The sequence below is a fragment of the Glycine max genome, chromosome 1 (assembly GCF_000004515.6).
Source record: "Glycine max cultivar Williams 82 chromosome 1, Glycine_max_v4.0, whole genome shotgun sequence".
Lineage (NCBI taxonomy): Eukaryota > Viridiplantae > Streptophyta > Magnoliopsida > Fabales > Fabaceae > Glycine > Glycine max.
The window spans coordinates 11,525,393-11,597,481 of record NC_016088.4 but is presented as its reverse complement, the minus strand read 5'-3'; the positions used below and the strand labels follow the sequence as shown (position 1 = coordinate 11,597,481).

The 72,089-nt window shown below is 34.4% G+C and overlaps 2 protein-coding genes and 3 non-coding genes across 5 annotated transcripts; 1 reads left to right on the top strand and 4 right to left on the bottom strand.

Annotated features, from left to right (window-relative positions):
* The first annotated feature begins 2,042 nt into the window (after positions 1 to 2,042).
* Positions 2,043 to 10,819, top strand: LOC121174586 (secreted RxLR effector protein 161-like). Its single transcript, XM_041013980.1, has 2 exons — positions 2,043 to 2,164; positions 10,363 to 10,819. The coding sequence occupies exons 1-2, from the start codon at positions 2,043 to 2,045 to the stop codon at positions 10,817 to 10,819; spliced, it is 579 nt and encodes a 192-aa protein (XP_040869914.1).
* Positions 10,820 to 21,160: 10,341 nt separating this feature from the next.
* LOC121172803 (uncharacterized) lies at positions 21,161 to 21,821 on the bottom strand. Its single transcript, XM_041005287.1, has one exon. The coding sequence runs from the start codon at positions 21,738 to 21,740 to the stop codon at positions 21,390 to 21,392; it is 351 nt and encodes a 116-aa protein (XP_040861221.1). The 5' UTR covers positions 21,741 to 21,821; the 3' UTR covers positions 21,161 to 21,389.
* A 24,834-nt stretch (positions 21,822 to 46,655) lies between these two features.
* On the bottom strand, positions 46,656 to 46,750 carry LOC112997907 (small nucleolar RNA snoR69Y). The gene has a single exon (XR_003262961.1). It is a non-coding gene; the product is annotated as a small nucleolar RNA snoR69Y (small nucleolar RNA).
* A 906-nt stretch (positions 46,751 to 47,656) lies between these two features.
* Positions 47,657 to 47,735, bottom strand: LOC112997898 (small nucleolar RNA R160). Its single transcript, XR_003262955.1, has one exon. It is a non-coding gene; the product is annotated as a small nucleolar RNA R160 (small nucleolar RNA).
* A 269-nt stretch (positions 47,736 to 48,004) lies between these two features.
* Positions 48,005 to 48,087, bottom strand: LOC112997900 (small nucleolar RNA R160). The gene has a single exon (XR_003262957.1). It is a non-coding gene; the product is annotated as a small nucleolar RNA R160 (small nucleolar RNA).
* Between the last annotated feature and the right edge of the window lie 24,002 nt (positions 48,088 to 72,089).

Sequence of the window (72,089 nt, the reverse complement as noted above, 5' to 3'; positions counted from 1 at the left end):
ATCGAATAATCAGTCTAATCGGATACTCGTGCTATATCAAACATATAATGTTATTTAAATTGAATTTCTCAATATATTTGTACTATTTATTCTTAAAATAATTTAAAAATATAAGTTTAATTTATTAAAATAATTCTAAATTAAGCTGGACAATGTTAATTAATTTTAAATATTTTTAATAAGTTATTTATAAAAAAAAATAAATAAGTTTATAAATTAAATTAAATTGATATACTTTTTCACCAATTAACATATATATTTTTTTAATGTTTGTTGATAATATAATATAATTTTATATTGTTATTCAATCATAATTCATAATATATAATAATTTTATTAATTTTTAGTATTTTTAATTGATTTATAGTTTAAAATTTTTTACATTGTCAACACATAGTTATTAATTCTATTTCTTTCTCAAAAAAGAGAAAAAATGATATATTAACAAACTCCTATTTAAATATTTATAGCTTAGAACATCTACAATGCATGTTGTTCAAATGAGTTACTTATCTTAAGTTTATGAGTCTTATACAAAATCATATATATTAAAGAACTTTGCACAAAAATTCATTTTAATATTAAATTTACTAAAATGAGTATTTAACTTATTTCTGTGAGTCTTGCTTAAAATATATATTTTCTATTATTGAATAAATTTGGTTAAGCAACATTACTTATATAAATAATGAACTTTTCATGTGCTTCAATAGAAAAAAAGTTATGCGAATTTAGCAACTCATATTTGTGCTCAGAATGCATATGCTTCAAGCGGGCTTTTTTTTTATACATCTGAAATTAAAAGACAGAAACAGAAACCAAATAAAGAGCAAAAGATCAGGAGCTAAGTCTTGAAGTGAACCACTCCTATCCTATCAGCTAAAACAAGGGTGTCAAGCTGAGGAGAACAAGCGTGCCAAATGGTGAGATTGTCTTCATGGGTAGCTCCATGTTTTGCTAACCAGTCCGCGCATGCATTTCCCTCTCTCAAAGTGTGCATGAAAGTCACATTCCAAGGTTGGTTAATGCAGTTGCGGATGAGAGATATCAGAGCATTGTATGGATGCGAAGCATTGCCATTATGAAGAATCAAATTTAAAGCTAATTGGGAATCCGATTCACATTGAACAAATCTGAACCCATCGTTCCAAGCTTTCCTAAGACCGTGGAGAATAACAAACAGCTCCGCCTTTAGGCTGGTGGTGACTCAAGATCCTGAGAAAGCATAAATCCATTGACCTTCGTGGTCCCTGAGAATGCCTCCAAATTCTGATGCACCTGGGTTGCCAAGACTTGAACCATCTACGTTCAACTTCACAAATGGGGAAGGTGACATGTGACTTGTCTAACAGAAGCCAATTTAGATGACTGATGAAACGTGTTGCAGATGTCCGAGCAAAGAATCTGCGCCTTGTTGATGGTGCTCCATAATGTCCATTGAGTGTTCTGAAAAATGAGGGAGTTCCTGCTCTTCTAGAGAATCCAATATGTGGCAACAAACATAGTACCTCTGGAGGAGTTGATGTTGGTCACGAACCAATCAACACAGTTGACAAGGTAGAAGTCTGGTTAGGAATCCAATTGAAGAGCTTTCCACGCTATCCTTGAATGGTGGCAGTTGCGAAGAAGATGAAGAATTGTCTCCTGCTGCGAACACTTGTCACACAATGAAACAAACGATATGTGTCTAAAGACACGAAAGTGGTAATTGGGAGGCCACCATGGAAGGTGAGCCAACAAAAGTATTTGATATTTTTTGGTAATTTTAATTTTCAGATTTTATGTGAACAAAATTGTGTATGTGTGCGGGTACAATTTTTCAATCAAATGAATAACCTCTATTAATATGTTAAGCCCCGTTGGGGTACGTGTAAAATCAATTTTAGTTTTCAATTTTGAGTTTTGATTTATTTTTTTATTTAATTTTTAAAAAGATGTTACAAATTGAAGATAAATAAAATAAGTCAATCATTTTATCTTATTTCGTTCTACTATGAAATAATGGTGGTGGCAAATGTAACATGTTGAGAGTGACCACAATGATGGTGGTGGCAATAGTGGTGGAGCCCGTGGCGGTGACGATGGTGATATGGGGGTGGAATAGTGGCAGCGAAGATGGTAGTGGAATGGTAATGGTGATAGTGATGGTAGTAGCAATGGAATGGTGATGTATAGGTGTTTTAAAATCCGAATTAACCTGGCTGATCGAATCGATTCAAGCCCAACCCGAAGGTCTGACTGGGTCAAGTTGCCTATCAGATCGACCATGCATTGAACCTGGTGTAACCTAGTACGGTGAGACCAGGTTTGTAGTTAAACCAATGACCCATTGACCGAACTGGATCTCGTCCAAGGAAGGAAACACGTTGGATCATGCGGGTCAATTAAGGTTGGATATAAAGTTTTAATTTTATATAATAAAGACTAGGTCATGTGAGTTAATTAGTGTCCAACTGGTTTGACCATTGACCTAGTGCCTTGACAAAGTCAATCATCAGTTCAATTTTAAAAATTATTGATGGTGGTGGAAAGAAATATCGACAACAATGATGACAATGACAATAGAATAGTGACAACGATGATGGTGGTGAAATGGTAATGGTGATGGTAGTAGTAATGGAATGGTGATGGTAGTAACAATGAAATAGTGATGTATAGGTGTTTTAAAATCCGAATCGACCCGACTGATTAAATCGATTCAAGCCCAACATGGAGGGTTGACGAGGTCAAGTTGCCTATCAGATCAACAACCATCCATTGAACCTGGTGCAACCTAGTAGGCAGGATCGGGTTTGCAATTAAACTGATGACCCATTGATCAGACTGGGTCATGCCCACGGGAGGAAACACGTTGGGTCATGCGCATCAATTAAGGTTGGACATAAAATTTTAATTTTATATAATAAAGATAAGGTCATGCAAGTCAATTAGTATCTCACTGGTTCAACCATTGATCCAATGCCTTGACCGGGACAATCAGCGGTTCAATTTTTAAAATTATTGATAGTAATGGGATGAAATAATGACAATGACGACGACAATAACAATGAAGGCGAAAGAATGATGGTGACGACGACGACAACATTGGTGGGGTGGAATAGTGATAGTAACAGCAACAACGATGATATAAACTACGAAATAGTGATAGTGACAGTGGTGGTGATAATGGTGACGGTGGCAACAACGGGATGTGGTAATGGTGGAATAGGGGTAGTGATTGTGGTGGAATAGTGGCGGTGGAGACGGCAATAGCGGTGTGATGGTGACAGCGGGAATAATGACAAGAATAGGGCGAGAAACTTATATTTAAAAACTGAAAACTACAAACTTGCCATTATCCCGAACAAGGCCTTAGATAGCATGATTACAGGTTAAGCTTCTATCAATGTCAGTAATAAACTAATACGTAATATCTGTAGATTATTGCCATTAGCTTAATTTGTTTATTCCTCTAAAAAAAAGCTTAATTTCTTAGTTACATATATTGTTTAGTTACTATATGTTTATCAAAACATTTACCCCTGTTTTTTCTTACTCTTTTTGAAATGTTCGTGCCCTCTCCATAGAATTAAGTATCATTTGCAATAAGTTAAAATTAAGTTCTCATGCAAGTAGTTCTACGGCATATTGTGCATGTGAATATTATTTTGTTATTTATATAAAAGCAGAATAATAAGTTACTGTAAAAAAAAAAACAGAATATCAAATTATTGTAATAATTTAATTGTTATTATTATATTAGTAAGTTAAGTAGGTGATGAAAAATATATTCATTCGAACTAATTTTTGTCAAGTAAAAAAATGGTATTTATCCGTACGTACACGTATGTCTACTTCAATAATGAATTTAATATGATTGATGAAGAGTGACACATGACTTATACATAATAAACAACTTTTGTGATTAACGTGAATATTTATTTATGTAATCACTGGATTTTCTTATGATAATTGAGAATTTGCAATTTTTCATGAAATGGTAAATTTTAGGGTTATATATATATATATATATATATATATATATATATATATATATATATATATATATATATATATATATATATATGCTTTTAATTATTGTATAATAAGTAAATGTTAAATTAGATCTTTTTATTTTTATTTTTCTAAAATATGATATAATTGTTCTAGACTTTATAAAGTGACAAAATATGGATTTTGATTCATGTAAAAAATTATCTCTTTCCAAAATCTGAAATTACTACTTTTTAATAATGTTAATTTTAAGGTAGTCTAGAAGGAAGAAAAAAAAACATGTCACAGGCTATCATATTATAATAGCAACTCGAGTCTAGAGGGCATTTATTTCACATCATGTCGAATTCTCTTTTATATTTGGAAATATGGTGGGAAAAGGATATCCTTAGGAAAATGTAGGTATTTATTTTCTATCACATTTGTAACTGTTATTTTTACTTATTTTTATTTAAACTGTTTTCAATTTTAGAAAATATTAAAATGTAATGAACCACTAAAATATACTTACAAATAGCATTCTTAGTTATAATATTCCAAGAAATGTAACATGATACGGGAAACAAATGCCCCTTGACAGGTGTTGTCTAAGATACTCAATTTCTATTAAATATATAAACAGTTAAGAGCGTTAGATGACAATACAAACTAAAACAATGATTTTCATATGTTTTTAGGGATGAAGATGAAAGGATTTTTTTTACAAGGACTATAATCGAAATTTGCTCATTTTACTTAGACTAAAAATATATTTAATCCTAAAGAACGTTTGTTTCATAAAATCTTGTTAGCTTCTCAGAAATGTTATTTTGAGGAATATTAGATGAGAATTACATTCTTAGATATTTCAAGAAAAATGTATTTGTTGAGAATCATTTTTATAATTCACTGAATATTTAAAATATATGTTTGGTTCACATGAATTTTTCCTAGAAATATGTTATATTACTAAAATATCCTTTTAGAATTAAGAAAATTATTATATTTTATATCAACAACCAAGCAGCATGATTGATCCTACATGAGGCCAACGTCATGCATATCATTCAAACATACGTATGTGAAATTAAATTCAAACTTTAAACACAATTGAAGATGCTTTAATTTTCACCTAAAGGATAGGAAACAAATGGAGAAGAATCATAGAGAAAGATGTATTTACACAATGAAAATATGTCGGGAATGATAGGAAAGTAGAGAAATAGTGGATAATGCATATTAGCAGCAAGGATATAATAGTATTTTGTACACAATAAATCATATTTCCACCACACAAGAATTCACATTCTCATCCTCTTTCATTGAAATTAAATCAATATAACATAAAATGAGCATGAGAATCTCATTTTCCTGTAAATAAAACATGCTTGAGAAAAAAAAATTATTACCTTCTAACAAACATGAAAAATATATTTCTGAAAATCCAATAAGATTATTTGAAATAAATGTTACCTAAATTTTATTTATAATTAAAACACATTATTGTAACAAAAGAGGTGGCATACGAAAGTTTTAAAATGCAAGATAATAACATACAATATTAGAAAATAAGATCCTAATAAAAATGCTAACTTAAATCTTCAAGACCAGAGGAATTGAGTTGAATGGACGAGAATTTAGATTCAATACTCATTACCATCATTATAAAATAAATAAATAAACTAAATTTAAAAAATTAATTGTAATATGTTTTTGTCGCTGTGATATTGGTACAGAATATTATTAGTTTTATTGATATTTTTTATTTATAATTCTCAAATTCAAAATCTTATTTAAAAAAATCAAATTAAAATCAACTAATGTCTCATAGTTAACTAAATGTAAAATTTGACATCGTAACAGTAAAATCGAAGTATCAAATTTAACATATAATATTTTTAGGGTATATAATTCGATAAATGTGAATAATTTTCTTTTGATTATTTGGTAAAGGTGATCACACGCATGAATTGACTCTTAACACCACCAATTGTAATATGTTAAAACGAAAATTTAAATATATTTTTTAAAACAAACAATGAAAGAGTGAATAAACAAATTAGTTAAAAGAAAATTCCTCAGGCCACTTGTCACAATCCCATACCATTTCACTGAAATTTCCATCATACATACATATTTGAAGGTCTTCTTTTAGCTTTACATACACATCAATCATGACCTAATAGGCCTATATTTATTTGGTACCATAACCTGTACAATATGTTAGTTGTCTCCACTTTATCCCCCACTATAGCAACCCATCTTTTTCTCCTTTTTTAATTTTTCTCTTTTCAAATTCTTGGCTGAGGTCATCGAAATTTGTTGTGATTGGATCGATTAGGATAAGCTCCATCTCCACATGACTCAGTCATCATCATTTTCTTCCCCTGTAATACTAATTTTCTTGAACACCTAAGAGTCCGACCCAGGTTTCATAAGAAACCCATTTGTTTATTTAATTGGGTTTTAATATTTAATAATCTCCAAATCTTCTTACGTTCCTTGTCAAATGCATAGTGCTGTTTGTTTGTTCTTTTATAAGTCTATATGCTGCCTTGTCTTTACAATTGTAGAAAAATTAACACTTCAACAAATAAAATTATTCACACTAAAAAATAATCGTGATAATACAATAAATATTACACCATAAAAAAATAATAACAAACATAAAAATTTAACATGATTTGATACCTCTTATCTATGTTCATGGGTCATCTTAAAAAATATTTCATCATCACAAAAATAATTATAAAATTGTAATTCATCCCAAATAATAGAATGATACACTATTAACTCATAATTATTTCATTTCGTTTATTTTTATTTTTTTCTCTTTTCCAGTTTACCTTTTGGAAACCGAAAAAAAACAAGAAAGAATCTCATCGTTGAGGTGCTATTCATCTCGAGTTCTTATTTAGCACAGATAATAAATAATATACTCTATTTGAAAATAATATTGAAAAAGATCGTTCAATGTACGTACATATAAATAATAAAAGAATAAAATTTGTAAGTGATGTGTAAATTTCATAAAAATAAAATTAGTGTATTTTTCTATGCTTTAGAAATAGAACAACACGAAAAGACTAGTTATGGCATCCGAATCCGAAATCAGTACACGCCTTATAACAGGAAGGCAATGATCCCAAATAATAAAGGAAAAACTATTTTGTGAACCACTTTGGCCAACGCGTCAACACTATCAGGTGACAAATCAGGTGTATATTAATGTCAAAAGGTCACTGACCAATAATAATGTTATGTAAGAAAAATGAGATGGAATAAATGTGGATATATATAAAATTAAAATAGATATACTGTGGTTAGTTATAGTTCTATTGCACAAGTCTTATATTGACTAATATTTTTGTTATTTTACCAAATACTGCACCATTCTACTGTAGAGGATTTGCTCTCCCGAATTAATTAACTTATGCATTCTCATTTCTCAATAAGCAAAATCATCATGGGCATGGATCATTGGCGACGGATCCCAAGGGGATTACTAGACTAAACTAAACACAAATGAACGATTTCACGTACGCATATTATATATATGGGATTTGCTTTAGCGTAAACAATAAAAAATAAAGAATAAGAATTAAAGATTAAATATTAAATTCTGTGGTATCAGAACAGATTTTCATTATTTGATTATTAGATTCACATTTTTCTTAATTATTTGATATCTGGATATAATTTTTGTTTTCTTGAATTAATCCCGCGCTAGTATACGGTTTTGTTCTCGAAAGTTTTTCACAGTTGGATACAGAGTTATAAGGGACTAATATTGGCCCAGGAGTTTACGAATGAGAAAAGTTTCTATGAAATCTATATATTGATGATTGGTGAATGTCTGATGGTTTATAGCCATTTGAAATTGATATGGATAATATCACATTGCTTTTGGATTCTTTCCATAAAGACTTTGGATTTTAGATATCATGATATATTCAGTTCGACATATATTTTAAATATTGCATTCAATAAGGTGGGTTGATTATATATAATTGATATGTGGTTTTATTATGACAATTTGGAATTAACGAATTATGATTATATATAAACTCGTGTAAAATTGAAAATTGAATTAACTAAGGCATGCTGAACGGTTACGTGGTTGTTAAGGAATGATGTAGACATAAAGTTTTTTGGGTTTGTATTAATGTGTGAAATTTGTAAAAATTTAATATCTTCCATCTTAATTAATGTTTGGTATTTTTTGTTGAATTAGTTGAAACATGTTGATAAAGTAATTTCTACTGTACGTGTTAATTTGATTGAAATTATATAAATGGTTGTAAAATTATTCATGTGAATTGTATTCGATCCAAAAGAAAATATAATTTGGACTAATAATTACATGTTTGTGATGATAGATGTGTAGTGATTATAATGATTGAATTTTTCATGTGAATAATATAGTATCCAAAGATAATAATTATTTGACAAGAGTTATCATTAGATTAATTTTTCATATGAACAATGGAATACCCAAAGACAACTATTGTTTGATAGAACTTATCACTAATGTTTGATCATTGCATTGAGAGTATCACTTGCATTTTAGTCTTTTCAATCCAAAGATTGAGGATTAATGATACCCTAGGTATTATGTTTGGGTCTTTAATTTTACCATAAAGATTAATTGTTATTGTTCTCTCATTAGTAGTTGTTGCTATCACTCTTATTTTTATTACTATTTTTTTGGAATCCTAAACCTACTTTTTTTTAAGGAGTCAATTGAGTTTTGTTTTTCAATTACATGGAATTGGACGAATTGGTATTTTTTAAACTACGAATAAATGTAATAGGACATAAAATCATGATGCTAGATCAAATTAGGTTGTTCTTTATCATGATCTTGGATCAAACCAAGTCATTCTTAGAATATGAAAAGGAAGAGAGTTGAGGATATATATTGCATAAACTTGTTCTCAATTAGGAAAGAAACAAAAGAATAAGATTAGGATTTTACCTAATACTTTTGTAAGAAGGTGGAACATATGAAGTAAAATTGTCCCAAGTACAATATTTGGTGTGCGAAGAAGGGTAAACTTTTTATTTTGTGTTTTTTTTAAAGTTAATTTAGTTTTCATATCTAAATATAAGATGATGGGTAGATTTTGGTGCTATTATTCATATAAGTATGATTTTGCAAGGTTGCTTGTGGAGTTATTTGCAAAGTACTATTAGTGGGTATTTCATTGGATAAGCTGAAAGGTCTAAAGGTTATAGGTTTTATTGTCCATATCATATTACTAGGATTGTGGAATCAATAAATGTCAAGTTTCTTGAAAATGACTTGATCAATGAGAGTGATTAATTGGGAGACTTAGATTCTGAAATTGATCATATAAAGTCTCAATCTTCCACATCAAGTGAAAGATTGGTTGTAATTCATACCCCTCTAGTTCAAAGGGATGATGAACAACAAATGACTAGCATTCCACAACCTATTGTTGATAATCTAGTAGATCAAGTTGATCATCAAATTCCTGAAAATGATGAACAACCAGTTGAACAACATGATTCACAAGAATATATTGATGCAACATTAAGGAGGTCTACTAAAGTAAGAAAATCAGTTATTCTTGGTGATTATATTGTATATTTGCAAGAATCTAACTATAATATTGGAGCTGAAAATGATCTTGAAACTTTTGATCAAGCCATGAGTTGTAAAAATTCAAATTTATGGTATGATGCCATGAAGGATGAAATGAACTCCATGCAGAGTAACAGAGTTTGGAACCTTGTAGAGTTGCCTAATGGGGCAAAGGCCATTGGTTGTAAATAGGTCTTTAAGACCAAAAGGGATTCATTAGGCAACATTGATAGATACAAGACAAGACTTGTTGCTAAGAGATTTACTCAAAAAGAAGGAATAGATTACACAAAGACTTTTTCTCCTGTATCTAAGAAATATTCTCTTCGTATTATCTTGACATTAGTTGCTCATTTTGACCTTGAGTTGCAAAAAATTGATGTGAAAACAACCTTTCTTAATGGTGATTTAGAGGAGGAGGTTTATATGAAACAACCTGAAGGTTTTTCATGGGATAATTTCTTCATTTGGTTTTGATGAAAACCCCATGGTTCAATGCATGCAAGTGGGAGTATAATATGTTTTCTTGTTTTATATGTAGTTGATATTTTACATGCAGTCAATGATCAAGGTTTGCTACATGAAGTGAAACAATTTCTCTCTAAGAATTTTGACATGAAGGATATGGGTGATGCATCTTATGTCATTGGCATTAAGATTCATATAGATAGACCTCGAGGTATTTTAGGTCTATCACAAGAAACCTATATTAACAAAATTTTAAAGAGATTTTGGATGAAAGATTGTTCACCAAGTGTCTCTCCTATTGTGAATGGTGATAGGTTTAATTTGAACCAATGCCCAAAGAATGACTTTGAGAGGGAGCAGATAAAAAACATTATGTATGCTTCATTTGTTGGAAGCCTCGTCTATGCTCAAGTATGCACAAGGCCTAACATTGCTTTTGTAGTTGGAATGCTAGGAAGATATCAGAGTAATCCAAGTATTGACCACTGGAGAGCTGCAAAGAAAGTGATGAGGTACCTTCAAGGGACCAAAGATTACATACTTATGACAGACAATCTAGATGTGATTGGTTATTCATACTCAAACTTTGGTGGTTGTGTTGATTCTCGAAAATCAACATCTGGGTACATTTTCATGATGGCTAGTAGAGCTATTTCGTGGAGGAGTGTTAAGCAGGCTTTGACTACTACTTCTACCATGGAAGTTGAGTTTATCTCTTGCTTTAAGGTACATCACATGGTGTATGGCTTAAGAGATTCATTTTTGGGCTAAAGATAGTTGATACGATTTCAAGGCCTTTGAGAATTTTCTGCGATAACTCAATTGATATCTTTATGACTAAGAATAACAAAAGTGGAAGTTGAAATAAGCACATAGACATTAAGTACTTAGCCGTTAGAGGAAGAGTAAAAGACAAGAAAGTGATCATTGAGCATATAAGCATTGAGTTGATGATCGCTGATCCTTTGACTAAGGGCATGCCACCGTTTAAATTCAAGGATCATGTAGAGAGAATGAGACTTTGTTCCACTTTATGATTGTACACATATAGATTAGAGTTGAAACTTTTATATTGTGATATTTTCTTATATTTAGGTGCATATTTATTTATTTGAGAAAAATTATGTTTTGGACCAAGAATAAATATTGGGTATTCATTAAGTTTTATTACCACCTTGAGTATACTACTCATAAGATAAATTCAACCTAAAAAGAAAAAAAAATGATTTGCAACTAATTAAAAAGACTTTATTTCTTTTTCCATCGGTGGTCGTGGGTGGTGGACGAGGAGTTTTTAGGGTGGTTTGGACGGAGTTTTGAGAGAGAAGGGTGTGAAATCGTGTTTCTCACACTGAAAAACGTATTTATAATCTACATATCTCGCTTAGCGAGACAAGCGAACTTGTCTTGCTAAGCGGGAGTCCACTTTTGGCGTTAAGCACGACTTTTCATGCTTAACGCAATTCCTCTTGGGCTGGGATTCACACTAAGCACGACAATTCTTGCTGAGCGCAATTCCTCTTGCGCTAAACACAATAATTCTCTCTCAGTGCAATTCCCTCTAGGGTTGGAATTGCACTTAGCACACTTCTAGCGCTAAGAGAGAGGCCAATATTTTTTATTTGAAAAATCCCAACAGTCAAACCTTGGGAAAATGTCTTAGTAACCTCTAGTCAAAATTTGAAGATAATCCAACGGTTAACGAATTCAGGATCACGATTTTACCGGGATAAGTTTAGGTAAAATTTCAAATCTCATAATTTCAACTTAGGTCAATAAAACTCCAAATAACTCAACATCCACATTAAGAAAATCACACATGACTAATTCACACCATACCTAAACTCATTCAAGTCAATCATATAATCAAATAACACGATAAATACAATTAAATATCTATTTATAATTAGCGATATTTCAGGGTGTTACAACAACCACCTAAACCTATTCCCTCAAACAATTGATGGAAACAGAGTGCATCAATGAGAACGCTAATCATGCATGCACTACTATCTAAACGAGCTTTTACGTTAGTTTTATCGAGAAATTGTCTTAGAATACGTCACATTCGAAGACAATCATGTTTCGAAAACCGTCTAAGAATGTGAGATCGTGTTTCGAAAACGGTCTAAGAATGTGGTATATTCAAAGACGATTTTCGAACAAGACTGTCTTGGAATGTTGCACTTTCAAAGACAGTTCTGTCAAAAAACCATATTCAAATGACCCACATTCTATGACGGTTTCTTGATAAAACCATCATAGAAAGTGTTTTTTTTTATAAAAAAAGGTCATTTCTTTTCATTGTCATCTATATTACAAATTTAGACCAATACTTACATTAATTGACAGGTAATAATTTCTAAAATGTTTAGACTTTTTAGTCATGTGTAACAAAAGAAAGCCCTATATATACAAGCTAGAGCTAAAAGGGAAATCAACATGGATATTTCAACACATCATAATACCATTTTCCTTATTTTCTCCTCCAAGGAAGGCAAAAATAAAAAATAAACATAGTATATACACCATACCCTGGCAAGAGTGAATTTATCAATACAACTAATGAAAAAGTAACATGCTTCACCCTTTGGGTAATCATAGAGTTGTAAGCTTTTAAAATAGTCACAATACCCTCAATGTTGAGTCTTTTACATCTCAGAACACTCAACTGCATAATTTTGTCATAAAAAATACTTAGTAGTAAAATATGGACACAAAATAAAATCTGAATCTGTGTTGAGCACTAAAGTATTCAATGCTCAGAGAAGTTAATGCAATAAAAGTATACACAAGCCAGGAATTATGAATCAGACCAACAATAATTCACATGATACATGAAATAATAATAACTAACATCATCAAAATTACTTTAACGATCCAAGATTTATAAAATTCATATGAATTATTTAACCTGAATGGCATCAACGTAGTCAAAGAAGCTTGCAAGAAGAATTCTAATTAACAGTTGAAGAGTTATATTTTTTATACAAGTTGAAGAATTAATTTGCCCCAACTAGATGAAGGATTAATTTTAATTTCATGAATACCCTTCAAATAATGGGTTTACTTCCTATGCATGCCACAAAAATGTATAGCATGTTTTCTACCAATGCATTAGTTGATACAAAAAGCCAACCAATAGAATATTAGAATAGTTAGGAGGCAAATTACCAACATATTCATACAGTTGGACTCAAACATATGCTGCTTAATTGTTTTTTACAAAAATCAGGCATTCCATATACCTACATGCCTCTAAAATAACCCTAAATTGATTTTCTGTAACGGAAGATAGAAAAAGAAATCCAAAAATAAATACTTATGAATGGCGATGGTGTAAATGTCAAATATTATGGGCATAATCTACAAACGTTCTAAACTATATAAAAAAAGAGTCGAGCAAACAAGTGCCCTAAGGGTAAAAAAAATGAATAAATAAAAAATTACTATCAACAACCACATTGAAAATTGTTTCAACAAGTGCCCCAAATGTATTGAAAATAACAGTCAAGATGCACTAATAATACTCGTAAAAAGTTTTAACGATTGATTCCTTAAGTTATGCCCTAAAGACAGTTTCATCCTACTATAAAAAAAAAAAAAAAGCATTCGACATTTAATCAAAATAAAACAACAGCACCAGCTAACGTGATCCAAATTAATTGCTCATATAACCATATTTGCGTACTTTAGATTAACTAAGTTTCAATTTGAAATTCACCAACAGATACATATTGCTAATGCATGCTCACCTTGGTTAACTTGGGATTGCCTTCAAGAATCTGCTTCAAACCATCAAGTCTAACTAAAAGAACATCACAATATGCTAATAATGTTGCATGCTTACTGAGTTGGTGATTTGATGAATAAAGCTATGAAAACAATAAAGAATGTTAGAGTGAACTGTGAAGATTTAAGATAATTTATTAATTAAAATATTCATTATGCAGTTTGGAAAAACTTAACTTCTACTGATTACTTATCATGACAATTTAACATACTGCAAAATCTATCTTTCCAAAAGAAAACAGTGGGTGTAAAACTGACCTTAGTGATATGCATGCAAACACCTTGATTGATATTCCACAGTCGAATTACATGATTGGTATCACATGAGCAAAGAAGGTCCACTTTTCTTGGGTGGAAGTCCAATGACATTAGTTGTTTGGCATGCCCAATAAGTTTGAGCAGAGAACTGGTTGGCTATATCATGAAACAAAAAAACAGTATTAAATTGACTACAAAAAACAAAAGAAGGAGAAAATGTAAACAAGAAATAAAAATTGAAAGCAAGTAGAGGGTAGGATGAAGATGATCCATACTCGAAACAATATTAAACATTTGAAGTTATCAAATATACATAAAGACAACCAAGACAAATGTGACAAGTGACAACTTACTCTGACTGCATCCTATAGTCTCACAGATCTATCAAAGGAAGAAGTTGCAAAGATAGTTGAGCCTAGTCTAAACCAAACATCTGTAACAAGAAGTGAATGTGTTTTTTTAGTAGTTGCACAATCAAAATTTTCCATGTTCCAAATGAAAACTTGTCATCATAAACTATTTCCTTATTATCATTTCACAATCTTGGTAATTTTCGTCCATAAAAAAAAGTTTTTGTAGTGACTTCAAATTTACTATTTTATTGGGGGCCTTAAAACCATGTTTGGAGTAGAATTGTGCATAGCCTTTGACTTTAAATTTATACACAAGGAGATGGCGAAACTTTTGAAGCTTTAGTATATCTAAAGGCAATTCTCTAACAGAAGTTTTCTTAAGATCTAGTGTTTCTAGATTATGCAACTTGGAACCATTGACACCTTTGTGTTCCTTAAGCTTAGATATCTTAAATGATATAGATCAACAACTGCTACTGGAAACTTATTCAAAGGTGCATCTTCATAATCTAAAACACCTAGTAGTTTACAACCACCTGGAAATAGTTTGCCAAGAGATAAATTTTGTCCAACACCAAACATTAAGAGAGAAAGGAGTTGAGAGCCTAATCTATGAATATGTTGTTGCCGATGACATGGTAATGTGTCATGCATCGAAAGCCTTCAAATGTTTTCTGGCCATGCCATGCTTTGTTCTTTGACAAAAAAATACAAAGTTTTTGTCCTTGGACTTCAAAATGATAATCTCCCTTAGAAGATCATGGATTCATAAAGTTTTCACCCTTCCATTAGATGTTATCTCTGCTACATGTATCAAGTTTTTGTTTAGGAGCTCCTTGAGGTAATCATCTACAACATGTTCCTTTGTTTTTCCTTCTTTGGCTTTAATGAATCCTTCTGCTATCCACAAGCTAGCAAATGAATCTTATGCACTGAATCCGATAGTCCTCAGGAAAGAGGCTCAAGTACAAGAAACAATATTTCAAATGGTAAGGTAAATCATACCATACCATGATCAACTAAAACATAATCCATGAATGTTCAATTTACAGTTAAGGAATCAATCGTTAAGAAAATCCACTAAGAATGAAACACATTTTGGAGGTGCACAACCAATCACTTTGAAATGGTATGTTTCTTAATCTTAGCTTCTTTAGTCTCCAAGAGAAACTACTAAATTTGTCATGAATGACATCTAGAAAGGGAAGCCATAAAATTTGCTTGGTGTAATTAAGGAGTAAGAGCTTGTCTAAGAGCTTTTTTTTTTATTTTGCATCTCCTAAATGTGGGGTGCTCTCCAGCACTAGAAGCAAATATTTTCTTGCAAGAGTTATATATGGTATTGAAAACTATCACATCGAAAGAGCAAAATATACGATAAAATTTGAACAAACAAATGTAATTCAATTTATTTTTGAAGCTTAAGTACAACAACAAAGCTAAATTTTTCTCCTTCCTCAAAAGTAGTTTCAAGATCTTCAAAGCTTTGCTCAACTCTAAGGTCCTTGCTAATTATCAAACACTTTTGCAATGAATTTTTTCCCGAAAATATAGTATTAATAGAAAAAGCAAAGGTTGGAAATTCCTATCAGCTGCAGAGATATTAGAAAGAGAACATGAGATATAATTTACAAATTTCAAATGTAAAAATCATGGCATTGTAGATTTGGGATAAATTACATTACATACTACCAAACCAAACACTACTTTGAAGTTATACTATGATAAACGAGTAATAGTGAAGTACAAATTTTGAAATTAGTGTCTTAAACACTTTCATAATCAATTGCAAATTAGAAGCCACTATAACTACTTAGATTTACATGTATTATTCAATTAGTTGACCTTTCAAGCAGTACATCAAAGAGTATGATACTAGGGACATAATCACTGTCAAACTAACTATTCCCGAGTACATTGTCTCTTATGATGCATAACTTGTGGTATGCTTCTTGTTGGGCTTGATATTAATATTTTAGTTGATCTTTGTTTAAAGGAATGAAAGAATATAGACAGGTTTATTCAGAGTAGTTGAGGATTCCATTGATGTAGATGGATCTTTCTCACTCTCCACTCTAAAATATGCATTATTTATGCCCCCTTTCTTTTTATCTATTAGCTACATAATTTGCTAGAAGGAACAAAATTAGGAAATACTAGATTTAGCATATGGAAAATATACCTTCTCCACGTATTCAACTACAATTGAGTTGATTATTTTCTTGATAACTTCCTTGAAAACTTTGGAAGGTCCAAGCACCTCTAATAAAATGTTTTTTGGTATCTGTTGAAAACACATAATACAACCATATATTGATTTAATCTTATCTCCTTTATATCAAAAGACTTTTGCATTTGAATTTGCATATATTGAACTAAATTGCATATTACACACATAAGTTGTTCGATACTAGCAAGTACTATTTGGCTTGGAGTTGACATTTCCCTAATCCCATAGTAAACTATGGTGTGCAACATATGATTTACGTATCTGCTAAAGCTTTAAGAGCAACAATGTGATTCCAAATGGGAGTAGAAAATGGAGAGCACCACTTTATGGAGAATGATAAAAGTATAACTTAAGCATTCCATAAAAGCAACAATTATGGATAAAAGTAACCAAGAAATATGGGGAAAAAGCATCAAAATACCATGAAACATATGCAGAAACCAGGAGAATGACTATTATAGCCAATTTTATAGCCTCTACAATTAAGTTTCCAAGAGAAGAATATATTCTAGATATACTTTAGCCAGAATTTAAACATAAGAATCCTAAAATAGTAGTTTGGAGAAACAAAAAAGGAAAAACATGAATTCCCAAAGAGTTTTATATATCACCAAAGAGAATGCATGAGTGTTGTTACATTATTTAGTACCCATCCCACTCCTTTAATGACTAAAGGATATACTTCATGATTTAGTACCCAATGAATGATAGTTTTTAAACATCAGATTAATGTGGTATAAATGTCTAAAGTTAATATAAAACCCAAGTGAGAGATTGTTAGAAATTTTATAATTCCTAATTAATTAATGTGGACTACATATTAAATTATAATATTTATATTATCTATTTACATTTTTTATGGGCCCAATATAAATGATTTAATTTGGTAAACATATTAGACTATTAACAGAAAATTGATATGGGCTTAATGAGCGAAAACCAGTTTAGTCCATTATAATAGGAACCCTAATAGGTAAAGAAAATTGATATGGGCTTAATGAACGAAAATCAGTTTGGTCCATTATAATAGGAACCCTAATAGGTAAAACTTGAGGTATGGTTATGGTCCTCTATATATCAAATCAGAAACGGTTTTCTCCTCTCCCCACCTGAAGAGAAAACGAAGGTATCATAAGGAGTAAGGAGATTTGATTGAGAAAAATCACTGAACCAATAGTTCTTAATCACTACTTCTTCCGTTGCGTCTCAATTAGAATTATTTTATGGATCCAGGTATTCATAAAATTCTTCTTAATAATCTAACATAATATGTTCATTGTGATTATTAATATTTTATAAGGATCCCTTAAAATTACAACATTAGACTCACACTTAAGTTTATGTTACTACTCCAAAGAAAATTTTAGAGAAATATAGAGATAAGTATAAGTAATTGAAAGAAGTATATAGAACTTTCTCCTCAAGTATGTGAAATTTTATCTTGATATATTTAGAACTCTTTTTTAAAGCCTATAAAAATGGGAGATATTGCAATTTGTAAATTAAGTCAAAAATCAAAGTATTTCAAAAATAGTAAAAATTAGTCTTCTTTTAAATATCCTCTCCTCCATTTCTCTCATATTTTCTATAATCTTCTCCTTTCCAAGAGTAACACACTCCCTCGTACTTCATCTCGCATTGCCGAGGCCCGTTGTGTTAGCGTCCTCCATATAATAATGAGAACGACGAGGTGCGTTATCATTGAAAAACGAGAATTAATAGTTATAATGAGATTAACCTTGAAGCGAAAAAAAAAATGATGAGATTAATCTCTAGAGACGTAAATATTAGTTAAGTATATATGTGCGTGAAAGAAGAGACTGATAAGACTAATTACTCGACGTAGAGGTGAACGAAGTGGTGGTTGTGTGAGAGAAGGAGTGAAGGTTGCTTTATAGCGTTGCCAGGGACGAGGAGGACCATCATAGGTGCGAATTAATAAATTGCGGAAATTACTGATTTGCTCTTTCGGGGGAGTTGTGAGATTGCGGGAGAATGGGTAATTGTTGGGAAGTTTAAGGGGTATTTTTGGAAGAGTGTGGATGCTTGTGCTTCGCGTGTGTTGGGTGTGGTCCCAAAACACTTTGACATGTTTCTGATCCATGGTGGCGCCAGTGCTGCACACGGTGCAACTTTTTCGTATATAGTAATACTTGTGCTATGTGCTTGCGCAGATGCATTTTTAAGCCATTACTGTATAAAAAATAAACTCTACTTAAGAAAACAATATTAATGTAATATTTATATAGATATGTAAATAAATATAGGATATGAGAAAAAGAATTTTGCAAAAAGAAAATTAAACTTGAAAAGAAATATATATGTATATATATATATATATATCATTTAATGTTATTAATATAATATTTATATAAATATATAAATAAATAAATTTTTGAATAAATAAATAGTTAGTTCGATGTTAAGAAATTATTTTTTGTTAATTGTGGGAAATCTTAATTCTCTTCCCATTAAGCAAATAAAATTATTTGATGTATTGTAAGAATATCTAATTATGTTATAAATTAAAATACATAATTTAAAAAGTGAAATTTTTATCTCAATATCGTGTCACTCTTTTGTAAATTAGAATTATATCAATTTTAATATTATTTTTGCTTGGTTTTCTCCATGCCTAGCATGTCTAATATAATAGCATAATGCTTAGGTGATTCTTTATTTTTATTATTTTTTGGTAGGTGATTTGTATTGCTTAATTTCACTAGCACGTGTTATTTATATTTGCCATCTATTATTATGATGTACTGGTGTTTCGAATTGGACATACCTTATGTCTAATGTGAGTATTTTTTAAAACTTAAATATGATTTTGATCTTAAAAAATATATAGGATCATTTTGAGTCTGATGCTTTTTTTTATTATTATTTTAGTACTTGAGTTTGTCTTGATAGTGTGTTTTATGGGCATTCCTATTGGTTAACTGGATTGGCATGATGTACCGACCAGTTGTTTACCATTTTAATTTCTCTTGATGCACATGGTATCGTGTTATCATATTTTGGATGATTGCTCTCACAGTATACTTCTGTCATTTTGGTATTGGATTGACCAACAACCACTTTTAACTTCAAGGGTTCGAGTATCTTTTATAAGAATTGAAACCAAGTGCTGAACACAAAATAATCCACCACCCCCCAATCTCCCATGTGATCCTTCTCCTTTCCTTTGGTTTGGGGCGCCAAACACTGTACATGCACTTTGCCAAACTTATTTTGTGGTCCACCAGCTATTTGGACTGCTTACAGTGTGTGGTTGTTAACATGTTAATTGTTACCTTTTTATCCTGTGGTTGTTAACATGCGATAATATGAACCGCATGGTATTCTAACAATACTTATACCCCTTAGTTTGGACATATCTTAAATACTAGGTAGGTGAGTTAATTTTGCATGAACGTAACAGAAGCCGGTGGTCATATGTTTCTTAACTCATTCAAAGAATATAGAGTTAAAACTTAAAAGTTCCAAAGTTTTCTCATTAAATCTCGTGATTTAACTCTTGCTATTGAGACAAGACAACAAAACTAGCCATTGCACAAGCGTAATGCTTCATGGTGAAACAAGGCTATTATTGCCTTACTGGTGTGGATTTTTATGTTGGTCTACAAGCAATCCACATGTACTTTCCCAGTAGCTGAAAATTTGGTTACTTGACTGGTGAAACTAAGGCACCAGCCAAGTCTAAACTCCATTATGCTGTTCAGGATGCTGAACACTCCATGAGTATGACATGGCTAGTAAACTCTATGAATGAAGACATCAACAAAAAGTAATGAGATGCACTCGGATATGGATAAGAAATTTAAATCTATGAACTAATCCTGAAGAATGGAGAAATCTGACAAGATGGCATGCAGTATTTAAATACCTATAAGATAACTGGAGCTATTTATTGATTATCAAAGGAAAATACCTATATATGCCAAGCATTGTAATAAGATAGTCAGAGAAGGAAAATTCTTCATAATTCCTGGTCCAGACGAGTGATAAGCAAGAGTCATTTGGTGGTGCGTTTATAGATGAGTTGTATCTTTTAGGGATTATGAAGTAACACAGGAGTTCTCTTTTACCTTTTTAACTATATTTTTTTTCCTTTGGTAAAATATAGTTATAGATTATGAAACTAAAGTAAGGCTTATAATTAATCTCAGACATGAAGCAGAGGTTTTGCTTGTTCCATTTTTCTATCCTTGGTTCCTTTCTTTATCTTCATATATTCATTTTGGTTAGCTATTTTGTGGTCGGTAAGCATAGTAATAGTAAATTCCATCGTTCATTTATTAGTATCTCTTGTCTCTGCCATACTCAAATGTTCCTGACTGTAATGGGTCAATTGCAAGAACTTCAAATTAAGAAGTCTGAAGTCTGAACATACCACATGATTGATGAAACAAAGGAACCAAAAGTACATAAATCCAAGGAACAAAGCTTAAGAGTTAAGACTTTTATGCAACTATGTAACAATAATCAATTTTAATATGTTTTACCATTAAAATTATAATTATTAATCCAATAAATTACCAATCAATAATTACTTAATTCAAATTTTGATCAAAAGTTTTATCATACTGGCTCTCACAAACCAATAGTTTCCTAAGAGGTTGAAGCCAAAAATCTTCAAGATACAACACAGGACTGTTTAATCTTTATAAAGCTATAGCAGTTCCAGAATCAAAGTCCAGCCTTTCTAATTGATACATGTGCAGCACAATGCCCACAAGAGAATTGCCAAAGCCGAAGCCATAGAAGCCATTGCATAATACCCACAAAGCCTAGAAAATCTTGACTTATTGAATGCCACAAGTGCATTGGTGGCACCCGAGAAGGCGAAGATTATGCATATTATGAAGGCATGGAATGTTCTCGGGCGACCCTTGAAGACTATGGTGGGAACTGGATTGTTGTCTATGTACTCATAAGGAAGCTGAAGGAGGATGGTGATCACTGTGAAGCAAATCCCCAAGACACACTCTAGAAGGGTGTAGTGGGGAATTGAGGCTAAAGTGGTTTGATAAATTGTTTTCTCTTCGAAAGTCATTGTTGTAAAGAAAGAAAGAATGCAAGGAGTTTGAGGAGACCAATTAAGCCATGTTGGATGGTGTGGATATTGTGAAGTAGTATATGTATATATATAGTATAGTATACAACTAGCACCTTTCACACTTAATTCATGGAAATTTGTGAGACACTTCTTGGAAACTTGTGGGAAGGTTTTGAAATACACGGTGGAAGAGGGTGAATATGGTGTCTCTTTCACATGAAACTTCAAGGAATTTGGTGCCAAAGAAAAAAAAAAAAAAAGATGTGAGGATATTAGAAAGTTGAGATGGGGTCCAAAGTAAGGAGCATGAAGGAGTGTCGTGGACTTTTTGGCATAGAGGAAGTTTCCTCTCTAATTACTACAACATAGAAATTGGGTGTGAAATGTGATTGTGATTGTGACTGTGACATCTCTTTTGTTAATGGGAGCTAGATGAAAAGATATTCCTGAAGACTAGGTTCATCAAATAGGTAGGGGTCATCTATGTGATTAATCAATTATATTGGTTGTGCTAAATCTTAAATACTTTCTAAACCACCACTTGTGTATCGACATTTACCTATTTCATTTGTACCATAAAGTGAACAAGTTGAGCCCTTACCCGGGGTTCACGTTCACGTTCTCTCTCTTCTTCTTTTTTTGTCCCCTTCTTTTCCTTTAAAGTAGAAGGAATATGTCTATGAATAAGGAACAAGGTTGGAGCATTTACTTGAAGTCAAGATAATTACTTAAGGTTGTGAAAATCGATTGTCTCATACATTTGGATAAACATGTTGGACAAAATATTTTTGATACCAGGTTAAAACTTTACAAGTCCAACCCAGCCTTTATATGCCATTGGGCGAAGTTGCTAGATCACTGGCCTACGTTTTACTAAAAAAATGAATGTTTAGCCTAATTTAATAATTTTAAGTTAAAATAATAGTTAATACTATTTTGTTTATAAAAAATCAAGCCAATGAACTCACTTCTTCTAATATAAGAAAAATTTATTAGATAGTTCGAATCCATCATGTATCTATTGTATATGATTCTGATCAATTTATATGTGATATATATTTAAGTTTTTTTAATTTGTAGACTAGTCAACTTTAAACATGTTAAATTTTCAGGCCAAATTTGATTGAGCCCAAATTCAACTGGATTTATATTTCAAACTTAGTCCACAAACTTTAGCTGGCTAAAGGCTAGGTGCATCAAGCAATGGGTGTTGCTAGGTGCACCAACATTATTGTTTGTGCATCCAGAAATTTTAAATAATTCTGTAAATGCCCTTGCACTTTCTTCTTCCTTTATAACTTGCTTTTTAACGTTTTTTTTAATTTATGCTCCACTTTCTTGTTTGCTTTCTTTGTTTGGTGTAGGTTTTTTATTGTTGAGAGAGGTGTCGCTTCGGAGATGAAAGTGTTATGGAGGTTCGTTGGTGGTAGTTTGATTGTTAACTGACGCTGTTGGAGGTATGCCGTAAAATGTGTGTTTGCATGATATACGGATTAAGTAATTTGTAAGTTTTAATATAACTTACGGATTATATAATCCGTATGTTTTATACGGATTATGTAATCCGTATGGTTTATATGGATTAGATAATATATATGCTTCATACGGATTAGATAATCCGTATAAAATCATATGGATTACATAATCCGTATGTTTTATACAGATTTTTAAATATATTAAAATTTTAAATTTTTTTAAATTATAAATATGTTAGTATTTATTGTTTTAAATAAAAATTATTTGTTTATATGTTTATTTGAAATATTTTCTGTGTGTAAATTGATAATTAATTTGTAATTATTTTTTATATTTTTAAAATGGTAAGACTTGTAAGATAATTTATAGTTGTAATTTATAGATAATTTATTTGAGTTTATGTGGTCTAATATTGATTGTTTTGTGTAGTAATAATTTGATGAATTAGAATTAAGTTGAATAAAATAATTTATTTGACTACATATGTTGTGGTTATAACTTTTTATGTATTATATGGTTATGAATTGTAAGTAAAAAAAAGTTGATGTTATTGGTTTTTAATATATAGGGTTATCAATTTTAATGTTTATAAAATGGTATGCAGTAAAAAATTACGTAGAGTTTTGTGTGATAGTATATGTACAGGTGCGGTTAGGTGTCGTTTGTTTCTGATGTTGAAAATTTTGAATGTGTTGTTAAGATGAACAAAAATCAATGGATATATGACAGTATAATGTCTGAAGAAGTTAATATGAATGATGAAAATAAAGACGAAGCTGGTGTGAATGAAGAAGAACATGTTGATTGTTTTGAGGCGTTCAATACTTATCAGGTAATAATGTGATTTATTGTTATTAAATTAATAAAAGGAATGTCCCTTTGAAGACTAAAATTGTGTGGCTTGCATTGTAGGTGTTTGCTACCCAAGATGATGTTTTGTAGAGGGTTCGATTAGTCGCTTATGAAATTGGATTTGTGGCGGTAATTATGAGGTCAGACACAAACACTGGTATGAGAGGAAGAACTTCATTTGTATTAATTGGTTGTGAAAGGAGTGGTCAGTATAGGTCTAGGAAGAAAGATTTTGTTAGAAGAGATACTGGCAGTAGGAAATGGGGGTGTCCCTTCAAGCTTCGTGGGAAACCAGTGGTTGGAGGGCAAGGTTGGATGGTGAAATTAATATGTGGGAGTCACAATCATGAATTGGCCAAGTCATTAGTTGGAGATCCGTACATTGGTCAATTGACTAAGAATGAGAAGATAATTATTGTTGATATGACAAGCACTGATGTGTATAACTCATACGAATCAGATGATCCGTATGCGTTATAGGATCATATAATGCATACGGATCGTTTGGAACCAAAAACAAACAAGCAGCCATTAACGAAGAGCACGAAGCTTACCTCGATGGCGGAAGTGGCAAAGATCAGTGGAGACGTCCTCAATGCCGACAACAAAAGCACTCAACGACGAACGACGCGGAGGAAACCAAGGAAGACGAAGCAAGAAGAAGAACGCGATGAGTGAAGAAGAAGAATGCGCAACGTGAGGGGAAAAGGAGATGACGACGTACGGATATGGAAATGAATAGTAGCACGCCGCGATAGGGTTTTTAAACTTTAAGTGAAGGGCATTTTTGCCACTTCACTTAAATTGTTGGGTGCACCTAGCAACACCCCAAAGCAATTAAACTTGACCCATTTTAATATACATATTTCCTATAATTACTAAAAAATAGAGATATTCTAGACCTCACTGCAAAGAATAAATAGTATTTTTTATTAAAGGATAAATAGTATGGATATGATTTATGAATTCTATTGCATGTGGTTCTTTTTAGATAGGACTCTCATTCGCTTCCCTTTTTAATCCCCAGTCATTCGTATCCCATTTCAATGACCTTATGGAACGAAAAAGTATGCAAGTGGAATATTGCCTTATGTATGGACTTGCTAGGCAACTTCGTTAGAGACATTTGAAAGAGAATTGTGGGCTATGGACGAGACAAGCCAAACCAAGGTATCCACTTTGTATTAATTTCTTTATTTAGTTTTCCTTAACCATATGCAAAGGTCGACTTTGAGATTGTTGGTGTCATGAGTGAATAGAGAAAATTATACCTCATAATTATTTATTTTTTTTGTCAGCTATCGAGATATCGTGGGTATCTCTTAATACATTGATTGAATCATAAACTAATTTCGCTTGCATCATGTGACTGTTGTTGGTTTAAGAGAATTATTCATATAAAAAAATCAAATACAAGTTCTTCCATTAAATAGATTCTTTTTGCATATGTAAATGCAATGGTGTCACTGTGTCAACCTTATGGGTTTCATAATCATTTAAATGTTGTCATTCTTTCATTTTTTATGCAAAAATAATTAATAATATCCATTTATAATAAAAAAAAATTTAAAAAAATTATTTTCGATAAAAATTATAGCAAAATTATGTATTCTACCCTGTGACAAATTAGGTATATCGAAAATAAGATTTTAACATTTCAACTTTGATAAACATCTTAGTAAATTCAATAATAGCATGGATAGTTAATGTAATTTATAAGTTGTACATGAGTTAGAAAAAAATAATTAAATGATTTCAAAGAATTCAATATCATAAAATTTGATTTTTATTCAATTATTAAAAACCTCTCTCATGACTTTTAAATCTTCAAATAAAATTTCACAAACAAGATCATAGGAATTATCATATTTTTTTAAAAAAAAAATCAGTTTTTATTATTTTCTTTATGTTCCCACCTTATCTCTCAATATATTTTGTTACTCACACTACTAGAAAAGCGTTTTTCTATGACGCAGGTTTTACGACGGTTGTATAAAAACAGATGTTGTAAGTAAAGCGGTGACATTTTTGTAAATAATTGAAAAATTTTAAAGACGATTTTGATAAACCCATCTTTGAAAACGCATTACGACATCGGTTCTTGTAGAACCGATGTTGAATGCGAAAGGGAATGTGAACCGCGCACCTCTCTTAGTCCTAGCCTTATTTTAATCACTCTTCCTTAGTTTTGCAAATTAAAACCCTAAAGTTCTAATGCGAACCAGCACCATTTCTCTGTTCACCAAAATCCAACAATGGGACCGCCTGATTCCGGTGACTTCGGCCCTCACCTTCATGAGCACCTTCGGGTGCAATTCGAGCAACGCCACCGCCCACAGAAGTGACGAAGTGGACGCATCCTGCGCCGCGAAAAGGAAGTCGAAGAGACAGCCACCGATCTCGGCGTCAATGGAGAACGGCGATAGCCACCAAATAGAATCTTTTTAAAACTTGGGGTCCAAATTGAATCTTTTGAAATAATTTGGGAACCAAATTGATAATTAAGTTTTTTTTCTTAAATATGCTTTAGGTCCCTTATAAATGACCGATTTTTGTTTTAGGTCCCTAATAAAAAAATTTGTTGCATTGGATTCCTGATATATCAAAAAAATTGTTTTTGAGTCTCTATCATCAATTAAGTGATGATGTTGTTCCATTTGAATCACGGATTCTATTGGAAATATTTATTTACAATGTGTCACATCATCACTTAACTGACAATAGGGATTCAAAACAAAAGTTTTGATATATCAAGAATCCAATGCATCAAAAAAATTTATTAGAAACCTAAAACAAAAATCAGTCATCTATCAGAGGCATAAAACATATTTTAGCTTTTTTTCTATTTTACGTTGATTCCTTTATTCAACTTCAATTGGATACTTTAATTGAAAATTTTGACTGAAAATTTTGTGCTTTACCTTAAAATTTAAGACTTCTTCGAATTACTCTGCTCCTCGGCATAAAGGTAATGTTTAATAGAAAACTTCTAACACCCTAAAAAATATAACTCAATTGTGTGTTTGTGGGATTTAATTATGAAATAATTAAGATTCTTTGTTTTAACTAAGGAAATATATACTTTAAGTAATTAAATATAATTAGTAATTGATGCGTAAAATATGTTCGCTCAGGGCAAGCGTACCCTACGTGCAGTAACAATAGACTTAAGTCCGGATATCATACCCAAAGGACTAGTCGTGTTTCTGTAATAATTTAATTTGTAATAAACTAAACAATTTGGTTTTAACCAATAGTTGAGAAATGTGTTCAATTACTTTGTTGGAAAACAATACTCTAGAGCAATCAGAAACAGTGCAATGAACTTATCAGATAAGAAAGCCTATGGCTATGATTAAATCTTGCCATTGAATTCCCCAAATTATATGTTAATTGAATTTTCAATGTTTATCAATTCCTGACTCCTAAGGTTGTTAAAAGGTTTTGGCCAAACACTTCCAAAGGTTAATCGTCATTTAAGAAATAAATTACTAGAAAGCATAAGCGCATAGACAATGATAATTAGAAATAACTAAAATATGTTTGGTCAATAGTCATTCTAAAGGATTCGGTTGTTCTATAATTCCATTATTCATATGAAGCTAATCACAAATGCACAAATAACTAAAATATATATTGATCAATTCTAATGAGAAACTAAGCATGATAGAACAACATAACTGACTAAATAAAGATAATTTCAGTTGAGTAGACTGAGGTTCATCTGTAGATTACATCATAACCCTAGAAAATAGAGGTTTAGAAAGTCATGGGTACAAACAAGCAAAACAATAACCTCATATACATGAGAAAGATGACGGAATAAGAAAAATTACAACCAAAAGCCTTTGGAATCTTTTGTGCATTCTTCCCATCCAAAAGAGCTCTCGCACCATGCATTGGTCACTCACTGAGTAAATGGAGTGTTTGTGTGTGTGTGTGTGTGTGTGTGTGTGTATTAGTTTTTGTACCTATGTCATGCCCGGGATATTGTTTTGGTCATTATTATGTATATCTTATTCTATAAAGTAAAAGATTTTTTATTTTCTAAACACACACACAATCAAAAAAACTAAAACATAGAACATTACTAATTTTTAGAAATATAAATTTAAATATTCAGTTTTTATTAGGTTACAAAAATATGAAATTGTAATTGTAATAAATAAAATTTAAAGGCAAAAACAATTTAAATCATTAATGAAAAAGCTTCATGTCCACAATTGTAAGACAATGCAATCACTACAAGAAAAAATGGTTTTAACATCGCTTCGTTAACATCGATTTTTGATCAAACCGATGTTAACAAAAACACGGTGGCATATTCGTAAATAACATGAGTTTGTTAACATCATTTTTTACAAACCGATATTAACGAACTCATGCTAACATTGGTTTTTGAAAAACCGATGCTAACGAAGTCATGTTAGGCAAATTCTAATATTATATATATAACCACATCTGGTCACAACACCCACCACATATTAGGCAAATTCTATATTCCCCCAATTGATCCATGTCCTATTCCACCAATATAACAACATGCTAATTAAAGTAGTATTTAATTTTAGAAGTAGGCCCATATTACCCCCACACTAATCCTTCAATTGTCCTATAATAATATGTTTTAGCACTTATTCTCACAAGCCATGTACCTTCCAAACCTATACTTCAAATTTTTAGTGTATAAAAGAATAATTAATTAACTTCAGATCTGTGATAAGCCTAAGGTGAGGAAACAATGGAAACCAAAGCAAGTGAAACAACCTAAGGCTAATGTGGAATCTAAGAAGGAAGAGGTTGATGATAGAGGGTCTAATGCAGTGGGAAATGATAACAATGTTAAAGCAAAGACCAATATGGATATTGCAAGTACTTCTGCTGAGACTCCTTCTCCAGTGGTTGAGGATATCAGAAACAAGGATGTCGAAGCAGTTGTGGAAAAATGGATTGAGGTAATTAGAAGTGGTAGAGAAAGAAGAAAAAAGAAAGTTAATGATAGTTCTGCAGGTTCGGTCTTATGTGATAATGGGTTTGATGCTCTAGAGATTTTGAAGGATCTCATAGAGTTTCAAAACACTGGTCAATGATTATTTCTTGGAATCTTAGGGGGCTGAATAAAATGGGGAACTTAAGGGAGACTAGCTCCCGTCTCCATAACCTTCACCCCAAAATTTCAATTCTGTTAGAAACTAGAGTAAAGTGTGATAAAGCTAAGAAAGTTAGAGACTATCTTAACCTCAGAGGTAAGTACCTTGACAATTATCAAGCTCATTATAATGGCAGGATCTGGATTTTTTGGGATGACAGTTATAAGGACATCAGACTGGTGAAGTGTACATCTCAGATGATACACTGTGGAGTCTATGATGTTAATGGTAATTTCCAAAACTGGATGACAGCCATCTATGCTATGAATCAGTTGGACCAAAGAAGGAAGTTGTGGGAAGACTTGGAGCACATTCATAATAGCCAACAAGGGCCATGGTTCCTTATGGGTGATTTTAACAACGTGACAAAGTCCATGGATAGGGATGGGGGAAACTTGGTGACTGAGAGAGAGTATGTAGATCTCAGGAATTTGATGGATCATGCTGGGCTTTTTGAGAAGGATAGTACAGGGGAATATTTTACTTGGACAAATAAACATTCTATAGGTACTATCTACTCAAAAATTGATCATGTTCTTGGTAATATTGTTTGGCTACAGGATAATACAGATGTGAAACTAGAGATTCTCCCTCCTAGTATATCTGATCACTATTTACTTTGTTTGTCTGACCAGAAGAACAATAGAACTTTACACACTAAATTCAAGTTTACTAATAGTGTGGTAAAGGTGGCTGGTTATCAGGATATTGTTAGGCAGAGTTGGAATAAAGCTTATGTTGGCAGACCTATGGTTAGACTTTGGTACAAACTTATGAGATTGCAGGCTCCTCTTATCAAATTGAGTAAACAGTTCTCTCATCTTCATATGTCCATTGTTCAAGCTAGGACTGAGTTACTAAAAGCACAGAAGGAGCTAATTGTGGACAGAATGAATAGAGGGAATATTGAGAAGGTGAAGAAGTATACTGATGAAGTGATCTACCTGCAGGAACTTAATGATAATATGCTAAGACAGAGGACGAAACTGGATTGGCTTAGAGAAGGTGATACAAATTCAGCTTTTTTCTATGCCTACCTCAATTCTAGAAATGTAGCTACCCACATTAGTCAACTTCAAAAGGAGGATGGGACTTATATTCAGAATCCTGTTGATATAGAGAAGGAGGTTTGTGAATTTTATGGTAAGTTGTATGGAACTCGAGAACAAAGTGTGAGCATGATTGATATTAATGCTATGAGGGAGGGACCCCAGTTGACTATGGTGCAGAGAGCTGACCTAATTACCCTTGTAACTGTTGTTGAAATAAAGAATGCTATTAAAGGGATTGGTGATCTAAAGAGCCCTGGTATTGATGGGTATGGAGGTAAATTCTTCAAGGCAAGTTGGGACATCATTGAAAAGGATGTTGTAGAAGATGTCCAAGAATTCTTTGAGCATAATGTGCTTTACAAAAGATTTAATGAGACTGTTGTCACTTTGATCCCTAAACATCCTGCTGCTAAAATGATAAAAGAGTACAGGCCTATTGCAGGGTGTTCTACTTTCTATAAAATCATTTCCAAGATCCTCACTACAAGACTTGGGAGAGTTTTGGGAACTATTATTAGTAAAGCCCAGGTAGCCTTTTTTCCAGGCCAGAAAATTCATTCTCATATCTTATTGGCTATGGAGCTTTTAAAAGGGTATAATAGGAGCAATGGTACTCCAAGATGTATGGTACAACTTGATCTACAAAAGGCATATGACATGGTTGATTGGGGTGCTCTTGAAAATATTCTCAGTGAGATAGGTTTGCCAAAGAGGTTTGTTGATTGGATCATGACTACTGTTACCACAGTCTCATATAGATTCAACATTAATGGTATTTACACTGATAAGATAGAGGCTAGAAGGGGCATCAGACAAGGGGATCCCTTGTCCCCCCTTTTGTTTGTGATAACTATGGAGTACCTTAGTAGGCTGCTTTTCAGAATGCAAAAGAACCCGGATTTCAATCATCATACTAGATGTGAAAGGTTGCAGCTCACTCATCTCACATTTGCTGATGATCTTCTGTTGTTCTCTAGAGGAGATCAAGGTTCCATGGAGATTCTTCAGATCACTATCAAGAGCTTTTTGGATTCAACAGGTATGAAGATTAATCCTTCAAAGAGTAGGTGTATTTTGGTAGTGTGTCAGATTTTGTCAAGAACTCAATTCTGCAGCTAACTTCTTATAAGGAGGGGACTTTCCCCTTTAGATATCTTGGAGTCCCAGTGACTAGCAAGAAGCTATCTGTTATTCATTATATGCCTTTGGTGGATAAATTAGTGAGTAGGATAACTCACTGGAGTTCCAGGCTTCTTAGTTATGCTGGAAGATTACAGTTAATTAAAAGTGTGTTGTATGCTATTACTTCATACTGGATGCAGTGTATTTGGTTCCCTAAAACTGTGCTTAGCAAAATCAATGCCATTTGTAGATCGTTTCTCTGGACAGGTGGAAGCACTATCAGTAGAAAGAGTCCAATTGCCTGGGAAAAAGTTTGCAAACCTATTGGTAAAGGGGGTCTGAATGTGCTAGATTTAGAGATTTGGAATAGCATGTTTATGATGAAATTACTTTGGAATATTTGTGCGAAAACTGATGATTTATGGGTTCGTTGGATACACGCCTACTATTTGAAAAATGAGGATATGATGCATAGAATTGTCAAGGGATCAGACTCGGGTATATTTAAAACAATTCTTCTGCAAAGGGATAACATTGGGAACATGCAGAATGTTTGGAATGAGATGTTGCAATCAGGGAGATTCATTGGGAGTAAAGTGTATGGTAACCTGTTGCCTGCCACACCAAATGTAGTTTCGGCCAAGTTAATTCTCCACAATAGAGCAAGACCTCGTGCAATCTTTACATTATGGATGATCTGTCATGGGAATTTAGCCACAAAGGCCAGATTGCATCGGTTTGGAATGTTGAATAATAATCAATGTGTCTTTTGTACTGAGGTTGAAACCATTGATCATTTATTCTTTGATTGTTTTATGTTGAAGAAGTTCTGGGTTGGAATACTTCATTGGCTTGGTATCCATCATACTCCAAGAATTTGGAATGAGGAGATAAATTGGTTTTTGAATTGCTATGGAGGTAAAGGCTGGAAATCTGAACTTGTTAGATTAGCTTTGACAGAAACTGTGCATGAGCTTTGGCTCTTTAGAAATGACTCTTGTTTCAATCAAAGAGATGACAATAGGAATTGTATAGAAAGAATCATTAACAACATAGTGTATAGAGGGTGGTCTAGTCCTAAGCTTAGACCACATATAGCTTTATTGATGTTACAGTAAGGTAGGTTGTTTCTTGGTTGTGGGCTGGATCATTTGATCGCCTTGTTTTGTCTTGATTTTGGATTAATGAAAATTTCTTTGATTAAAAAAAAAAGAATAATTAATTTAAATTTAATAATTCATACAAATTATTTTAACTCTTTATCATTATCAAAATAATTATATAAAAATCAGTTCACCTTATGAAAATATTTTTAATTTTTTAATTTATTTTAGGCTTAAATAACATTTTTGTCCCTATAAAATAGGAGTTTTATTTTTATTTTAGTCCTTTAAATAACATTTTGTAGTGGTAATTGTAATTTGTTGGCACTTTTCCCTTCTTTTTTTTGCATCATCATTACAGCATTGATTGTTATTGCAAGTGACCATCTTCATAGGTACAAATGTCTTTCATAAACTTTTGATGCCTTTTTTTTGTTACAGATGCTTTTATAACTTGTTTTATGTGACTATTACTTTATATAAAATTAATGTTCACCATGAGTGAACCTTCTCGTTTGAAATTTAATACAATGATTCTTCTAGACAGTTTGGATTAATCATTGTATTGAATCTTGAATTGTTTGTTTGGACAATTTAGGAAGAGTCATTTTTTTTAGTAGATTCATACATATAGGTTAACTTTCTTTTCTTAAATTTGATGAAATTTCGGTATAGTGCATTTTACTTTGTTCTCCGAGTGCATACTTGATTGTGGTGGAATTCATGTCACCGCTTTCATGTCATGTACTTAGAGATCAATGCTGCTGAAATTTCGTCAAATCTAAGAAAAGAAAATTAACTTTTACGTATGAATCTACTATAAAAAGATGTCTTCTTAAATGAGATAGGGTCACACCTTCAATGAAAAAGGTGAGGTTTTCATGCATGGAATAAATTTGTGAGTATCATAGAGTTATTAATTAGATGGGTCAAAGTTGAATGAATGCAAGTCCTAAGAACCTTGTGTATAAGGAAGGTGTTGAATAGTTCTTGGAATTTGCCTCCGAAAGAAGTCGACCGGGTGAGGATGGAAAATATTTATGTCCTTGTATAAACTGTTTGAGTAGGAGACAACAAGTACTAGATGACATACGAGAACTCTTTCTGTGTGATGGGATTAAGAAGAATTATACGACATAGGTATGACATAGTGAATTGACAGATATGTAGAGGGGTCCCAAACTAAACCAATTGATGTAGAAATGTGAGATCGATTAGAGGACATGATTTGTGATCTTGGACAAGAGTATTTTCATCAAGCTCATGCCCCTATGTTTGATACATTGGAAAGTGATTCGAAGAAGCCTTTGTATCTAGGGTGCAAGAAGTCATTGACATTGTTTTCAGCGGTGTTAAGTCTGGTTAATGTGAAGGCCAGATATGGATGGAGTGACAAAAGTTTTACTTCACTACTTAAGGTAGTGTATGATATGCTTCCAGAAGAAAACAAGTTGCCAAAAAGTTACTATGAGGTGAAGATTTTGTGTCCAATGGGTATGGAGTATCAGAAAATTCGTGCATGCCCTAATGATTGCATACTGTACAAATATGAGTACAAAGAAATGCATAAATTCCCCAGGTGTAAGGTGTCACGGTACAAAGTGAATGATGATGACGAGTGTAGCTGTGACGAAAACACAAAGAAAGGCCCCCTAGCAAAGGTGTTATGATATCTTCCTATTACTCCAAGGTTTAAGCATTTATTTGTTAATGGAAATAACCCAAAAGACCTTACATGGAATGCAGATGGCAGAAACTACGATGGAATGCTCTGCCATCCTGTTGATTCTTCCTAATGGAAGAAGATTAATTATTTGTATCTGAATTTTGGCAAAGAAGCAATAAATGTTAGGCTTGGATTTTCCACTAATGGATTGAATCTCTATGGAAGTTTAAGCATTCAGCACAGTTTGTGGCCTATTTTGCTAGTAATTTATAACTTGCCTCCTTAGTTGTGCATGAAACAAAAATACATGATGTTGTCTATGATGATATTTGTCCCAAGACAACCAGGAAATGATATCAATATTTATCTCAATCCCTTGATTGAAGACTTAACAAAGTTGTGGGACGAGGGGGTTACCGTGTTTGATGGGTATTGAAATGAGACATTCAAGTTGTGTGCAATGCTATTTTGTACCATTAATGACTTTCTAGCATACAGAAATTTAAGTGGATACAATGTTATGGGCCATCATGCATGTCTTATCTATGAAGAAGAGACAAGCTACGTACAAGTAAAACATGGAAGAAAAATAGTATACACTCGACATCGACATTTTCTAAAACTTATCACTCTTACCGACGATTGAAAAAAGCTTTTAATGGAGGTTAAGAGCATGAAAGTGAGTCGCTACTGTTAACTAGTCAGCAAGTTCTTGAGCGGATTGAGGACATCAATACTATATTTGGAAACACCCAAAAAAAGCTGACAAGTAAAACTTGCATATGGAACAAGAGGTTGATTTTGTTTGATCTTCCATAATGGTCTGATCTAGATGTTAGACATTGTATCGATGTTATGCATGTGGACAAAAATGGGTGTGATAGTGTCATTGGCACGCTTCTTAACATTCAAGGCAAGACAAACGATGGTTTGAATACTCGTCAAGATCTAGCTGAGATGGGTATACGTGACTAGTTACATCCAATGTGTGATGGTAAGAAAATATACTTGCTTTTAGCATGTCATACTTTTTCAAGAAAGGAGAAGACAAGTTTCTGTCAATGTCTGTGTCATGTCAAAGTGCCACAAGAATACTCTTCAAATATTAAGAGCTTTGTGCAGTTGAAAGATTTGAAATTAGTTGGTTTAAAGTCTCATGATTGTCACGTCTTAATGCAACAATTATTAGTTGTGGCTATTCGAGACATTTTGCCTAATAAAGTGAGGCATGTCATAACTCGCCTGTACTTTTTATTCAATGTCATTTGTAGCAAAATCATTGACCTGTAAAGTTAAATGACTTGGAAAATGAAGTTGTTATTATTCTTGTGCCAATTGGAGATGTATTCTTCTAAAAACCGATGTTGTGGTGCATACGAAAACATCAATTTTTAGGAAAAATAATGTTGTTAAGTGTATCACAACATCGTTTTTTAGAAAAATCGATATTATTTTTTATATATTTTACATTTTTTTATTTATTGTTTGTTATACGACATCGATTTTCTTAAAAACCAATGTTGTGTAGTGTATGTTAACATTGATTTAATTAACGTTAGTGGTTTTAACATCGGTTAAAAATCAATGTTGAAAGTTTAAAATAACTGATGTTAAAAGCCTATTATCTAGTAGTGAATATTTTACAATAAATCTTACATTAAGTTCATGCTGTCATAAATTTCCCTACTTCATTTTATAAGAAAATAGTAATATCATATTAGATAAAAATAACATATTCAATAAGTTAGTGAAATAGTCTTATGTAAGCAAGAAGATTTCTTTTATGTTAAATTATAATAACAATAAATTAAAAAAATGCTCTAATAATTTAAATGTTAACATAGTTTTATGTAAATTATTTTTTCATGTGGGTTAAGTGTAAATTCCCTGACTTAATTTAATAATTGTTCATCCCAAGAGTTTGATTTAAAAATTAAGGTTTTCATTAGGCTAAAAAAATATAAATTGTAATTGTAATAAAAAATTATTTTTAAATGCATAAAAAATTTATATACTTGATAAAAAAAAGTTTGTTGTCCAAATTTATAAGATAATGTAAAATTTTAATAAATCATGCAAGATGCTCATGCCTTCATAAATTTTCCTGCTTCATTTCTTTAAAAAAATATTAATCCCATAGCATATTCAATAGATTAAATTTCTATTTATATTAATTATGATAATGATAAGTTAAAAAAATAATTTCACTCTCATAATTTAAATGATAATATAGTTTTAGGTAAATTGTTTCTTTTTTAAGTTAAGTGTAAATTTTTCAACATAATTTCATATATAACTTATGAAATAATAATAATAATATTAATGAAAAATGTTCAGGCAACATTTATATAAATGATCCAATGGAAAAATGTATACCGTTTCAGATATTTTTAAAAAATATTTTAAAAGAAGTAAATATTTTTAAGAGATAATAGCCAATAAATAAGGAGCAGATTTAAAATGGGCAGTTTTTCATTCATAAATAAAGGGTGATTTTAAGATCAAAATGACTTTTAAAATTAATAAAATAACAAACATCTAACATCAAAATGAGTTCCATAAAAAAAATTTAAATGAGTTTAAAATTAAAAAAATGAGCAATTTTAATTAACAAAACTCAAATCATATTACAATCATTCTTAGAAATTGGTTTATTGTTCATTGGTAGGTTTAAAATTTCAAAACGATGGACAGTTTTAAAAATTTGTTAATCAAAGATTAAAATAGATATTAACGCGGGTTGAAAATTGAATAAAAGAAAAAGAGAGGAGTCTGAAAAAAAATGGGAAAGTGGGATAAATAACTGCTGGTATTTAAAGAACAATTTCAAATTGGGTGGTATTAGGTTTCAAAACTTGTTTTAAAAAAAGACAGTTTTAACTTCTAATTAGAAATTGGTAAAACAAAATAAGAAGAAAAAGAAAAGGAGGAAATATGAAGGAAAAAAGTTGCAGGAGAAGGAAAAAAACTAATGTGTACTTTGGTTCTAATTCTTGGCTTTTGTGTGATGCAGGTTAACTAATTAGACATCAAAACATACTATTAAACAAAAAATACGAAAAGAAAAAAAAATCACAAATATAAATCATGCTAAATAATTGTCTACAACTATAGAACAGTTTTAAAATGGACGACTTTTTATTCATAAATAAAATGGTGACCAAGAAGCAAGAGCTGAGCGGCTAGTGGATGTAGATTTTTGTTCTCGTCCCCACATAAAAGAGAAACAAAGTTTAAGATTTAAATAAGTCTTAAAATTAATAAAAAAAATTAATTAAAATTTTCATATATGTAAAATCGTTTTCAAATTATTATCCTAACATTTATTTTCTTTTCTTTCAACCAAGTAACTGAAAAAAAAAAATATTTTGCTACATGTAGTTAGCACAATAAAATGTCAGATCAACACTTGACAAGAAACATCTAATAAGAGATAATAAAAAATGAAACCAAATTATTTTTAAATATTAGATTAAAAAAAAATGTTAGATAGTAATATAAAAACAGTTTATATTATAAATAATATAGGCAATTTAATTAAACCTAAATAAAATAACAATACAAAATCAAAATGAGTCATTTAAACAAATCAAAATGAGTTTTAAAATTAGAAAAGATGGACAGTTTTAATCAACAAAACTCAAATCGTATTACACTTATTCTTAAAAATTATTTTATTGTTAATTGGTAAATTTAAATATTCAAAAACAATAGACAATTTTAAAAATTTGTTAATCAAAGTTTAAAATAGAGATTATCACTAATTGGAGATAAGTATAAAAAAATAAAAAGAGACCAATAAAAAATGGGCAAATACGATAAATGACTACAGACATTTAAAGAAAAATTTCAAAATGGACCGTATTAAATTTTTAATTTTTTTTTAAAATGGACAGTTTTATCTTTTAAGAAAAGAATAAGAGATAATCGATTTTCTAAAATGTACCTGATTCCAATTCTTAGCTTTAGTGTGGTGACAAATGATTTTCTAAAATAATCATTTCTAGGCATAGCACTAGGGCGGGGTATTCCTCCGCTCTCTGTCCCCCGAACCTTATCTTGTTTCCCGTCCCCGCTTCTCGTGGTAGGGGTATTTTTCACCGGCTCCCCGCAGGGACCTGCAAGGATCCCGTTTTACACTAAACAATGTCAAAAATTATAAAAAAATATAATTTTTTGTTTTATCTTAATTTTTCAACAATAATAAATTTAAAGTTTAATTCTAAGTTTAAAACATGACTAAAAATACCAAAATAAATCAATAATAATAGTAATAAAATCACACAAGCATAGAAGCATCCAAGAAATATCCAAGTACACATTAATGTTACAGTATTACACAATAAAAACAATAAAACTAACATAACATTACAAGTCTTCATACAATAAATTAGCATCATCATACTGAATCATGTCTTCATACTTCCATCCAAGTGCAATAAAACATCTTCAACATCAAATCTACACAATGAAAAATACCTTTGCAAAGTAGGATACTTGACTCCAATGTTTATCCTATATCCCAAAATGTCAAGTTACTAATATTTGATTGATTAAACGATACAAGTTCCTCTAAGTATAAATCCAATTCAGATTTAACACAATCACCTTATTCTTGAACATATTTTAAAAAGTCAGAACTCCAATCAACCTTTCCATCATTATTATCCAAACCAGGCACTATTGAAGATGAAGTGGAAATAGAAGTAGTCCTCTTTTTCCTAGATTGATATTTAGAAACCAATCTTCTAATAATTTTGTCACCTTATTCAATTGATTTGTGTTTTCACTACTATACATGAGTGGGAAAAAATAATTTGGCAACTTCATTTTCAACCTAGGGTCCAAAATAATCTCCATTCATCCTAAGTTTCTTTTAACAAGGAATTCCATCTTCAATTTTCATGCCCTAATACTTCTCAAACTTGGGAATCATACTATTAGCCATACCTTGAATGGTGCTATTAGAAGAAAAAATCCATTCATTCAAAGCCAATCAAATTTCACACACTTTTGGAAAATAAACATTTGAAGTTGGATATTGTATACTAAAAAATAACTCAGTAACTTTATAAAAGATTTCCAACTTCTCACAAATTCCAGTTGCTATTTTCCAATCATCATCACTTGACAATGACTTATATTAAGACTCTCGTTGAGTCAAACGCTTGAAAACTTCAAGATATGACAATGCAGAAACAAACATTAAATAAGTTGAATTCCATCAAGTTCTACAATCCATCCTAAGTTTCTTTTAATAAGGAATTTCCAATTGTTCCCGTCTCAATAAATTTTTCTTCCCTCTTAGTGTTCCAACCCAAAAGGAAACATTATCCCTAATCTTCTCAATGGAATCATGGATAATTGACATTTCATCCTTCACAATCAAGTTTAAAATATGGGCACAACACCGCATATGGAAGTAAGTCCCTCCCAAAATAAATGAACTACGTCCAAACTTGAGAATTTTAGGATCAGTGCATCATTAGTACTACACTTATCAACAGTTATTGTAAATACCGTTCTATCTAGATTCCATTCAAAAAAATGTTCAATTATAATCTCTGCAAGAACTTTAGCAGTATGCGGTGCAGGAACATACATAAACTTAAAATAAAATAATTATTCATCTTAAAACCAAGTTCTATGAATACATGTTACTATAACTACACATATTACCAATTATATAAAATTAAAATCATAAAACTTTCAAGTGAATGATTATTTACCTCATAAATCGACTTTGTAAATTCCAATTGTTATCAATGAAATGGGTTATAATAGTCATATAACCTTTGTTTTGATTCGACGTAGTCCACATGTTTGTTGTTATAGCTATGCGACTTGAATTTTTTTGAATTAACTTCATAGTTTTGGTCCTTTCACTCTCATAGAACTTTAGTATATCTAGCTTCAATGTATTATGCGATATTACTTTGAACAAAGGTTGGACAACATTACAAAACCTTCGAAACCCAAATCATCTTTGTCAATTCCATCCTAACAACATCTTGATTAAAGGTATACTTTTCAACTAAAATAGATTCACCTCTATCTCCTACTGAAGATGATGATTGTTGAAGAGTTTTTAGTATTAAACTCAATGAATAAGTCAAACCAAAACATCACAATAACCTAACGACAAAACAAAGAATTAAAAATGAAACAGAAATAAATAAATAGATAAATAAAATAAAGGGAGAACATACAATAGAGGAAGAACAATTCAAAGTTGCAAAACCCAAAAATACACAATACAACTCGAAGAAGAAAAAGGTGCAACGAAGACTTCCACGAGTTCACGACTGAAACGTACAATGTAAAAGACGATGAAACAAACGATGAAAAAGGAACGGTGAAACGAACGGTGAAGAAGCGAAGAAGTGAAGACGGTGTGAAACGATGAAATGAACAATGAAGAATGAACAGTGAAAAGAACAGCGAAGAAATGAAGAGGATGAAAACGGTGTGAATCAGTTAAACGAACAATGAAGAATGAACAATGAAACGAATAGTGAAAAAGCAAAAGAGTGAAGAGGGTGAAGACGATAAAGAAGTGAAGTAAATAAGGAACGAAGGCCAAACAGTGAAAAAAAAAATCAAGAAACGAAATCTGAATATTTGATGCAACATTTTAAGATTTGAATAATATTTATGTTTTTATGACTTGTGAGATATTACTTATATATATATATATATATATATATATATATATATATATATATGATAATTTTATTTTATATTTTTTTACTAATAAAGAATTGCAGAGAAAATTGCCATGCCTAATGATACGAACTAACAGAACAATAATCAATGTAGCAGTAAAACGATTATGAAAATATGAGGAAAGATAGCTTTATTGATGAAAAATGGAAACATGTACAGAGAATGGAATGTGTCAATCCCAAAATGGGCCCAGAGCTACGCTCCTATAGGATACTAGAATATCCTCTTCATTCCCTCTAGATCTAACTGCCAAATTCCCCCCATATTCTCTCTACTGACTGTTCCTTATATTGTGGAAACATACTGCCCCCCTCTTTCGTGCCACCTCATGATTGCTAACTAACTGAGCCTTAAATCCCTTTTTTACCCCTTTTGGAGTATACTTTCCAAACTCTGGAACCACTAGAGGTATGATGAATTAACTGTCCTGGTAATGATGAATTATTATCATTGTTTCTATCAATACTCCCCTCTTCAGCTGCAACCTTGTCCTCAAGGTTGAATTGAGGAAATTGACTTTTGAACATGACATAGTCCTCCCAAGTAGCTTCCTCTACTGTCTTCCCCTTCCCATGGATAAGTAATTGTTTCACCTCTTCACCCTGCTTCTGTACCCTCCTCACAGCCAGCACCGCTTCAGGTTCAAACTCCTCTTCCTGCTCTCCTGCCATAAGGTCTGGCAGCTCTTCATTCTCATGGTACTATCCCACGGCTCTTTTTAATAATGAAACATGAAACACAGGATGAACTCTGGAACTTGTTGGTAATCTCAATTTGTAGGCGACAGCTCCAATTCTCTCTGTAATAGGGTAAGGTCCATAGTATCTAGCAGCAAGTTTAGCATTAATTCGGGTAACCACAGAATTTTGCCTATGTGTTCTCAACTTAAGAAAGACCCATTCTCCTATTTCAAAACTCCTATCACTTCTCTTCTTATCAGCCTGAGCTTTCATTCTATCTTGTGCTCTGAGCAAATGGCTTCTCAACTGTCTGATTGCCTCATCCCGTTCTATTAAGTCCCTCTGTACTGCTTCAACCCTTGTTTCCCCTTGAACCCATCTACTCATCACAGGAGGAGGTCTACCATAGACTAGTTCAAAAGGGGTATACTCTGTAGTAGTATGAAATGACGTATTGAACCAGTATTCAGCCCAATGTAGCCATGACATCCAAGTCTTGGGCTGATCAGAGATGAAGCATCTAAGGTACGTCTCTAAACACCGGTTAACTACCTCTGTTTGGTCATCGGATTCCGGGTGATAGGACGAGCTCATCTTGAGTTGAGTTCCCTGGGCCTTAAACAATTCTCTCCAAAAATTACTCATGAAAATGGGATCTCTATCACTCACTATAGACATGGGTATCCCATGCAACTTGACTACTTCCTTACTAAAAATCTCAGCCAAACTTCTAGCAGTATACGGATGTTTAAGAGGAATGAAGTGACAATATTTAGACAACCTATCTACTACTACAAAAATGGCTTCATACCCCTTGGATTTCGGCAAGCCGATGATGAAATCCATAGAAATGTCTTCCCAAATGCGTTCAGGTATGGGCAAAGGCTGCAGCAAGCCCCCTGGTGAAGACGCTAAATATTTTTGCCTTTGGCACACATCACAACTTCTAACAAATTCCTGCACTACTCCCTTCATTCCCACCCAATAAACATTTGCCGCCAGCCTTCTATATGTCTTGTAGAAACACGAATGCGCTCCTTGTGGAGTACTATGGAACTCTTTCAATAATGTAGGAATCATGGCTGAATGTCTTGAAAGGACTAGTCTCCCATCATACAGTAAAACTCCCTGTTTGTAGACATATCCAAGTCGGGAAACTGGATCATGTGATAGTTCAGCTATTACTTTATGTAATTACTCATCATTCTGCACCTCCTCCTTCATTAATTGTGTCTGATCCCACTGCAGAAAAGAGGTAATACTCCTCAACTCCATTCCTTCGTGCATTCTGGACAAGGCATCCGCTCCTCTATTCAGTTTGCCTTGCTTATAAACAACCTCAAAGTCATAACCAAGTAGTTTTGCAGCCCAGTTTTGCTGCTCTGCAGTGGATATTCTCTGCTGCAACAGTTGCTTCAAGCTTTTTTGGTCAATGGACACAATAAATTTCCTGCCAATGAGGTAAGGTCTCCAATGTTGTATAGCCAAGCCCAATGCCATAAGCTCTTTCTCATATGCCGACTTGGACAGATTTCGTACTCCCAACGCCTTACTAAAGTAAGCTATCGATCGTTTGTCTTGCAATAAAATTGCCCCTATACCACTCCCAGAGGCATCACACTCAATTACAAATGTCTTACTAAAGTCAGGTAGAGCCAGGACAGGTGCTGTAGTGCGCTTCTCTTTCAATTCTTCAAAAGCTCTTTGAGTTTCATTCCCCCACTTAAACCCGTCTTTCTTTGTTAACTTCGTTAACGGTTTAGCTATCCTCCCATAGTCTTTGATAAATTTTCTGTAGTACCCAGTCAGCCCTAAGAAACCTCTAACTCCCTTCACATTCTTAGGTGTAGGCCATTGGGTCACACTGACTACCTTATTAGGATCCACAGCGACTCCCTCTTGGGATATGACATGCCCCAAATATTCAATGGTTTTCTGAGCAAATAAGCATTTTTTCTTGTTTGCTACTAATACATTGTCCTCTAAAACTTGCAACACAGTTTGTAAATGTTGCAAATGGGACTCCCAATCAGCACTGTATACTAAGATATCATCGAAGAACACCAACACGTATTTTCTAAGCATGGGTTTAAACACTTCGTTCATGAGGCTTTTGAATGTGGAGGGTGCATTCATAAGGCCAAAAGGCATTACTAGGAATTCATAGTGCCCCTCATGAGTACGAAAGGCTGTCTTGTATACATCTTCTTCTTTGACACTTACTTGATGATATCCCGATTTCAAGTCTAATTTGGAAAAGAATCTAGCACCGTGCAACTCGTCTAACAACTCTTCTATAACAGGTATTGGGAACTTATTCAGGATGGTTACCTTGTTTAAGGCCCTGTAATCTATGCACATTCACCACGAACTATCCTTCTTCTTCACCAATATTACCGGACTAGAGAAAGAGCTGGTGTTGTTCCTGATTATTCCTGTAGCCAGCATCTCTTTGATTTGTTTCTCAATCTCATCTTTGTGATGATGAGGATACCTATAGGGCCTTACATTCACCGGACTTGCTCCTTCGACTAGCTTAATGGTATGTTCCTTGTCTCTGATTGGAGGTAGCCCCTTAGGCTCTGCAAACACCGAAACAGAATTGTGTAATAATTGACCCAACCTTTCCTTCTGTAGTTGAGACAAATGGCTCTCTTTTGCTCCACTCTCCTGTTTCTCTATACTCCCTAACTTCTTCTCTCTCCACTGCTTAGGCTTCACCAAAATACTCTGCAGAGCCACCATGGTTTCTTTGGTGCTCCCTAAGCCCTGTAATGTAACCCACTCTTTATTACTCCAAAAACTCATGAGTTGCTTCTTCCAATTCATAATCATATATCCAAGAGTGTTCAGCCACTCTATTCCCAACACAACATCAATTCCCCCTAACTCAAACAGATGCATATCTGCTTGAATTCCGAATCCTCCAATCTTCAATTCCACCCCTCTGCAAACTCCTCGAGTCATGGTTTGAAACCCATCACCCAACCTGATTCGCATTTGTGAAGTCTCCTCCATGGGCCAATCCATCTTGCTTACCAACTTCTGAGAGATGAAGTTATGCGTCGCCCAGCTGTCTACCAACACCAGCACCGGAACTCCTTTGATCTCACCTTGGAAACGTATAACTTGGGGAGCGTGATTAGCCATCTGATCCAAATGCATCAGACTCATCTCTCCCATCTCATCGTCCTCCGCCTCATTCACTTCGATCGCCAGAACTTGGCCCTCTAACTCCTTTGTATCACTGTCATCAACAAGAAGGATCCGAAGGTGTTTATCGGGACATTGATGTGTAGGAGAGAAAGGCCCCTTACATTTGAAGCAAAGCCCCTTTTGTTTCCTATCTATCAATTCCTGATAAGATAAGTGTTGAAACCCACAATCACGAGGCCCATACCTTCTCTTATCGCCATGGGCCGCTCTTTCATCTCTAGGCCCAATAGGATTACTTTTAGAAACCCCATTCATTCCACCTTCTCTATTCTTCACTAAAACCCAATCTGAAAGTCCTCGACCCTCTCCATGAGTTCCGGGTCGGTGTGACCCGCTTCCAAATCTGAGCCCTCTCCTACTAGACGACCCATTTTCTCCACAGACCTCCTTCTCTACCGCACGCGTCACCTATAACAACCTTGCGCGACTCATTTCCCCCATAGCTATGAAACTGCGAACTCATCCTCTAATCTCCGCCTTCAACCCATGAAGAAAATACCCCAAAAATTGCTTATCAGGCAATTTCAGAATCTGAGCCACGATATACTCAAATTCGGTGATATATTCTTCCACCGTCCCACTCTGTTTAAGCCCTGTTAATTGTTCATATATGTCACTGTCGCCATGACCCCCATATCTGGCCAACAGTGATTCCTTCAACTTCTCCCACGACAAGCCTTCATCTTCTCCGACCAGAGAATTGAAGAAATGAATCGTAGCTCCCTCCATACATAACTGAGCTAGACTCACTTTCAACTCCGGTAGCGTCCCCTGAACACGAAAATACACCTCCGCACGTGAAATCCACCCAGCGGGATCTTCGCCGTTGAAGGACGGTAGCTCTACCTTTTTATGGATTGACAAAAATCTGACAATGCATCACGACTAAGGTTGTGAAGCCCGGATCCGGAGGAATTCCCCTTCCCACTCACACTACCTTCTCCTTCCAGCATCGCCTTCCCTAGACACCGCTCAAACATGGCCATGAGACTTTCATGGCTAGTCTTCACCGCATTCTGAACGTCTTTTAACGTCGACTTTACCTCCGACATCTCTCCTAACACCACTACCTTCGCATCCATCTTAACCTTCTTCGGGGGCATTCACTGGCTCCGATAATGATGAATCCGACAGGTCGGACCAGTTTGATACGAACTAACAGAACAATAATCAATGTAGCAGTAAAACAATTATGAAAATATGAGGAAAGATAGCTTTATTGTTGAAAAATGGAAACGTGTACAGAGAATGGAATGTGTCAATCCCAAAATGGGCCCAGAGCTACGCTCCTATAGGATACTAGAATATCCTCTTCATTCCCTCTAGATCTAACTGCCAAATTTCCCCCCTATGCCAAATTTCCCCCCTATTCTCTCTAATGATTGTTCCTTATATTGTGAAAACATACTGCCCCCCTCTTTCGTGCCATCTCATGATTGCTAACTAAATGAGTCTTAAATCCCATTTTTACCCCTTCTGGAGTATACTTTCCAAACTCTGGGACCACTAGAGGTATGATGAATTAACTGTCCTGGTAATGATGAATTATTATCATTGTTTCGATCACCTAATCATTTCTTTCAACAAATGAAAGAGAAATATGAATTGAAGGTTAAAGCGAATTGAAGTAATTATTTTTAATTATATTGGTAATTCTTTATAATTTCTTCAATTCAGTTACATATAATTATAATTTCACAAATTGCAGGTTAGAGCGGATTTGCTCTAACTTGATTAAAACGAGGCACACAACAAAAACGAATTGCAATTTCACATAACAGGTTCAAACAAAAATGGTCAAACTTGTTTTAAAAATATCACATTTCCGGCAATAGAACATTTAAATAAAATGTACATGAACTTTGAGAGGTGGTGCCTCAGACAAATATGAACAAATCTATTCCCAGACCTTGCAATGGTGAAGATCTCATAGAGCTGGGATTATATTTATCATCATTGACCACAAAATAAAAAGGCACAAGACAAGTAATTTGACGGACTTTAACTAACCCCAAGAACTTGAGATAGCCTCTCTCTCAAAACAGTGTCAAGCTTTCAAAAGAGAAAGTCACGGTAAATCAGGACAAAGTCATTGGAAGATGGCATCTTAAATTCTCAGAGTGCAAGATGTCATGAAAAAACAATTGTTGAACAAAAATTACTTGAGCACACTACTTCAATCATTGCAATAAAATTAACAACCATGCAGCTTCCTACATGTCCTGCCCTAATTCTATTTCACCTGCCAATTTATAAAGACAAATAAAGCAAGAAAAAACCAGGGAAGAAAGAATTTTTTTGTTGCACCATGCTCGTATAATCTGACAGATTGATGCAAATCAGATTAAAAAATTTGGTGTGCTTGTGTTCAGTTAATTCCTTTATTTCTTCAGTAGTAAGAGTCTCAACTGCCAGGAGATGAAAGACATTTATGCCCACATGAAATCACAAACTTTTTACATAAATTTCTTTTTAAAAAGATGAAAGTTTTAAAGCAACTTGTTCTTTGCTGTGGGTGTAAAGTGGCACTAACATAACTCTATCCTAAATCATTTATCAAAACAGGGTGCAAATGTAAATTTTAATAGATGAACATCTAACACAATCAATTAAATTTCCCAAGAACATCATGTTGATTGAAGTAATCTAAAACAAACTTAGGCTAATGTACACTATATACAAATCTGTTTGGAGAAGGACCCTAACGTAAACAATCAAAAGGGAAGTCAAATTCAAATGGAGAAAAGGGGAACGTAGTAACTGGTGATACATAACCGATTACTCCCATTAGAATTTGATTCCTCTTCATATCATGAAAAATAAAACCTCGGTGGAAAAAAAAACACAATTGATAATGGCAAATCCAGCAAAGCAATCCGAGAATTTTGAAGACCATTTGAAATTAGGAATCCACATCATATTCAGATATTAAGACCTCATCACTTTGCTCGTCATTCTATCAATTCCTTTCCTTGGTTTTTCCCCTTGTCTATAGAAACATTATAGCTGAAACAAAACCAGAATATTCACAGCATCAAAAGCTATATCTACCAAAAATAAATATTTTTTTGAACCAACATAATGCAGCAAACTCGGTACTAACCATCTAATACAAACAATAACACTTGAAACCCCCATAATCACACAAGCACAAAGGGAATAAAAAAGAACAAATAAATGAATCATTGAACCAACCCTAATTACAACAACAAAAGCAAAGCAATCAGAGAACTTTGAAGACCATATGAAACACAAGATATCCTCATCAGTTTCAGAAAAGTTTTGGCTTCATCATTTTGCTTTACTTATTCACTGGTATCAATCATTTTAACCACCCAGTACTGCGTAACAAAACAATTTCGCGGCAAAAAAATTGCAAATTGGGCGAATAAAACACACCCAAAAACATGAATTTTATTTGCCGTGGCTAGATTTAGCACCTGGACAACCTTAACTCGTGATTTCCTTGCAACTAAAACTAGAAGATGCAAGGGGCTACATGGTGCATCATATTAACAATCATTTGCTGAAAGACCTAATAAAAATTGAAAGAAAACAACATAGAAAAAAGGTAGAGAAAGGTCACCGCTGCAGCACAATTGGTTTTCATTTGCAAAGGCAGCGTCCTCATCTTTATACACGACGAGAGTACACATGGCCATTTAGGATTTAGGGTTAGGGTTTTAATTTTTGGTAGTGCTTTTGGGCTTTTTTTGGGCTAAACAAAAACAACTTTAGGCTTTTGCTTTCCGCACCACCTTTTTTTTCTTCCTGCACCCACAAACGACAAAAATACCCTTCTGTAACCCTAACTTCTCTTTCTCACTAACATCCTTCAAAGCCCCAGAAGAAATTAACTCAAATTTTGAAATTATCAGTATACATTATGATAAAAAATAAAAAAGTGACTTTGTTTTGTCTCTGCATACATCTTCATGCTTCATGCGATTTACTATTCTATCTTTGGTAGGGCATTTGAGAGGGAGAGAATAGATAAGTTTCATCGTGAGGGACCAGGGTTGAGTGTAAAGGGTAGTTAGGCCCCAACATATTTTAAATTCTGAATTCATTTTTTTATCATTATCTTTATCTTTTATTTTTATTATCTTATCTATTTTATCTTCTACATTTCTTATTTTTTACTTTAATCTCTTATCTCTTTAGTTTTTATATTATCTCCTAATCTTCTATTTTAAATTTCTTATCCTTCCTCTCTCTTACTTTCTTCAAATTTTACATTTAAATTTCTTATCTCTTGCTTGTAAATTGGGTTTGCATCAATCCAAGTACAAAGAAATTCAATGTGGATTCAATACTCGGACTTTCGAGTACTTTACTACTTTAGACAAATTGGTGCACTTACCAACGAGTTAACAAGTTTTTGGTGTCGTTGCCTTCGTACTTGGTTGTTTGCATATTCCAATTTTAAAGCAATCAAATTTATCTTTTAACTTTTTATTTTTATTTTTAAAAAAAAACTATTTTTCAATTTTTCTTTCTTCACTCTTATATTCATTTTTACAAAACAAAAAAATATATATTTTTTCTTGTGAGTCTATGCTTGTAGAGTGGAATCTCAGAAGAACTTGATCCATGGAAGATATTTTAAAGAGGTGGACTGAGCATCTTGAAAGCACATGATTAGGGGTTAGAGTCATCTATCATCTGTAAATTGTGATTTTTGTGGAGGAGAGCACTCAAAGAAAAATTCTTGGTGGGGACAAGAGTTACACCCTTACAATCAACATGAAGAAAAAAGACTTTCTAATCTAAAGAATGTGTTTATGCAATTCATGGAAACATCCAAAGCTAGCTTCAAATCCAATCAAAACTCAATTCAAAATCTCGAAAGTCAGGTTGGCAAGAGTTACTCCATGAAAAATTATAGGTGGGAGCAAGAGTTATAACCCTATAATCAATATGAAGAAGAAAGAATTTTTAATCTTGATAATTTGTTGATGCAACTCAAGGAAACATATGAATCTACTCAACACATAATTAAAAATCTAGAAATTCAAGTTGGTAAGCTAGCAAAAGAAGTGGCTAAATTTATGATCACAAGGGAAGAAAACTTTGTAGAGGTTGAAGCTCATGAGGAAAGTCTTGTAGAAGAGCATGATTCAAGATAAAAAAGATGAAGAAAAAAGTGAGGAGAGAACACAACAACAATGGGAGAAGTGCTCACAAGTAGAAATTCAACAAGAAAGTATTCTCCAAGTCAATATCCCTTCTCATCAATTGATTGTCAAGGAAGAAAGGCATGGAGAACATGACAAATCTCTAAGTGTCATTCTCTCCTTGATCACTAGCACTTCTCTTGCAATGATATGGAAGGCATTTTCAGGATACATGAGTTTCATGGAGTCTCTAGCTAAGAGGAAAAAAATGCAAGGAAGATGTGTTCTATGTGACCTTCATGCCACCTTGAAGGCATTGGACTCGTCAAGCTAATAACATTAAAGAAGTGCTTATTGGGAGGAAACCCATGATTTCTTACCTTATCTCTCTTTTAGTTAATTGCATTGTGTGTTTTTTAGGATAGTTGTGTTATTTCTTTTCTTTATTTTATTTTCATTTTATGCAGTTTAAATTCAACAATTTAATTCCAATAATTTTATTTCAGACATTGAATAAAAAAATTGCATGATAAAAACATAGGAAATCAGTAATTTTATGACTTGTTCTGGATGAATTGATAAATGAGATATACTATATACTGATAAGATGATTGTGAAAATTATGATTCTTGTGTGAGCAGGCATTATTGTGAGTGATGAAGTATGAATTGAAAGCATAAGAGTGAAGAGGTTAGCACGTCTAAACAAAAATCATGATATGTAAGCCGAGCACTTCATAAATGTCCGGTGAGATGTGCGAGCTTATAACTGTGAGAGAACGATTGTCCTTAATTTCCTGATTTTGCATGATTCTTAAACTGTTAAGTACATACATAAGGTGGAAATAATCAAGGGCTTGTTTTGATTTTCTTAGCCACTGAGCCAAATAGCCAACCTATTACTAGAATAAATCCCTTGCACCCTATTGAGCCTAATCTGAATAAATTGTCTTTGAAACCCAACTTGAATGAAATTAATAACTACCTTATCTTAGATTGTAGGAAAGCATGGGTTAAGACAAATTTACCCCTAATTTGGGGGAGGAGGATTCTTGGATGAAAATTTTTGTTTCAAGAACACTAATAACAACATACATCCAGAGTAAATTGCATTATGTGATCAGTTACTACAATACCAATGTAATTCAGTTTTTATAGTTTCTATTGCAAAAGAGAGAGAGAGAGGGAGAGAGAGAGAGTATGGTTCAAATAAAAAGCTGATAGCAACTATGTACCAAAGAAATTTTGTGTGTTGTTAAGAATTAAATACATGAAAGTTGGGGCTGTGAAATATAAAGCCATAGGTTATAAAAAAAATATGAGGTAGGTGCTCTCTTAGAACCTAACTTTGAATCTAAAGAAAAACCATAAGTTTCTTGTTAGCCTAGTCACGTTACAAGCCTAAAAAGCCCTTAGTGATCCACAATATAATGTATGATTACCTTAACTGAGAAGAAGTGCAAAGTTGGGAATATTAGTTCAGTTGGGGAAATTAAAAACACTCTTAGCCGAGACACTTGTACGCTGAGAGAAACACTAGCCTTGTGAGGAATGAAGTGTGGTAATTCTGCCTTGATGAAAGTTTTATTTGCTAACATTTTTCATCTCCATGTGCATTCCTTCATACTTCCATCACAAGAGCAAGACAAATGTGTAGAAGCAAAGTTTCATGGTGAATCAAAGGTGATTCAAAGGTGTTTTGATGATAACAATGATGATAACAAAAGATGATGACAAAAAGCTCAAAGATCAATCAAAGAACAACTCAAGCGAATCAAAGATCAATCAAAGAACAACTAGAGTGAATCAAGAACAATTCAAGAGTTCAAGATAAGAATAAAGAAGAATTCAAGACTCAAGAAGAAAGTTTAGAGTCAAGAATCAAGATTCAAGGTTCAAGATCTCAAGAATAAGATCAAGATTCAAGATTCAAGAATCAAGATAAGGCTTAATAGAGATAAGTATGAAAAGTTTTTCTCAAAAATTGAGTAGCACATGATTTTTTTCAAAACATGTTTACCAAAGAGTTTTTACTCTCTGGTAATCAATTACCAGATTGTTGTAATCGATTACCAGTAGCAAAATTGTTTTGAAAAAGTTTTTAAATTGAATTTAAAACGTTCCAATTAATTTCAAAAAGTTGTAATCGATTACAATGTTTTGGTAATCGATTACCAGTGCCTTTTGAATGTTGAAATTCAAATTCAAATGTGAAGAGTCACATCCTTTCACATAAAAGCCTTGTGTAATCAATTACACTGATTTGGTAATCGATTACCAGTGATTGTTTCTAAATAAATCAAAAGATGTAACTCTTCAAAAGGTTTTTGACTTTTTCAAATTGGTTTTAAGTTTTTCTAAAAGTTATAACTCTTCTAAATTGTCTTCTTGACCAGACATGAAGAGTCTATAAAAGCAAGGCTTTGTTTTGCATTTTCATTCATTCATTCAATCTTGAACACTTGTTTCATACAATCCTTTACATGCCTTGAATCTCTTTGAACTTCTTCTTCTTCTTTGTACCAAAAGCTTTCTAAAGTTTTTTGGTTTTCTAAACCTTGAAAACTTGTGTTATTCATCTTTTCATTCTCTTCTCCCTTTGCCAAAAAGAATTCGCCAAGGACTAACTGCCTGAATTCTTTTTGTGTCTCTCTTCTCCCTTTTCCAAAAGAACAAAGGACTAACCGCCTGAATTCTTTTGTGTCTCCCTTCTCCCTTGTCAAAGAATTCAAAACGACACAGTCTGAGAATTCTTTTGATTCTTCCCATTCCCTTATACAAAAGTGTTCAAAGGACTAACCACCTGAGAATTCTTTTGTATCCCCATTCACAAAGTATCAAAGGTTTAACAGCCTGAGATCTTTGTCTTAACACATTGGAGGGTACATCCTTTGTGGTACAAGTAGAGGGTACATCTACTTGAGTTTGACTGAGAACAAGAGAGGGTACATCTCTTGTGGATTAGTTGTAGTGGAGGGTACATCCACTTGGTTCAAAGAGAACAAAGGAGGGTACATCCCTTGTGGATCTTTGCTTGTAAAAGTATTTTTACAAGGTTGAAAGAAATCTCAAGGACCGCAGGTCACTTGGGGACTGGATGTAGGCACGGGTTGTTGCCGAACCAGTATAAAAACTCTTGTGTGTTTGTTTCCTTCTTCCCTACTCTTTTAATTTTCGCTGTGCATTTAATTTCTGCTTTTACTTTATGTTAAGTTTCTCTTCTACTCCTTATTCTCTTAACAACATAAGTAAAAGCCTTAGAAGATTAAATTTTTAATTAGTAAAGGTTTAGGAATAATTAATTCAACCCCCCTTTCTTAATTATTCTGAGGCCACTTGATCCAACAAGTGGTATCAGAGCAGGTTTCTTGTAGAAAGTTTAACCACTTCAAGATTAATGGCCTCTTTAGATTCTTTGTCTTTCAAAAGTATTTTCAGGAACAAGTTATTCCAAGATTATGATGAAGACCAAGTCAACTTGTGTCTCATGACAAAATATGACGAGAATAACAAAGAAGATTTTGTAAGGAAGAAATGGTACATAGACGATGGATGTTCCAAGCACATGATGGGTGATGTATCCAAATTCACAACTATTTCCCTTAAGAAAAGTGGACATGTTACATACGGAGACAACAACAAGGGAAAAATTATTGGAGTCGGTAAAATAGGTACGAGTTCTTCTACTCCTATTGAAAATGTGTTGCTTGTAGAAGGTTTGAAGCATAGTTTATTAAGTGTTAGTCAATTATGTGATTGAGGATATAAAGTATCTTTTGATTCTGAAAAATGTGTTATTAAGCATGAGCATGATAAAGATATTGAACATATAGGTTTTAGAGAAAATAATGTTTACATGATTGATCTAAAACAAAAATCTGAAAATGATAGATGCTTTTTAAGTAAAGATTGTGATCCATGGTTATGGCATAAAAGAATTGCTCATATTAACATGGATCATCTAAATAGACTAATTTCAAAAGATCTAGTTATTGGTTTGCCTAAATTAAAATTTGAAAAAGATAAGTTATGTGATGCATGCCAAAAAGGTAAACAAACAAAAGTATCTTTTAAATCTAAAAATATTGTTTCCACCACTCAACCATTGCAATTGTTACACATGGATTTGTTTGGACCATCTAGGGTTATGAGTTTTGGTGGAAGTTACTATGCATTAGTAATTGTTGATGATTATTCTAGGTATACTTGGACTTTATTTCTTACTCAAAAATGATGCATTTCATGCATTTAGAAGACTTGCCAAAGTTATTCAAAACAAAAAGAATCTCAAAATTATCTCCATCAGAAGTGATCATGGAGGTGAGTTTGAAAACAATGATTTTGAAATATTTTGTGATGAATATGGCATAGAACACTATTTTTCTGCACCTAGGACACCCCAACAAAATGGAGTAGTAGAAAGGAAAAATAGAGCCCTAGAAGAAATTGCTAGAACTCTTTTAAATGACACACCTCTTCCAAAATACTTTTGGGCAGAAGCGGTTAACACTGCATGTTATATTATGAACAGAGCCTTAATCAGACCCATTCTTAAGAAAACCCCATATGAACTTTTCAATAATAGAAAACCAAACATTGCACATTTACATGTTTTTGGATGTAAATGTTTTGTTCTAAACAATGGTAAAGAAAGCCTAGGAAAGTTTGATGCCAAGGCAGATGAAGGTATCTTCCTTGGGTATTCCTTACATAGTAAAGCATTTAGAATATACAACAAAAGAACCATGACAATTGAGGAATCAATACATGTTACTTTTGATGAAACTAATATCACTTCCTCGAGAAAGGAGTTTGTTGATGATATTGCAGATACTTTGGAAGATACTCAAAATGAAGAAAGAAATCTGAAAAGAAAGAGAGATGATGAAGACAAGAATGATCAAGATGACACAACACAAAAAAACAATGATCTTCCCAAAGAATGGAAAACTTCAAGAAATCATCCTCTTGACAACATCATCGGTGATATCTCAAAAGGGGTAACAACTAGACACTCTCTTAAAGATTTATGCAATAATATGGCATTTGTTTCATTAATAGAACCTAAAAACTTTAAAGAAGCTATTATAGATGACCATTGGATAGTAGCTATGCAAGAAGAATTAAATCAATTTGAAAGAAATGATGTATGGGAATTAGTAGAAAAACCTTCAGATTATCCAATCATAGGAACTAAGTGGGTATTTAGAAATAAATTGGATGAAAATGGTATAGTAATTAGAAATAAAGCTAGACTTGTAGCAAAAGGATATAACCAAGAAGAGGGTATAGACTATGAAGAAACTTTTGCACCTGTAGCTAGATTAGAAGCCATTAGAATGTTATTAGCATATGCATCCGTTATGAATTTTAAATTATATCAAATGGATGTCAAGAGTGCTTTCTTAAATGGTCTAATTCAGGAGGAGGTATATGTGGAACAACCTCCTGGGTTTGAAGACTCACAAAAACTAGACCATGTCTATAGATTAAAGAAGGCACTTTATGGCTTAAAACAAGCACCTAGGACTTGGTACAAAAGATTAAGTAAATTCCTATTAGAAAAGAATTTTAATAAAGGGAAGGTAGATACCACCTTATTCATAAAAAAGAAGGATAATGATATCTTGTTGGTACAAATTTATGTTGATGATATAATTTTTGGATCTACTAATGAATCTTTGTGCAAGGAGTTTTTTATTGATATGCAAAGTGAGTTTGAAATGTCCATGATGGGTGAGTTAAATTACTTTCTTGGACTACAAATCAAACAAACAAATGATGGGATCTTTGTCAATCAAGCAAAGTATTGCAAAGAACTCATTAAGAGATTTGGAATGGAAAACTCAAAACACTTGGCTACTCCTATGAATACAAGTTGTTATCTTGACAAAGATGAATCCGGTCAACCTGTTGATCCAAAGCAATATAGAGGTATGATTGGATCTCTACTTTACTTATCTGCAAGTAGGCCAGATATTATGTTTAGTGTATGCATGTGTGCAAGATTTCAATCAGATCCAAAGTTTTCACATTTAATGGCAATAAAAAGAATCATAAGATATCTATTAGGAACAGTTAGTTTAGGATTATTGTACCCTAAGAATTCTTTATGCAATCTAGTAGGATACTCAGATTCAGATTTTGCTGGATCAAAAACAGATAGGAAAAGTACTAGTGATACATGTCAATTCATAGGGTTTGCACTTGTTTCTTGGAATAGCAAGAAACAAAATAGTGTGGCATTATCCACAGCAGAAGCAGAATACATTTCTGCCGGTAGTTGTTGTGCACAAATTTTGTGGATGAAGCAACAACTATCTGACTATGGAATAATATTAGATCACATTCCCATAAAATGTGACAACACAAATGCTATAAACATATCTAAAAATCCAGTTCTTCAATCTAGAACCAAGCATATAGAAATTAGGCATCATTTTATTAGAGATCATGTGTCAAAAGGTGATGTTGTTTTAGAGTTTGTAGATACTAAAAATCAACTTGCAGACATCTTTACAAAACCACTAAGTAAAGATACCTTCTATAACATTAGAAGAGAATTAGGACTAATAGATGTTAGTGACTTATCAAAATAAATCTCTATATTATTATGGTATTTGAACAATTTACTATTTCCTTATTTGCATGGTATGTTTGGACCAATATTAAGTATGTTATTTGACTATGCGGAGTTTATAATTAATCTATTCATGGTTGTTGCTTCATGGTTTTCATGGTTCTTGCTTCTTGCTTCATGATTTGGTTGATGGTTTTTCATAAATGTTGTTTGAATGTTTAGTTATTTTGCATACTTAAATTTTGATACGCACTTTGGCTTTTTGTTGATGCCAAAGGGGGAGAGAAATGGGATTAAATCAAGAACTCATTTAAGCCTATAGTAATCCCATATGATTGGAGCATTCTCGCAAAACACAGTGACCTTAACTGGTCACCATATGATTTTATTTAGTGAGAGTGACCTGACATCCCATTGTGTGGCATGTCTTGTTATGTACTCCTAAGCGCCTCACTGTGGTTTTTCATTGACATGGTGTGGCGTCCCTAAATAATGACTGGTTTAATAGTAATGATTTAAATAACAAAAACCATGGGATTTTTTTTTTTCTTTTTCTCTTTCGTTTCTTTCACTTTTTCACAGTAATTAAGTTCAGAAGGAAAATCATCACTATAGAGTCTTGAATGGCCAGTTCACAACTCTATTCGGAGCCATTTCTTTCTGATCACGCATAACCTCTAAAATATGTTGCAATTTCAAAAATAAAAGTATACCAGCCATCATTTTAGGTCGTCACATGTAAAATAATAAAATAAAATGCGGTCGATGAATTCTCTTTCAAATAAAGTTTATTAACACTTTCTTTTCAAATAACAAGATTAAACACAAGTACATTCATTATCTAAAGCTTTCCAAAATATGGGAGTTTTGCAAAATACATAGTGTCATCCAGAGCAAAGGTATCCAATGTGGTGGCTTCAGCCACATGTATACATTCATCAAATTCCTATACAATAGGTCTACCCATACAAAAAAAAAAAACAAAAGAGTAAACCTAACTGTTTGTACTAGATACACCCACCCCCAAAAAGTATATAATCCTAGTCTAAGGGGCCGTCTGCTATAATGAAGAACCTCCACTAGTCGCTATCCCTCCAGGACCGCTCTCCTCCGTAGAGTCTGCCTCAGATGCCGACATGACGTCTTTGGGAGAATCCACCTCAGGGAGTGGGTCCTCATCACCCTCTAGAAAGTCAAGATCATCCACAGCAGGCTCAGGAGGTAGCTCCTCTGGGTCCTCCTCGGGGTCTTCCTCAGATGACGTCGCCTCAATCACTTGGACTGGCTCCACTAGTAGATATGGAGTAGGTGTAGGTAATATCCACTCCACAGTGCGCTGAAGCGTGCGTGCTGGTTCCTCTGGATGTACCAACGAAGTAGCCGTGAGTTGGATCATGCCACGAAATCGGCACCTCACATTGCCTTCGAGGGTCTCCCAAACTCCCTCTAGGCACTCCATCTCCACTCGGTCATGGATGAACTGCGCTGCCATCACGATCTACAAGAAATAAAAGAAAGGGGTAGACTCTTTCACGAGAGATCTAACTACAGTAGCAACACAATGCTTCCCATAACCACATCATGCAATTAAAAGGTGTGCCTCAAGGCTTTTCTTCCCTGGTAATCGATTACACAGCATTGGTAATCGATTACCAGAGGCCAAACTCGAGTTACACAGCTTCAGAACATTAAAACCTACAATATGCACTGTGTAATCGATTACACATAACTGGTAATCGATTACCAGTGGCCTGTTACTCTGTGTAATTGATTACACAGTATTGGTAATCGATTACCAGAGGCCTCCACAACATACTGTCTCCATTTCTAAGCCTAGTAATCGATTACCAGAAGCCCTCTCACGTTCCTGATCCCATTTTAAAGCCTGGTAATCGATTACACATCCTTGGTAATCGATTACCATAGGCCATCTTAACTTCCTGTCTTCATTTTTAAGCCTTGTAATCGATTACCCACCCTTGGTAATCGATTACTAGAGGCCATATTCCAAATATTACTCAAGATCCATAGCTGGCCAGCCACCACACAAGCCTCCTTGCTTTGTGGTCTTTGCTCTTTTATCGGTTGACTTCCAGGAGCTCGCCTGTTTAGGTACATCACAGGTTTTCACTGACTGACTATGCCCGGGTTGGGTCGGGATTGGTCAAGCTTGGTTTTGGGAAATAGCACCCCCACCTGACGTCCCCAAGGTCTTCTGACCCCCGCGGCATATCTCCTGGTACCACTCTGTGGTCAACGAATAAAAGTAGGAAGTCTCTCCCTTCCACACTTCCTCACTTCAAGCATGTAAGATTATGGGGTACCCGTCACATGTGGTACTAGGTGGCGGTCGGGCGATGGTGCAAGTCGATTATCCACATCCACAAATCACACATAAATCCACCACCCCCAGTTGCCCACCTTCAACTGAGCTCACGTACTCCCACGTAGCCCTTATCCTTGTTCCTCTCAATACCGGATTCCCATCAATCCCCCCAAGCTTCCACAACATCCAAGCAATTTCAACATCCAAACATCATGAACTATCAAAACCCAAGAAAACAGAGCAGGGGCAGAGAACTCTGCCCAAAACACAAACCAATACCACAATTTTTCTTACTCAAATACCCCAGTAACATTCTCTTCGTTCCAATTCATTCACCGTTGGATCGACTCGAATATTTTACTGGAGGTCCCTAGTACATAAGTCTACATTTTGACCGTTGGGATCTGCTAGAAAACGTCCAGAACCCAATATGTACAACCCTTTCCACAACCAGCCATGCATAAGCATTTTATGCACAAACACAAAATTCTGCTGCACACTTGAACAGCAAAATTCTGCATAGAAGTGCAGATTTTCGAAATCACTCTTGCCCTCATCCAAAATCGCCCAAATTGGATCCTACAAGTCCTAAATCAAGTATAAATCATATCTAAACCAAAGACAAGCTTCAGGCCAAAGCAACTCAAAATCTAGGTATCTAAAACCCCTCAATTAAGTGGATTTTCAAGGTTTGAGAAGTGAAAATGAGACTGGGAAATTTTGGAGCAAACTCTCATCTCACACAAGTCTATAACATTAATCTAAACTCGCTCAAACTAGTTTTACGAGGAAAACTCTACCAAATCAAAATTTGACTCCTCAACACCCAATTTACCCTAGAAATGACTCTTGCCTTCACTTTGGTCACTCATTTTCCTCCTTTGCACAGCCCAAGCTTTCTCACAGTCCTAAATGACATTTCAAACTAGGATTAACTCACTCTAACCTCCAATTACCACTAAATCCAGATTTGGCTTTTCAAATCCTCAAAGCATCACACTTTTCCACTCATATCACTACATTCTCACTTTTTAACCCTAGGTCAACTCTACCCTTCATCTCTATCAGTTTTCCATCAGCCATTTCAGCACACAAGCATCATCATAAAAACCCTAAAACAGAATGGGTAAGCTTGACTCATCCTAAACATGACACATTTAGCATGCTTTCATCAAATTTCTTCACAAATAACTATCATAAGGCATAAACCTAGTAAAACTACCCATCATATCTCCCAAAACCCAATACCCACGAAAATTTATGTGAGAAGAAGTCTACCCAAACCTGAAATTTGAAGTCCCGCAATGTAGAGGTGCGCTTCACAACTCCGAAAATGGCTTCCTTTCGCGATTTGGAGCAGAAATGATGAGCAAAGGTTGGAGCTTTGATGGAGCTTCAATGGTGAGGAAGAAGAAAGGAATAGCAACGTGAGAAAGAGAGGGAGAAAAGCTTCTGCACTTTTGGCTGAGTGAGTGAGGAGAGAGAGAACGTGGTTTTTAGTTTAAAAAGGCTTCCTCATTTCTTTTTCTTTTTTTAAAAAGGTATGCCACATGTCTCCTTTTGAGTGGAGCTAAAAGGGGCCCACTTTTTCTCTTGATGTGACTCATACTCAGTCATAAGAAGAGAAAAATCTGACCTTCTGAAATGCTAAAATCCTACCTCGGTTTGCGTGCCATTTCTCTAGTTCCAGTCCCTCGCGTTTCTCTGCAGCCGTCAGGGCCAGTTTTCAAAAGTAAGCAATATATATATCAAAACGCTCAGAATGAAACCCCGAGCGTGGTTCAAAGGTTGGTTTTGTTAAATTTTAAGTTGCACGCAAAATGATAATTTTTAGACTAATTAATTGATAATTAATCTATAACTATCCCAGTTATGGATTTCTCTTCGTTAATCAGCCTAACCCGCGTATCTTTCCCCCAATATACCTACTTCTACCAGAAGTGTATATATATATATATATATATATATATATATATATATATATATATATATATATATATATATATATATATATATATATACACACACACAGAATAATACTTATATATAATCATTCAAAATGCATCGTTTACAAAATTCCGGGTAGAAATTTCCAGGATGTCACAATACTCCCACCCTTTAAGGAATTTCGTCCCCGAAATTAACTACTCTATGAACAAACTTGGGTACAATTCTCTCACCCTATTCTCTAACTCCAGGTTGAATCACCCTCGTTGGGTCCCCACTGCACCTTCACCAACTCGATCTCCTTCCCTCTCAGCGACTTCATTCTTCGATCAGTAATCTTCTGAGGTTGTGCTTTATAGGTGAGGTTATCCTTTACCTGTACCTCATCCACTGCAAGTATATGGGATGGATCCGGGTTGTATCGTCTCAGTTGAGAGACATGAAACACAGGGTGCAAGTTCGATAAACTCGGGGGTAAGGCGATTTGATAAGCTACATGCCCAACCTTCTTCAAAATCTGATACGGACCTAGATACTTGGGCGTCAACTTCCTAGATTTGAGAGCTCTTTCGACTCCGGTTACAAGAGAAACCTTCAAAAACACATGTTCTCCTTCCTGAAAATCTAATGGCTTCCTCCTTCTGTCATAATAGCTCTTCTGCCTATCTTGAGATGCTTTTATCTTCGCTCGAATCAATTTCACTTGTTCGGTAATCTGTTGTAGCATTTCAGGCCCAAGGAGTACTGCTTCTCCATCATCGTACCAACAAATAGGAGTCTTGCACTTTCGTCCATATAGAGCTTCAAAAGGAGCCATACCAATACTCGCTTGGTAGCTATTATTGTAAGTAAATTCGATCAATGGCAAACAATTCATCCAGCTACCTTGTTGCTCTATAATACACGCCCGAAGTAGATCTTCTAGAGTCTAAATGGTTCGTTCGGTCTGACCATCTGTTTGAGGATGATAAGCTGAACTGAGCTTCAGCTTTCTCCCCAATGCTTCATGTAGACTTGTCCAAAATCGCGAAGTAAACCTCGGATCCCTGTCTGATACAATACTGGAAGGAATTCCATGCCCTTCTTTGATATACAACTCTACTAGCTTCTCCATCTTATACTTCATATTCACCGGAATAAAATGAGCAGATTTGGTGAGTCGATCTACTATGACCCAGACAACATCATGTCCACGACTAGTCTTGGGTAAACTAGATACAAATCCATAGATATGCTCTCCCATTTCCATTCCGGAATTCTAGGGGCTTCCATTCTCCTGAGGGCCGCGGGGGCTCGCCCTAGTCCTTTTGAAAGGTCAAACATCTTGCTACATATTCAGCTACATCTTTCTTCAGGTCATGCCACCAAAAACTTCTCTTCAAATCTTGGTACATCTTAGTCATTCCTGGATGGAAGCTAAGACGACTTTTATGTGCTTCATCCAAGATCTTAACCTTCAAATCATCTAAAGATGGCACACATATCCTCCCCTTGAATCTAATTAACCTGGTTGTGTCCTTCTTAAACTCCACATCCTTATCTCCCATCGCATCTAACACTTTGCCTTGCAGAAACGGGTCATCCTCTTGAGCCTCGCGTGTGTGATCTACGAATTCATTGGTGATCTGCAGCGCTCCCAAAAATAAGCTCTTGGGTCGCATCTTGATTGCTAGATTCAAATCTCGAAATTCCTCTATCAATCTCTGTTCCAAACTCATCATAGTCGCAACATGTAAGGACTTCCGGCTCAGCGCATCGGCTACTACATTAGCCTTTCCTGGATGGTAGAAAAGACCAAAATCATAATCCTTGAGGAACTCCATCCATCTTCGTTGCCTCATATTGAGTTCCTTCTGATCGAACAAGTATTTGAGACTCTTGTGGTCACTGAAAACTTCAAAACGAGTACCGTATAAATAATGCCTCCAAATCTTTAAGGCAAAGACCACATCTGCCAGTTCCAAATCATGGGTCAGATAGTTAACTTTATGAGGACGCAATTGGCGTGAAGCATAAGCCACTACTCTTCCCTCTTGCATTAACACACACCCCAAGCCTTGCCCGCTTGCATCGCAATACACTTCAAATGGTCTCTTAGGGTCGGGCAAAATTAACACTGGAGATGTTGTCAACCGCCTCTTCAACTCTTGGAAGCTTTGATCACATTTCTCATTCCAGACAAACTTCTCATTCTTACGAGTCAGTTTAGTTAGGGGTAGCACTAACTTAGAAAATCCCTCAATGAATTTTCTATAATAGCCAGCCAACCCCAAGAAACTTCGAACTTCCGTTGGATTTGTCGGTTGTTGCCACTCCATAACCGACTCCACCTTAATCGGATCCACCGCAACCCCATCCTTCGAAATCACATGTCCCAAGAACTGCACCTTCTCCAACCAAAATTCACATTTTGACAATTTGGCGAACAATTTCCTATCCCTCAGGATATGCAAGACAATTCTCAAGTGCTTCTCATGCTCCTCCTTATTCCTTGAATACACTAGGATATCATCAATGAACACAACCATGAACTGATCTAAGTAATCATGGAATATACGGTTCATATAGTCCATGAAGATAGCCGGAGCATTAGTCACTCCAAATGGCATGACTAAATACTCGTAATGCCCATACCGAGTCTGAAACACAGTCTTTGGGATATCTTCCTTCTTAACTCGGATTTGATGATACCCCGATCGCAAATCTATTTTCGAAAATACCGTCGCTCCCCTCAATTGGTCAATCAAATCATCTATCCTTGGTAGAGGATATTTGTTCTTTATAGTGACCTTGTTTAGCTGCCGGTAGTCTACGCACATCCTCATACTTCCATCCTTCTTTTTAACCAATAAGACCGGCGCTCCCCACGGTGATGCGCTTGGGCGAACAAATTTTTTGCTTAAAAGATCTTGCACTTGTGCCTTCACCTCTGCCAATTCTACTGGAGACATCCTATAAGGCGCGATCGACACTGGATTCGCCCCAGGCACCAAGTCAATAATGAATTCCACTTCTCTCTCAAGTGGTAATTCACAAATATCATCAGGAAAAACTTCTAGAAATTTTGATACCACCGGTATACTACTAACTTCAGCGACCTCCTCCACATTCATGGAGAACAACACCATGTAAGTTCGAACATCCCCCGCTCTATCGTTGGCCGCATTCTCTTTCAATGGTTCATTTGGAACTACATTTCCACCAAATACCAGCATCTTCTCTTTGCAGTCTAGAAAGATATGGTTAGCAGATAACCAATCCATCCCCAAGATCACATCTAGATGAGCTAAAGGTAGGCAAATCAAATCCGCCATAAAAGATTGACCCTCAACAATTATAGGACACTTCAAACACACCCGAGAGGTGGTTACAGGCTCGTTAGTCAGAGTAGACACCACCATATCATATGGTAACTCCGTCACACATAACCCCAACCTCTCCACACATGCATGAGATATGAACGAATGCGTGGCACCCGAATCATAGAGTACATCTAGTAGTTTATCAGCAATCAAACACTTACCCTGTATCAAATCGTCGGAGGCAGCAGCTTCTGATCCACTCATAGCAAATACCCGGGAGGGTACCTTTTGTCTTCCACCACTAGTGTTGTTGTTGTTGCTAACATTACCGCTCCTTGAGGAATTAGTGGGTCCACGATTGACGGTGTTGGAATTGGCAGTTACCGTTGGTCTCCCAGTCACCCTACATTCTCGAGCATAATGGCCTACCTTGCCACAAACATAACAACGGTTCTCCTATGTCTGTTGGAGTTGTGGGCAATTCCTCCTAAGATGTGGTCCCCCACACTAAAAACATTATAACCCAGTCCCCCTTGATTGGCTCATGTTGGACGTAGACATAGGTTGTTTTCCCTTGTTTCTAGAATATGGCTTCATCCTCTTACTACTGTTTCCTCTAAAAGGATGGCTTCTCTGTGGTCCTCCAAAGCCTCAAGCTTGCCTCTCCTTCATCTTGTCCTAAAAAATCCTGCACTTTGTCACCAGCTGATTAAAATCCGTGATCTGCATATAGCTAACCGCCTGTTGAATCTCCAATCAGAGCCCATTCTCAAACTGAGCACATAAATCTTCCTCATTCCGAGCATCTTGGTATTGAGGCCAATACTGTAGAAGTTCATTAAATTTGGCCGTGTATTCCCCAACGGACATGTTCCCCTGCTTTAAATCCAGAAATTCCCTCGCCTTCCGCTTCCTGAGATCTCGTGGAAAATAATTTTCTAGAAATTTGTCCTTGAAGGCATTCCAAGGAATCACGCCTCCAGGTGCAGCAAATGAAGGCTTCATAAACTTCCACCAATTCTCGGCTTCTCCTTGGAGCATGAATGTCGCATAAGGGACCTTATGCTCCTCGAGGCAACCCATCGCCTCAAAAATCTTCTCAATCTCCGCTAACCACAACCTAGCACCTTCTGGATCATAATCCCCACTGAACTTCGGCGGGTGGTTCTTACGGAAAGCCATGAGTCCCCGATACTCCGCCGGCTCCACATCACGTTCCTGCACTAGAGTTTCCACCACAGCTGGGATGCAATCCAGGACATCACGGTTCTGATCCCTACCACGTCCTGCCATACCTAATCATGTAGGGAAGCTATTAGTATTCCAAGAAATTCTACTGAGAAAGTGTACCACACAGGCTATGACAGTTACAACAATATCCTTCTCTCTATACATACATATAAACACAACAATTCAACTTAATCAATTGAACATTCCTGCTTAAGATAAGAAAGTAGAAATACGCACAATGTGTGACTTAACGTCACTCCCCGAAACCTACTCCCAAGTTTCAGAGATACACAGCATTCACACAATAAGACCATAAATAGGTTCACTAGAATCCAACTTTTGCTCCGATACCACCAATTGTGGCATCCCTAAATAATGACTGGTTTAATAGTAATGATTTAAATAACAAAAACCATGGGATTTTCTTTTTCTTTTTCTCTTTCGTTTCTTTCACTTTTTCACAGTAATTAAGTTCAGAAGGAAAATCATCACTATAGAGTCCTGAATGGCCAGTTCACAACTCTATTCAGAGTCATTTCTTTCTGATCACGCATAACCTCTAAAATATGTTGCTCTTTCAAAAATAAAAGTATACCAGCCATCATTTTAGGTTGTCACGTGTAAAATAATAAAATAAAATGCGGTCGATGAATTCTCTTTCAAATAAAGTTTATTAACACTTTCTTTTCAAATAACAAGATTAAACACAAGTACATTCATCATCTAAAGCTGTCCAAAATATGGGAGTTTTGCAAAATACATAGTGTCATCCAAGCAAAGGTATCCAATGTGGTGGCTTCAGCCACATGTATACATTCATCAAATTCCTATACAATAGGTCTACCCATACAAAAAAAAAACAAAAGAGTAAACCTAACTGTCTGTACTAGATACACCCACCCCCAAAAAGTATATAATCCTAGTCTAAGGGGCCGTCTGCTATGATGAAGAACCTCCACTAGTCGCTATCCCTCCGGGACCGCTCTCCTCCGTAGAGTCTGCCTCAGATGCCGACATGACGTCCTCGGGAGAATCCACCTCAGGGAGTGGGTCCTCATCACCCTCTAGAAAGTCAAGAGCATCCACAGCAGGCTCAGGAGGTAGCTCCTCTGGGTCCTCCTCGGGGTCTTCCTCAGATGACGTCACCTCAATCACTTGGACTGGCTCCACTAGTAGATATGGAGTAGGTGTAGGTAATATCCACTCCACAGTGCGCTGAAGCGTGCTTGCTGGTTCCTCTAGATGTACCAACAAAGTAGCCATGAGTCAGATCGTGCCACGGAATCGGCACCTCACATTGCCTTCGAGGGTCTCCCAAACTCCCTCTAGGCACTCCATCTCCACTCGGTCATGGATGAACTGCGCTGCCATCACGATCTACAAGAAATAAAAGAAAAGGGTAGACTCTTTCACGAGAGATCTAACTACATTAGCAACACAATGCTTCCCATAACCACTACATGCAATTAAAAGGTGTGCCTCAAGGCTTTTCTTCCCTGGTAATCGATTACACAGCATTGGTAATCGATTACCAGAGGCCAAACTCGAGTTACATAGCTTCAGAACATGAAAACCTACAATATGCACTGTGTAATCGATTACACATAACTGGTAATCGATTACCAGTGGTTTGTTACTCTGTGTAATCGATTACACATTATTGGTAATCGATTACCAGTGGCCTCCACAACATACTGTCTCCATTTCTAAGCCTAGTAATCCATTACAAGAAGCCCTCTCACGTTCCTGATCCCATTTTTAAGCCTGGTAATCGATTACACATCCTTGGTAATCGATTACCAGAGGCCATCTTAACTTCCTGTCTTCATTTTTAAGCCTTGTAATCGATTACCCACCCTTGGTAATCGATTACTAGAGGCCATATTCCAAATATTACTCAAGATCCATAGCTGGCCAGCCACCACACAAGCCTCCTTGCTTTGTGGTCTTTGCTCTTTTATCGGTTGACTGCCAGGAGCTCGCCTGTTTAGGTACGTCACAGGTTCTCACTGACTGACTATGCCCGGGTTGGGTCGGGATTGGTCAAGCTTGGTTTTGGGCAATAGCACCTCACCTGACGTCCCCAAGGTCTCCTGACCCCCACGGCATATCTCCTGGTACCACTCTGTGGTCAACGAATAAAAGTAGGAAGTCTCTCCCTTCCACACTTCCTCACTTCAAGCATGTAAGATTATGGGGTACCCGTCACATGTGGTACTAGGTGGCGGTCGGGCGATGGTGCAAGTCGATTATCCACATCCACAAATCACACATAAATCCACCACCCCCAGTTGCCCACCTTCAACTGAGCTCACGTACTCCCACGTAGCCCTTATCCTCGTTCCTCTCAACACCGGGTCCCCATCAATCCCCCCAAGCTTCCACAACATCCAAGCAATTTCAACATCCAAACATCATGAACTATCAAAACCCAAGAAAACAGAGCAGGGGCAGAGAACTCTGCCCAAAACACAAACCAATACCACAGCTTTTCTTACTCAAATACCCCAGTAACATTCTCTTCGTTCCAATTCCTTCACCGTTGGATCGACTTGAAAATTTTACTGGAGGTCCCTGGTACATAATTATACATTTTGACCGTTGGGATCTGCTAGAAAACGTCCAGAACCCAATATGTACAACCCTTTCCACAACCAGCCATGCATAAGCATTTTCTGCACAAACACAAAATTCTGCTGCACACTTGAATAACAAAATTCTGCTTAGAAGTGCAGATTTTCGAAATCACTCTTGCCCTCATCCAAAATCGCCCAAATTGGATCCTACAAGTCCTAAATCAAGTATAAATCATATCTAAACCAAAGACAAGCTTCAGGCCAAAGCAACTCAAAATCTAGGTATCTAAAACCCCTCAATTTAGTGGATTTTCAAGGTTTGAGAAGTGAAAATGAGAATGGAGAAATTTTGGAGCAAACTCTCATCTCACACAAGTCTATAACATTAATCTAAACTCGCTCAAACTAGTTTTACGACGAAAACTCTACCGAATCAAAATTTGACTCCTCAACACCCAATTTACCCTAGAAATGGCTCTTGCCTTCACTTTGGTCACTCATTTTCCTCCTTTGCACAGCCCAAGCTTTCTCACAGTCCTAAATGACATTTCAAACTAGGATTAACTCACTCTAACCTCCAATTACCACTAAATCCAGATTTGGCTTTTCAAATCCTCAAAGCATCACACTTTTCCACTCATATCACTACATTCTCACTTTTCAACCCTAGGTCAACTCTACCCTTCATCTCTATCAGTTTTCCATCAGCCATTTCAGCACACAAGCATCATCATAAAAACCCTAAAACAGAATGGGTAAGCTTGACTCATCCTAAACATGACACATTTAGCATGCTTTCATCAAATTTCTTCACAAATAACTATCATAAGGCATAAACCTAGTAAAACTACCCATCATATCTCCCAAAACCCAATACCCACGAAAATTTATGTGAGAAGAAGTCTACCCAAACCTGAAATTTGAAGTCCCGCAATGTAGAGGTGCGCTTCACGACTCTGAAAATGGCTTCCTTTCGCGATTTGGAGTAGAAATGGTGAGCAAAGGTTGGAGCTTTGATGGAGCTTCAATGGTGAGGAAGAAGAAAGGAATAGCAACGTGAGAAAGAGAAGGAGAAAAGCTTCTGCACTTTTGGCTGAGTGAGTGAGGAGAGAGAGAACGTGGTTTTTAGTTTAAAAAGGCTTCCTCATTTCTTTTTTTTTTTTTAAAAAGGTATGCCACATGTCTCCTTTTGAGTGGAGCTAAAAGGGGCCCACTTTTTCTCTTGATGTGACTCATACTCAGTCATAAGAAGAGAAAAATTTGACCTTCTGAAATGCTAAAATCATGCCTCGGTTTGCGTGTCGTTTCTCTGGTTCCAGTCCCTCACGTTTCTCTACACCCGTCGGGGCTAGTTTTCGAAAGTAAGCAATATATATATCAAAACGCTCAGAATGAAATTTCGAGCGTGGTTCAGAGGTTGGTTTTGTTAAATTTTAAGTTGCACGCAAAATGATAATTTTTAGACTAATTAATTGAGAATTAATCTATAACTATCCCAGTTATGGATTTCTCTTCGTTAATCAGCCTAACCCGCGTATCTTTCCCCCAATATATCTACTTCTACCAGAAGTGTATATATATATATATATATACACACACACTGAATAATACTTATATATAATCATTCAAAATGCATCGTTTACAAAATTCTGGGTAGAAATTTCCAGGATGTCACACATGGTACCACATTGCATATAGACTTGAGTCTTAGTATAATTGTTGCATAATGCCCGTGAATTGTTTAGTATGAAATTGGTGAGTATTGTTATGTCTTGACTCGAGTGTGTGATTCATGTGTAATGTTGGTAATTAAAAGATGAATTTTAAATGATAAAATGGTGAAGTGACGTGGATTGTATTAAGTTGAGTTATGTTATAAATAATTGTATAATTTATTTTGCTTATGTTTTTGTTTATCCGTATTTTATTTAGAAATGTGATAACTCACTTCCGGTGTGTGTTTGTGTTTGGGCTGATTGTCATTTTGTTTCAAGTGAGTCAGCATGTGATGAGTTTCATGTTGGAGATGGAGAGGCTTAGCCTGTACCAGGAAAATGCTCTAATAAATGTGACATTGGGACATAGGATTTTATTTCATATGTTATAATTCCATGAATAATATAATTGTTTTATATTTTTCGCTTTAGTGTGATTTCTCTTCATTCAGAATGGGCGACATTGTTTTGAGCCGAGATAATTTTATCATTTATTTGAACAAGTTCTATTATGATTCACTAAGTGATGTGAATCTTCTACCCTTTGAAATGTGTTTTTAAAAATTTTAATTAATTCCACATTCTTATTCCTTTTATTATTAGTATATGTGTGTGTGGGGTAGAGGATGTCACATTAGAGATTATGGACAAACCATCTTTGACAATTAAATTCAGTATATGAGCACAAGAACACATGTGAAACTGTTGACCACCCAAAATAAGAGACCTAGGCAGAATTTTCTTTCTATAATGCATTCAATCATAGCATCATTTGTACTATAGTTATCAACAGTCAAAGTAGAAAGCTTCCAATCAAGATCCCAATCCATCAAACATTGAACCAAGACTTCAACAAGAGCTATGCTAGTATGAGGAGCAGACACATAAATGAACCTAAATTTTAAATAAAAATTTCAACCATCTAACCACCAACAACAAAATATAATATAATATAATACAATAATAGTTGCATTTTATATAGTTTAGTGATATTACCTCACAAGTTGACTTTGCAATGTCATGGAATCATCAATAAAGTAAGTTGTGACAGTCATGTAGCCTTTATTTTGATTACTAGCAATTCACATATCAGTAGTAATTGCAACTAGACTTTGAATCTTTGCAAACATGTTCATTGTAATCTCTTTGATTTCATGATAATCCTTCATAATGTCACTTTTTAGTGTTTTTTGACAAAACCCCATGAATAAAGGTTGCAAAGTAGCACAAAATTCCTTAAAGCCAATGTGATCGACAATTGACAATGGATACTCATGAAGAACTATCATGTGATGACAGTGCACGCCTAGCTATTTCTTGATTAAATAACTAATTTCCAACAACTACTATTTCATTTCCTTCTCTTTTAGTTTTCAGAAGTGCTTGTCTGATGTCTCGTGTTGTTTGAAGTTTGCAAGACTTCCAATGGTCACGCAAGTATGTCGTCCAAAAGTTTACCTCTACAATATTTGCAAACAACTTTCCATTCTCCACCTATTAATTTTCTATCAAAGTGATTCCAAACAACTGAAGTTAACTTTCTTGAGTGGTCGTTCGAGTTGAGTTGTCAGTTCCATCATCAACTTCATTAATAGGAATATCATTTGATTCGTCCGAATTTGATTCACCTATATTAGGTGACACAATTTTTTCTGGTTCATCACCCTTGGGAGCCAAAGTTTGTTCGATGGACATTCTGTTAAAAAAATAATTAAAGTTAGTGTTAATTACACAAGCAAATCTACAACAATTAAAACCAATAATTAGAGCATGGCAGTAAGTTAACATATCATTCAACACTTAAATTAAAACACAAAATTCCTTGGCTCCATGACAAATAATGTTAATAATGTACCCTCTAAAACATTAATCGGGACAAAATATTTTTATAGACCAAAGTCAAAATTCAATCATCATTAAATTTGACCCATTTCCATGAATGAAACCATTAGCCTAAGGTCATGGACTACTTCATTTCAATAGTATAATAATTCCTAAGAGGGAAAGATAAAAATGAAAGTTATATAGGAGAAACATCAAAATTTAACATTTGTGTACATAGCAAATCACGCATAATCTTATTATAAGGACGGAAGAAAATAATATGGTAAATGCTGCAATTTCATATATATAATGATAAATGATAAATACCACATGGAATACTACTTTTGATCCTTAGAAAGATAATAGAAATAGAGACTAGGAAGTGGCAATGGGGAATTAACAAACAAAAGTGAGGTTGAAGCTTTGAATTAGTCCAAACAACAGCAAACTCTATGTTCACTTAATTGAATTGATCTTTAGTTTATTACAAAATTAATTTCTTTTCATGCAAAGAGCAATTACTATTTCAATACTCTACCCTTGTAGTGGTAATTAACATTTATTTTTTATAAGATAGTGCATATTCCTGTCAACAATTCCACAAAATTAATCATGATGAGTACTTTCAAATGGAGGTTGATGCACTGTGTCGAAAAGGCTTATCTTCATTGCAGAAGTGTGCAACTA

Bases quoted from the DNA above. Each gene is read 5' to 3' on its own strand.
- LOC121172803 (XM_041005287.1), bottom strand. From the start codon at position 21,740: ATGACTTTCGAAGAGAAAACAATTTATCAAACCACTTTAGCCTCAATT.
- LOC121174586 (XM_041013980.1), top strand. From the start codon at position 2,043: ATGGTGGTGGCAATAGTGGTGGAGCCCGTGGCGGTGACGATGGTGATA. The intron at 2,165-10,362 runs GTGATGTATAGG...GAATGGTGATAG, and splicing joins ATGGTAGTAGCAATGGAATG to GTTTAATTTGAACCAATGCC.